The sequence below is a fragment of the Acipenser ruthenus genome, chromosome 27, assembly GCF_902713425.1.
Source record: "Acipenser ruthenus chromosome 27, fAciRut3.2 maternal haplotype, whole genome shotgun sequence".
In the NCBI taxonomy this organism is placed as follows: Eukaryota; Metazoa; Chordata; class Actinopteri; order Acipenseriformes; family Acipenseridae; genus Acipenser; species Acipenser ruthenus.
Window position 1 is genome coordinate 17148997 of NC_081215.1, and position 54704 is coordinate 17203700.

At 37.7% G+C, this 54704-nt stretch overlaps 1 protein-coding gene across 1 annotated transcript; it reads left to right on the forward strand.

The window, feature by feature from the left end:
* Positions 1-1298: 1298 nt before the first annotated feature.
* LOC117432179 (SITS-binding protein-like) lies at positions 1299-49413 on the forward strand. Its single transcript, XM_034053713.3, has 10 exons — positions 1299-2228; positions 6802-6973; positions 18128-18335; positions 20677-20827; positions 24823-25017; positions 27906-28174; positions 29098-29234; positions 33111-33229; positions 45410-45589; positions 46583-49413. Exons 1-10 carry the CDS (start codon positions 1764-1766, stop codon positions 46757-46759), a joined length of 2073 nt encoding a protein of 690 aa, XP_033909604.2. The 5' UTR covers positions 1299-1763; the 3' UTR covers positions 46760-49413.
* The last annotated feature ends 5291 nt before the right edge of the window (positions 49414-54704 follow it).

Below are 54704 nucleotides of genomic sequence, written 5' to 3' on the forward strand. Positions count from 1 at the left end.
TTCGGTTCAACAGAGACAGTCAGTAGCTTAAAAACAAGTAAGCTAAATGTTCCGTGTCTATCTGTACAGTTTGAAATTTGAATGTGCCGCCCCTGCTTGCTCTGCGGCGCTCAGCCAATAAGGGATGGGACGTTGAAAAGAATTGTGGGATATGTCGTTTTAAAACCTTGAAATATACCTTGGCTTCTATGACTCGATCCCACATATCCCACAATTAATTTCAATCTGTACAGATAGACACGGAGTATTTAGCTTATTTGTTTTTAAATTACTGGATTTTACAGTGCTGACATGTAATTTCCTAAAATTATATTAAGCGAGATTTGGGGTAAATATATAATGAAAAAAGGCAGTGTATATTTTAGCACTAGTCCAACAAGACCATGTACGGAATTAAAATGAGTGGACTAAATAATCGTAATTGTTTTGTAACAATTTTATTGGTTTAAAAGAAAACAAGATTTTCCATAAACTAATATTCACAGAAAATGAACATAAAAATAGAATTTCGACAAATGCTGCCGCCAAGCACTGTGGTTGAAAGTGAAAACGTTACAGACATAACGTTTTTTACCCCAGAAATGCAGAAACGTTAATCTGTTAACGTTTCTCTCGTGAGACTGGGTTCATTTTTTACGGTAACCCAGCTGCCAGTCTTTTTTTTTTACCTACAATGTACTTTTTTTTTTTTTTTTTTTTTTACCGGCAATATTTTTTTCCCTTTAAAGTTAATAAATATGTTATTGATATTCCAAATTAGGAAGTATTTTTAGAAAAAGTGTTTTTAATTTTAATTTTTTTTAAAATATTATGTATGTACCTTTCTATAAAGAGCATTACAGTAATTTAATCAACCAATTAAAGTACTTTTTTTTTTAAAAAAAAAGCACATGTTTCTAACATTTGATTACCTTACAGATAAAAAATGAAAAAAATATTATTTAAACACATAAAACAAAACAAAAAAAACATTTAAACATACAGTAGTCTATTTAAAAGTATAAATTGTCTCTGTGCTTTACTTTACACTCCCAACAGTCTTTTTATCCATCCAAAATATACAAATTAAATATTTTTCCGTTTGTATTAACTTTGTTTTTCACTTTTTTTCTTATACGGTATTAGTATTTTCTTTTTCCATTTTTTTTTTACGATAACCGTGATTTCTTCATTTAAATGTGACAGTTTTATAAAGAGCAGGATTAATGATTTGCCAGTGTAACTGCTATGCTGTACCACCGTGCTGCTGGCGTGTGTTAGTGAGCTACCAGAGGAGCTTGACGCATGAGCGCAAAGGTGCAGGAGCCTGTCCTGTTTGCAGTGCCTTATTTATTTGAACCTGCTCCTTAAAGTTTTGAAAGCGGTCTAATCACATTCTCCTCTCAGCTAAAAGTGTAGTCTGGAGTTACGTCAGACACAGGGGGGAAACTGCACGACAAGCAAATAAGCGTCTAAGAAGATTTGCAGGCATTACTGCTAAACCTGTGTGAGACTGCTCGGTGCTCAACGATCAATGTATTTAAAAAAAACTTTACTGTACACTTGTCAATATGTGGTAAGTTATTTGTTTGAAAGTTTCAGCTGTGGATCTTGCAACTTGTTCATTTCTGCGTGACAGATACAAGTACAACAAAGGATTTTATATGTATGGATAATGAACGGACAAATGTGGCATCCATAACGACTGTGTGCTAACCTTTTTCTATTGATTGGTATGAAATATATATTTTAAATAGATTTATACATTTAAAAAAAAATACAACATGCCTCATACTCGGACTAGGAACCCGAGCCCGATACCCGAAGTGACATGGGACTCTGGACTGAAAGAAATGAACGAGACCTGGAAGGGTGCGGTAGCCTGTCTTGGTGTGGCTATCTTCTTTATTATGACTATTGGGATCATTTATTGGCAAGTGGTCGATCAACCCAGTAAGAACTGGATCCTCAAAGGGAGCTTCAGCGGGCTGATCTGGGATAGGAGGACCCATTCCCTTATCATACAGACACTGACAGAGGACAAGACCTTCGTGGAAATCGACGTGGGGAACTTCCCTGCCTTGGAGGTGTCGTTTGTGAAGAACTTGTGCTGGCTCAACAAGACCGAGTTCTGTTACACATGGGACTCCATCGCAGACCTGAAAATCTCCTTAGAATCTGAATACTCTCCTGGAACAGAATGCTACAGCATCCAATGGATACCTCTGCATTGCCAAGTGGATTTTAAGGTAGTGTTGCTGGCAATTTAGGCCATATGCATGAATGCCAAGCAGTGGCACTGCATGATTAAAATATGTATGTCTTTTTATAAAATGTAGTCTTTATTTACTCAGCACCTTCCATTAATTACATTACTTGAAAATAATATTTTACCTCCATAGGTTATGTTACAAATAATCCTTTCTTAAAAGTCTTTACACGTATGCCACAGTATGCTTAGTTGGGCAACTTAAATAGTGCTCTGCTTACTCAAAAGAGTGAAAATGTTCCACTATTTTTGTCTGAATAAAACTGTTTTTATGTAGCATTAAACAACTCATAACTAACCTGATAAACGTTATAAATATTTCCATTGTATTGCTGAAAAATCTGTTTTCAACTGATCCCATAAAAACGGCAGGCATATCATGGTCCACTTTTAGTTCCCATACTGACAACCTTTTGTGAACATCCGTCCAAAAAAGAAAACTTTTCATCTGTCTGTCTGTTGTTATTTGTTTATTTCGCAGACGCCTTTATCCAAGGCGACTTACAGAGTCTAGGGTGTGTGAACTATGCATCAGCTGCAGAGTCACTTACAATTACTTCTCACCCGACAGACGGAGCACAAGAAGATTAAGTGAATTGCTCAGGGTCACACAATGAGTCAGTGGCTGAGGTGGGATTTGAACCGGGACCTCCTGGTTACAAGCCCTTTTCTTTAACCACTGGACCACACAGACTCCTTATCTAGCTATCTATCTAGTTAGTATTTCATCAATAGTGGAGTCAAACTTTTTTTTCCTTTTTTTTTTTTTTTTACACTAATCGGACAATTAGGCTACAACATCAGATTCAGTAAAATGGGTTGTTCCAAACAAACGCAGATGGCGCATCTTCGCAGTCGTGGTATCTGGAACCTGTCTGTCGTGTTCGGTGATCTGGTTCTACTGTATCAGCATGTCTGCCCTGCAGTATGGACATTTTAAACGCAGCATCTCGTTTTCCATTGTAAACTAGTCGAAAAATGTGTATTAAAAAAAGTAAGTCGTGTGGTGACACTTTATGTAAGTGTTAGTAATTCAAATGCAATCAGAGCTTTTAGACCGAGCCTATTATTTTAAAATAATTATACCGTGTTATTAATCAAAACATAACTCCAGAAGGCAATCATATGTAAGTTAATGGGCAATTGCACTTCCTTAAACGTATTACAAAGTTGTACCATATTCCTGGCCGCTTTGTATAGGATTGTTTTAATTATTTAGTTTTAGTTTCGGCTTTGTCATGATGTCATGTGTTACAAAAAGTAGTTACAAAGTAAACGGGACATTTTAGAATAAACACAAATTGTGTGGACAGGCAATAATAATAATAAATAATAATAATAATAATAATAATAATAATAATAATAATAATAATAATAATAATAATAATAATAATAATTGTTGTTGTTGTTGTTGACATGTTACATTTATATAACTATAATCCATGATTACGTAATTTAAAGTTCTGGAATTTCTTTTAAACAAACAACTATTTATTTAAATAAATCCGGATTACTTTGCAAGCGATTATACAAGCAAATAAGCTTTTTTTCCCCCTTAAAATCGGACATTTAGTATTTAAAGAATGAATCTTTCAATCTGTACAATTAAAATCATGTGCTCAATTAAGCCACACCAAATACCCTGTTTATTGAAACAAACGCGTGCAAATGCTTTTCCAAAGTCGCAATTTCTGGTTCCAGATATTTATTCAAGTTAAAGAGACATTGGGATTTCGTTAAATATTTAATTCAATCTGTGAAATTAGGTTAAACTGTGCAAAACAAAATTGAAGCAGTTGAGTTGTTCTCAGATAAGTTATGGTTTATGATTCTGGGGATACACTGAAGTTCCATAAAATGCAGTACCTCAGACATGGTACGGGTTCACAGGATATAAAATACACTGCAGCAGTATAAATTGAGTTCACTGCTACCCGTGAACCTTTTATATAACTGTCAAAGATTTCGTTTGAACGCGTTTATGTAAAAATAAAGTGGCGGATCTGCCATGTACAGTATCACAACTTCAAACGTTTTGTTTTTGGAAACTTAATCCAAATTGTTACATTCTTAGGAATCTTTTTTTTTTTCATAATTATTATTTTACAGTAACACGCATTGGTCTTCCCCAAAGCTATACCGCAGCATATTACAGTTAAATACAATACAAATAAACAACATGTAGAGTATTGCTTAAAAGCTTTAGCAATATGGGATCAACGTAAATATTTATTTATATTATTTTCCCCACATATATTTTTGTTCAGCAAAAACAAATCAATAGGCCTATACAATACACATTTTAATTAATAAAAATAACCAATTGTGGTGTTCTGTCTTTGCATAATAGTGTTCACGTATTTTACAATATTTAAATATAATAGTATTTATTTTCATATCCGTCCGAATTGAGTTTTTTTTACCCATAGTTTAAAGATCTTAAACTCTCATAAGCAGAACCTTTATGAAACCCAATATCCAAGTATAATTGTTACGTATTTAGTCACAGTCTAAAGAATGGTTTGACTGTTCTGCATTTACAGAGGGTGGGTTAAACTCTATCTGCGTTTAATTTATTTAAATAAATAATTTCTGAAAATGATTTCTGATGGTCAGGATAACCTGTCTATATATCCACTGTGATCATTGCATGTAGGATTGTACAGTGATGCATGATGATTTTTTTTTTTTTTTTTTTAAGTCTTGGCAGGAAAACGTCTCCTACTCGATAGAGCTGACATAAGGAGTTTTAAACATTTCTAAAATTGAAATTCAAAAATAGTAACTGGAAGAGATGCAATTATTTCTAAGTGTCTAACTTATAGCTTATATTATGTCAGTTTTGTACAGTAATGGAAACTTAAGTATAGTATCACTGTCTGCAAGGTGTGCCTTTCATCAACCCTGTATGTCAGATCTTACTGTCCCATCATGACTAAAATGGCTTGCAACAGGGAGATGCAGCGTCTATATATTCCTAAATACATGAGAGAGATTTGCATTCAGATTTAAAGGAATGCTAACCATTGTTAGTTCCCACCTTATTATGCTGAGAATCTTTCATGTTTAGGGTTCCCATTGAAAAAATAGAGACCCTTATATTCTTATCATGTTCGTCCGTCCGTCTGTGTGTGTCTGTCCACCTGTCTGTGTGTGTCTGTCCACCTGACTGTCCTTCCGTCTGTGTGTGTCTGTTCACCTGTCTATCCATCTGTCTGTACACGATAATTGCCTTCATTTTGCACCAATCTTCATCAAACATTTACCATACACTCCTAGCCTCCCTAGACGTTTCGGATCACATTCGACTGTAAAAAGATAAAGATGGATTGTATATGAATGTTTGAAACCTGTACATACACACTCATTCACTTTCGTACCTAAAGCCGTGCAAAAGCAATTGCTATGATCATATTTCATACAATGTAAAACATGTTTTAATGGTTCTGAAGTAAAAGTAAACATTCTTTACTTTCCGGTTTAAAATGTGCAAGGTAAGTGAATGTAAATGATGAAAAACAGTGATGCAAGCGATCTGGGTTCCAATGCAAAGTTTTAGAAAGAGATACTCGCAAAGAAATGAAGGGAGAGGATTCTCTTCAAACTGTTTCTTGTAGAAGGCGACAGGAATTTAGGTCGGATGATGAAAGTTAAATTGATCTGAAAACCTGAAGTAAATGCACTTCTTTCAGACATGTGTTGTTGTATGCTCTTGATTGTTCAGCATATTTTGTTTTATATGAGGTAGATAGCTCTATGTTATTTTTGTATTTATACAGAATTATTATTTCTTTTTTTTACAATAGATTTATTTCACTTTGATGGTAAACGGTTTTCTAAAAGTCTTTAGATCCAAAATCATCCATCATATGAAGAATGCAGCATTGGCCAGTGACAATGCAGTGGGATATAAATGTATTTCTTTGTTCAGAGTACTGCTCTGCATACACATTTAAACAACTCATTTATAATAAAATACCCATGTAGTCCATTCCTGTGAATAAAATGCACCTACATTTAAAATGTTACATGGATGGAATCAGTGTTCTATCAAGTATAGGATCTAGTGTGACTTATGTTAAGTAATACTAAAATGGAAGTTGTACATTTCATTTATCTATTGAACTGACCCACATGTCTGTCTGTCTGTCTCTCTGTCACACTCTACATGGTGAATAGGATAACTGCATTGATTTTGCAAACACAGTGCTGTAGGTAAACTGCTGTACCCAGGTGCCTGTGCTGTAGTTGAAGGAATTAGCTACCAGGAAGCAGAAGCAGCACCTTCCATCTGTAGTCCTATCTTTAATTGCGTTTCATCCTTCAATTTGGAATATGTTGATTGTCATAAATAGCCCCTCAAAAAGTAAGGACCAGTGATAATATTGCTAGTTCTAATAAGAGGTAAGGAAATGGATTTGAAAACCTTGGTTAGCACTCCCTTGTCATATGATCCCATTTACACAAGTAAACATAACTGTTTGTAGGTATAAAAAGGTAGAGTATACAGTTTAGTAGTGTGAGCGTCACCTTTGTGTTTCAATTTGTTCCAGGATTGCTTTTCAATGGATAATATTTCCTGGTACGGAGGAGCAGGCGTACGCACACAGAACTGGCCTATTAACAATGTGAATATTGCCTTGCAACCTTTTGTTGTGAGCAACCTGAGAAACAACCCCACAGGTTTCGGATCAGTCTTAGAAAGATACTTTTTGGGATCATCAGGTAAGAGAATATTTACTTAAATCTCATTGGCTATTAAGTGTTCCGAACTGTGCAAATATGTCACCACATCAGCACAGCTTAGAACTTTTAAAACCTCTCTGATTCACTGGGGAAGGGTAGGTGGTGCCAATTTATAAGTGCAATAACACACTTCAGGGTGTTAAAATATTGTTCAAAATCCACAGGCCTACTGAACTTGCCTTTGCCTCACCCCAGGCGTGTGCATATTCAGGGCCGTGCAAAGGGTTCCTGTAAAGAATCCTTTTTAGTCTCACTTTTTTCTTTTCTTCCATTGTAGGGCCCTGACATTGCTTCAGAGAAGGCTAGGAAGGCTCCTTTTTAATAGTACCTAGGCTTTTTTCGAGGGGGCCCGGAGCCCCAATTTGAGTCTTCGAACAGGGCCCGGAGCACCCTTGACATGGTGGATATTGGATCATATTTTAACACCCTGAAGTGTGTTGTTGCTGCTTAATAATGCTGAGTTATTGTTTGGAATGTAGGGTCATGATGCTGTGATGTTCCCTAGGGTTTCATTTTTATTTATGGCATTCCTATACTCATAGCATATTTTAAAAAGTGCAACATTACAGTGTAGCTGTAACATGATAAACTTGTATAAGGAATTAACTGCCAAATTAAACAAGAAATAACAAAGCTGCACATAGCAACACTGGAGCGGCCCTTTGAGGTATTGCACCAGGACAACAACACTACTGCTTTCATACAGCTTCCTTAAGGAACTTGCAAACGTTGGAGAGCAGTCGGTTTGGATATTTTAGTGACTGCTTCTTTTATGTCAGTTGTTGTTTTTGTACAGGAGTCACAGAGCTGGTGCTGGGTGATAGGTGACAGTGCTGAGCTGTCTGTGTGACAAAAACAAAAGGCTTTCATTTCTATCATGTGACATAAACAAAAGGGCATTACCAGGATGTCCTGGTTAATATGGAGAAATCAATGCCAAGCTATCCAGGGTGATTCATAAGTCACGAAACATTATTGATTTGAATGGTTTTCGGTTCTACTTAATGAACAACGTGCTGGTGGCCAAACATCACAGTGTCTTTGACATTTTTCCTTTGGATATTATCCTGCACGTACCCTCCAGTTTTCACAATGCTCCAACAATATTGTGTGAATTATGCATCCCCCTATATGTTAAATTCAATTAAGTTAATTACAATTTTAAATCTTGTTTCCAGTCCTGGTCAATATTGGTTTCATACAGTCTTTCTCTGCTTCGGAAAAGGCTGAAAAAAGGGCTGCATACTGTCAAACTGTGTTGGGCAATGTCAGGTTGCTGTGGGTTTCTGTATATAACATCTGGTTTGAAGTAAGCATATGAACAAAATAAGAAAAGATAGACTTGACTTTTATTATTAACAATAAATGTTTACATCTATGTAAAGTACATTGTATTTATATGAACAGTTGTGCCCCTGTAAGATAATAAGACCTTGCTGTGCCTCCTGTAGTTAATAAACACAAACATCTTCACGACTTCTCAGAACAGCTATACAAACCAACCAGCAAAACCGGCAGATCAAAAGGCAGCTTTCTAGGAAACAAATAAGTAGAAACATGTAAACCCATGTGTGCTAGACCTACAGTGTTACTCAGGTCTTTGTAGAATTCCAGTAGCGTTCTGCTTGTTGCCCTGACAGTGTGTTCTGGCCATTAAAGACAGCAGCTGCTTATCATTGCTTAACAGCCCAGAGCTGTCACGTGCAAATGAAAAAACAACAACTACATTTTGACTTTACAAAGAGCCTGCATGAAGTCATTCCAACGTGCTGGTGCATTTGTGGCTGGAACAGTTTGGAACAGACTAAACAAATCCAGGACAACCTCCCTAATAGTTTTTAATACTTTATTTTAATTGAATTCAGTCTAGGATTTGCAACACTTCACAAAGGCTACAAAACATGATGTAACTTATCCTTCAGAATCACTTTGGAAACCAAGATAACATGCATAGTATTCATAACATTTGTCAATTGCTGTAACATTAACTATAATTCCTAAATTCTATTAACTTCAAAGGTATCAATCTCCTTTACTTGTGCATTTTAACTTAAATGTTATGTAAAATTGAGATCGTATTGGAAATGTACTCAGCCTAAGTTACCGACCTTTCAGGCCCCTAAATTGCTGGAAGGAGCAGTTAAATTATGGGTTTGGGTTGTTTCTTACTAGTTTTATTCTGTTGGGAGATGCCTAGGTGGGGAGCATGTTGATTAAGCCTTGTCCACAGTTAAGTGAAGAGCAGAGTTCTACCTTCGAGCAGTCACCTCAAGACACTTTGTTCCTGGATATTTTTCAGGTAAACAGAACTGCAAACTCTCACACAGCTCATATTGTATTTGAAGAAAACAGTTTGTTGTCTGAATTTCATTTTGTATAATAAGTATGTCATTAAGACATATCCCAGTATGTACTATCACCTCCACTATATCCAGTATGTACGATCACCTCCACTATATCCCAGTATGTACGATCATCTCCACTATATCCAGTATGTACGATCACCTCCACTATATCCAGTATGTACGATCACCTCCACTATATCCAGTATGTACGATCACCTCCACTATATCCAGTATGTACGATCACCTCCACTATATCCAGTATGTACAATCACCTCCACTATATCCAGTATGTACGATCACCTCCACTATATCCAGTATGTACGATCACCTCCACTATATCCCAGTATGTACGATCACCTCCACTATATCCAGTATGTACGATCACCTCCACTATATCCCAGTATGTACAATCACCTCCACTATATCCCAGTATGTACGATCATCTCCACTATATCCAGTATGTACGATCACCTCCACTATATCCAGTATGTACGATCACCTCCACTATATCCCAGTATGTACGATCACCTCCACTATATCCCAGTATGTACGATCATCTCCACTATATCCAGTATGTACGAACACCTCCACTATATCCAGTATGTACGATCACCTCCACTATATCCAGTATGTACGATCACCTCCACTATATCCAGTATGTACGATCACCTCCACTATATCCAGTATGTACGATCACCTCCACTATATCCCAGTATGTACGATCATCTCCACTATATCCAGTATGTACGATCACCTCCACTATATCCAGTATGTACGATCACCTCCACTATATCCAGTATGTACGATCACCTCCACTATATCCCAGTATGTACGATCACCTCCACTATATCCCAGTATGTAAGATCACCTCCACTATATCCCAGTATGTACGATCACCTCCACTATATCCCAGTATGTACGATCACCTCCACTATATCCAGTATGTACGATCACCTCCACTATATCCAGTATGTACGATCACCTCCACTATATCCCAGTATGTACGATCATCTCCACTATATCCAGTATGTACGATCACCTCCACTATATCCAGTATGTACGATCACCTCCACTATATCCAGTATGTACGATCACCTCCACTATATCCAGTATGTACGATCATCTCCACTATATCCAGTATGTACGAACACCTCCACTATATCCAGTATGTACGATCACCTCCACTACATCCCAGTATGTACGATCACCTCCACTATATCCCAGTATGTACGATCACCTCCACTATATCCAGTATGTACGATCACCTCCACTATATCCAGTATGTACGATCACCTCCACTATATCCAGTATGTACGATCACCTCCACTATATCCCAGTATGTACGATCACCTCCACTATATCCCAGTATGTAAGATCACCTCCACTATATCCCAGTATGTACGATCACCTCCACTATATCCCAGTATGTACGATCACCTCCACTATATCCCAGTATGTAAGATCACCTCCACTATATCCCAGTATGTACGATCACCTCCACTATATCCCAGTATGTACGATCACCTCCACTATATCCAGTATGTACGATCACCTCCACTATATCCAGTATGTACGATCACCTCCACTATATCCCAGTATGTACGATCATCTCCACTATATCCAGTATGTACGATCACCTCCACTATATCCAGTATGTACGATCACCTCCACTATATCCAGTATGTACGATCACCTCCACTATATCCAGTATGTACGATCACCTCCACTATATCCCAGTATGTACGATCACCACTATATCCCAGTATGTACGATCTTGTCCACTATATCCAGTTATTTGGGATTTCAACAGCTGTATCTTCTAGTTATATAAACTGACAGACTTCCTGTCTTTTCCAGTAATTTCTGCAACTCGTCAGTTGGCAAAGGAACATTTTGGAAAGAATTCATATTTTTGTAGTTTTTCAGCAAAAGGCCTGTAAATTATATCATGTTCTGTGCACTGCATAGATCACCTGCTGCGGGATCAGTCTGGAACTAATAAAATACAATTTATGAGGAGCTGCTTACATTCTTTTTTTCTGTTTTTTTTTTTTTTTTTTTTTTTAAATAAGAGGAAAATGGCAGAGAGGAATCCAGAATGCTACAACACAGAGAAGCAGATCTCTCACTGGCAAACCATGTCAAATCGAATGTTGAATGTTTTTTTTTTTCATGTGAGCGTGGTGTTTTTATAAACTTGGTTGCCAAACACAGCATACTTAGTGAAGATGCAGTTGTGCAAGGTGGGCCTTGTGTTCTATAACTCACACTACTCAATGTATCAGGTTAATTATTCCCTGCAGGGGGATTAGAACCGCTCTTTATGGGGAAATAGTGCATTCGACCATACATTTAGTAAACTGTGACTCTTGAGAACCGCTCATCCAATTTTATATAAATCCTAACCATCACAGCCTGGAAAAAAGCTTACTGCTCATCGCAAACACAACACTGCAGTGTACAGAAATGAAATTTCTTTTTTTCTTTTTTTGGATGCACACAAAAGGTTTACATGGTTATAAAATACCGTATTCCTTCTAATTTAAGACGCAGCCCAAATTTCCCAACCCTCAATTTGAGGAAAAAATAAAACATCAAATAAATATGCATTTACAAAGATACAAAATCAGTTACGCAAATGGACGCAGTTTGTGACCGTCTGCTGTCATACAGAGCATTACAGTTATGTGCTGCTTCTCATTTCAATCATGATTACTTACACCTGTTTTTCTCCCAATTTGTGAACTGTGGTATTGCTTGGCATGTCATAAAAATATGGGTGTCTGAGCTGGTACTGTTTGTTAGAAACGCTGAAATTGTGGCTGCCTGTATGTCATGGTTGATTCGACATCGGACAGTACCGTTTTGGTTTGTCTTTCCTCAGCAGTAAGTCATGTTGCTGTTTGTGTATTTGGATAGTCACGTCTTTGTTTGTCTTTTCTCGCCAGTCTGTCACGTTGCTGTTTGTGTCTTTTGTTGGCGATTTTAATACACGCATCACTATACTCTACTCGAATTTAAGACGCAGGCTATTTTTGAGAAGCAAAAAATGGTTCCACGTGCATCTTAAATTCGAAGGTTGTGAAGGTTAAAATGAATACTGTGCTGTTTAAAATTAAATTGGAACACACACATTTTGGTTTTGTGATGAGATCACTCAACTCATTCTACTTGGGCTGGCTCCAGAGTTGAGGAGCGGGGGACTGGTACGTTAGCCCCACTGCACCACCTAGACCCCCAAAACAAACATGCATTGTGTACCTCTCTACAGAGAGAGAGAGAGAGAGAGAGAGAGAGAGAGAGAGAGAGAGAGAGAGAGAGAGAGAGAGAGGGGAGAGAGAGAGGAGAGAGAGAGAGAGGAGAGGAGAGAGAGGGGGAGAGAGAGAGAGGGAGAGAGAGAGAGCCATCTGGAGAACAGAAGGGAAGCAGACTGAAATATTGTGAATATTTATCACCTTTGATCTGCTTACGGATGGTAAAGAAAGTAATAAAATAATTAACCCATCAAATTGCAAACTAGTTAGAGAACTATCAAAAAAAAGATTTCACTCATAACATTTACTAAAATACTGTGATAGGGCTCAAATATGTTTTTTGTGTTTGTTTATTTTTTATAAATACACTTTGTTCACATGTTTAAGTTTGTGCTAGATATGGCAGGGCTGGGGTAGAATCCATGTGTAATTAAGACACGTGTGGAATGTGTCAATTATCCCTGGCCACATGCCTTTAAGTTAACCGTGTGGGTTAACTGGGATCCTAGTGTTGAGGAATTGGGATTCTTTTAGGGGATTTTTATCCAACCGCAGTACATCTTAGTGTGTGTGAGAGAGAGAGGATTCCTGGTGTGGAACCTCCCTTTTAGTGTGAGCACTGCTGAGCTGAGTTTCTGCCAAATTTTATTTTTAGGTTTTCCCATTATGTTTTGTTTTGTATTATTTTCATTATGCCTTGTATTTGTATGTCGTCCCGCACTAAGACTACCGTTGCTGATACCCTAGTGGCGGCGACGTACCACTGCATAAAAATATTGTAAATATTGTAAATAAACCCTGTGCGTCTGCATGGCGTGGCAAGGTCAAACTCTGTGTCTCTCTGTCCTGTCAGTGGATACCCACAAACCCCTTCTACAAGGTCCTATTTAAAAAAAAAAAAACAAGTAGTAAGCCTGTTAAAAATCCAGAAGGTAACCATTTTGGCTATAACTCAAGCTTAAATTGTCTCTTAAATTTCTTTAAATGACAGTTATTGATTCATTCTTGGACATTCCTGCTGTATATTACAGTAAATGCACCTCTCCTACGGATTTTCAAAGCTTCAAATAACTATTAGCAGGAGCACATTTGTGCTGCCAGCTTTTTTTTTTTTTCTTTTCTGCTAAGCAAAATGAGAGTCTAGAATTGGACAATACACATGGTCATCTGAAAAAAAAATTCTTAACATCTAACAGTGAAATCTAATTTGCTTGTGGAAACCAGTCTTATTTAATAACACCCTGGCTACAGACAGACATGGCACAACACTTTGAGTTGGACATACTTGGTTTCCTTATCACTTCCTGTGTCGCAGGTAATGCATCCCTCCTGACCCCTATTCTCAAAATATCTGTACTTTACTCCTGTTTCTGTTATAAAAACTAGAAAGAAACTACTTGAGTTATGCAGAATACTGTAGAAAAACAGGTTAAAGGCTTGGATGGGGTGGTATTAAGCATTAATTACCTACCAGGTAATTGACCACAACGACAGTTAGGTGTCCTGAGTTGAAGACTGGTTCAATTACTGTATCTACAGGTAAAAACCGCTGCACAGTACTGTACTATTATAAACCGAACAAATTTGATTTGAAGACATGCTTTTAGGTTATATTATGGTCTGGATCGCTTAGGCTGCTTGAAATTAAAGTCACCATTTAAAGCGAATCTCAAGATTGTAAAGTCCTGTTAGCTTTTCGAGGATGTTTACGTGCTGGATAATGGCTGCTCTACTCTAAACCTGCAATAAAACTTTGTGCAGTGCAGCTGGGCAAGGTCCCTCCTTCATAATTTGTATCTCGCATTGATTCGTTCGGAATACTTAAACCCACCCCAACTACTGAGTGGCAGCAAATTCCTACATTTCTGTTGGAGGATTGTAACAAGCTTGCAAGATTTAAAACGAGATTACATGAAATGGAGGATTGTTCTTGCTCTCGAGATTTAAAGCTATATTCCAGTTCGATAGGTAGTAGTTACACACTCGTAATGTAAGGAAATGCCTAAACACCCAATAAACCTAGAAGAATATGCCCATGGCCATAAGTATTTTGTTGTGGAAGACAGCAAAGGAAATAAGGTACAATTGAAAAAGTGTGCAGGTACTGTAGAGTTACATATTGTGACAGAAAAAAAAACCAAAATAACGGAAAACAGTATTTTCATACAGTATATAAAAAGCGAAAGCCCCGAAAAAAAGATTTACGTATAGAAAAATGTAATTATTAAAACCCAAAAAACAGAAGCCCTACTTATAATTCATTGAAACATAGGAAGTTAACTTATAGGCCTAGAATGAAGCTCTCGACTTCAAATAGTCACCTGTTTTTTGTTCTTTATAACGTATTATTCCTCTTGTTTAGATTCACATTTTTCGTTTTAGTCATCGCATCCTGGTGACTTTTAAGAATGTTAAGGCACCCCTGTGGCTTAAATAGAGCTCCCATCTCTCTGAATGGCATTTTTGGGGTGGATTATCAAAAAAGAAATAAATTTGTTTGTTGTTAGCACTACAGGATGTTCTGATGACATTACAGAAGTTGTTTTTTGGTCAATACAGTGGCAAGTTTAATTGATCAACACCATAGAACTGTAATCCACTGACAGTAAAGCCCTAGATTTGATTTCATCATCTAGTGCAGACTGGTATTATACTACTTTAGATAGACATCAGGGCCATTTCAAAACCACTGTGTGTAAACTATCAATAGCCAGGGTTTGTGCTGGAAACGTGGGGCTGGCATGAAATAAAACAACTTCACAGGGATGAGTGACATGGGAGGGAGATTTGGCATGGCAGAGAAATCAGAGCTGGAGAAGGAATTCCTGGGAGGGCAGATACATCTGCAGACACAATTATCTGGTTCACATAATCTCATCACTTTACATGGGGGCCGGAGGGCTGTAAATATGAGCCATGAGGAGGTAACCGCAAAACGTTCAGAGGCAAATTCTTCATGCTCCACAACTTAAAAGCAACATGCGTTTTTTGTGTGTTTGTTTTTTTCTTTTCGTGAATAATCCAGAGTAGAGATGTCACCTTGGAAGCTGACTTGTCAATGTTTGAACTGGGAGGTTTCCTTGAACTGGAGTTAGAGGGTTTCATTAATATAGCTAAAGAAATATTTTTTTTTTTCAGTAAATTTGTTTTTAATAATATTTGATATTAATTTTATTATAAACCATTTACTCCAAAGTGTCATTAGCACCATTTGTTCTGAAAGTATAAAAAAAATGCAGATTGAATTTACAAAACTATTATTCTTATCTCTAGTTTTGTCACATTACCATGTGTAGTTTTCTTTTTTTTAATCTGGAGTGCCCAATTATTTTACACCAATTTAGAATGGCCATTGCTATAGCAGCCTGTTGTTGAATAACTGATTTAGTTGCAGTCAAACAAGCAAAGACCAAAGCGCTTGTCGTATAATCTCCTTGTAAACTGTGTCCTGTAAATATCACAGAAACAGATGACTTGTCATTTAAGGAGTTAGCCTTAATAAGGTAGTAAAAGATAGCAAGGGCTTTTGGATGAATTTAGTCATTCAAAAACTCCAAGCTGTCTTAACTGGGTTACAAATGAACTGCTGTTATTATTTTTAATATATTATAAATATCGTCTTGTAAATTCTGTCCTGTAAATAAAGGACAAAATAGAATATCAAGTCTATTAGGATTAGAATGGTAGCGCTAAAGCAAAGCTGCATGAAGTCTCTTTTTATAAAAGCGTGCAAAGAGTAGGGGGGCCCAGAACAATGTCATGCTGGATTTGAAAGTTGGCGAGCTTCTAGCACCGTGAAATCCTTTACAGAACGCAGACAAAAGACAAAAGAGAACACACTGGGAGCCATGGCAGTCCAGTATCATCAGTCTGAACTCTCAGGGCTATGCAAACAGTTCGAGGCCACAATTCATCTTTAGTTCTTGAGGTTTATTATGCCAAGGCAGTAAAAGCATGACACTGAAAATGGGGAAAAAAAGAACTAGGTTTTTTAAAACCACTATTGTAAAGCTGCCTTCTCCTGAGCTCATTACATTGAAACGACACAGACAAGAGGGACTCTAATAATGCTTTAAATAAGGGAATAATCCAGCCGCATGACTTGATTATTATATATTTCAATCGCAACAATCAAACTTTTGATGCTGTTTCAATGCATATTTGGTAGCGATGTCCAAAAATGCAAATATAATATCACACATAACTAATGCCAACTATAAGGTCAACAGTAATTAATAGTACACCGTTGTATGATTGCAGGACATTGTTATTTTTGGACCTTAAAGCTTTGCCAGCAAACTTAATACTTATACTGTATAAGTAATATATATGCTGTAATATATATGTGCACAGTATAGACCTCAGGTTCTCAACTCCAGTCCCAAGGGAATACTTTGGGATTTTAGCTCTGCTCTGCTGTCGTAAACTCAATAAGAAAGCACAACTTGTTTTGTAAAGCACACAAGGTGAGCTAAAATAAAAGCCCTATTCCCTTTAAACCAGCTGTTGTGTCTTGTGAAACTATATTTCTGCTTAAATATCTTCTAATAATAATAATGATTTCAAAGCAGTCAGAAGAGATTTACTGGAGAGCAAAAATGCTGTCTGGATTTGCTGTCTGGATGCTGTCTGGATTTGTTCTTATAAAGTGACATATTATAGTTTTCATGTGTTGTACTTAAGAAACTAGTAATAAGTACAATGCTTTTCAGTTATTTTAAGTTAATATGTTGTGTGTAGGGTTCCTCTTATTGTATAAAATATGTCAATTTTAAAGATCTAACCAGTGGTGGATCTTAATACCACCACTCTGTATTAATCCTGCTGGTGTTTCCCCAAGTGGTGGTTTATTGATCAGCATCACTACATGGATTGACTTGCACTTCTAGGGTCACTGTCATCTTTCCTGTCAATAACCAATCAGCTGCTTTCCCTATTGACTGATATGCTTTCAGTCACTAACATGCTTTAACCCAAAAGACACTACTGTGGTGAAATGACCAAGGAAGTAAAGCAGTAACAGACTTCCTGGAAAGGAAGGCAAGCAAACTGAGAAATTAGTGTAGTACCAGATGTCTGTTTTAAAATGAAATACATGTTTGCTGTAATGTGTGTTTCTGTACAGACTTCACATTTGAGACTTATGTATCTAATGGAAGATTTATACAATTGTTTTGTCAGCTACAACTATATTAATGAACTTAAGAAAATAAAAATAAAGCATGATGGCAAAGCTTTTCTCATAGCAAACAACATAAAAACCACCATCATGATATTTTTATCTCAGCGTTTTCATAATTTTGCAAGTAGGTCGACAACTTCCAAATCAAGAATGACATTGCCAGGGCTCCCTGGGTGGTGTGTAGAGTGAGTCATACAGTCGGGGGAGCGCAGGTGGGTGTCCTGGCTGTGCAAAGTCGGTGGCCTTCACTGGGGATTTCGGGGGGAGTGTTGCATTGGCTTCTGCTTCTTTAAGTTTTAATGATAACATGCATTATGTGATATAACATGTTCTCTTGTCTTTTTCCATCCAGGTGTGGCTTTGTTCATAGCTCAGGATATCCCAGTGCACATTTCCATTGACAGTCGGAAGCACTTTTGCTTGCAGACCCCCCTCAGCACTGAACTGGTGCCACTGCAGTACATGGTGTGTGTCGGTAACAACATCAAAACTGTCCACCAAGAGGTGGGGAGCCAGCTCTCAGAGCTCCCGAGAGAGCTGCCAAACACACACATTTTACGGTAATACACCAGAATCACCACAAAGGCCACCTTGTGATACCATGACTTTTCAATGACCTAAATAAGGCTCTTAAATAGTTATTGTAGACTGTGACTGCATATGCCCTTTCTATGCCAAATTATGTTTTAGATACAGTAAAATATGTCCCTTATATGCACAGTATTTATTACAAATTAGTTTACTATGATACCATGTTTTATTAATGCCTTAACCATACCTTTATGTGATTACCCATGCTGGTCTGTCTTTCCCATGCTTTCACAATGTTTTACTGTACTTTGCTCTGCTTTTACCCTGGTACAGGTTTTCTCTGTGAAGTAAGTATTTCTGTGCAATTCTTAATATAACTAATAAAGATAATTTAAGACATCACAGGATGCAGGTCTCAGTATTATTGACTACTTGCTGCACAGAAAAATATTTTTAGTGGTGATGTATGAAATTCCTCAAAGACTGGCCGGCAAACATTTTCACATGCTGCTTTACAAACATTTTAAAATGCTGCAAGGTCTAGAAACTAGCTAAAAGTTTTCTATCTGCTGCTCTTAAAATACTGTCTCCTGACGAACCCTGGACGATAGCATTCCCATTTACGGCTGGAACTGTCTTTGGAACATCTGCTGTCTCCTGTTCACTCTTGGTTTTTTTTATAATTGGAAAATAAGGAATGGAAAATCTTTAACCGCTTTAAAAAAAGCAGACGCATTATGGAATTATCTGATAAGTGATCTTCATCTCTTTGGCATACCTCTAACATTCATATTTTATTATTATTATTATTATTATTATTTTTCAGTACAATGATACGTTTTTCAGTACCAATCAATGATGATGAGAAGACTTCTCTGCATATTTTACATAGGCTAATGTTTATGCTTATATTAAGGAAGATTAAATAGTATTCCTTTCGTAAGTAAAGAACTGACAGCATTTCATTTGATCACAAAAGGAATACAATTGAATCTTATTACAGCTTGATCCATGTCTACTGTGGTGACTCAAAAAAATAAATTCCAGCCAAGAAATTAGCCTTTGTAGGCAGGAAATTTCATGTTTTTATTATTATTTATTTCTTAGCAGATGCCCTTATCCAGGGCGCCTTACAATTCGTACAAGATATCACATTAATTTTACATATAATTACCCATTTATACAGTTAGGCTTTTACTGGAGCAATCTAGGTAACGTACCTTGCTCAAGGCTACAGCAGCAGCGTCCTCCACTGGGGATTGAACCCACAACCCTCTGGTCAAGAGTCCAGAGCCCTAACCACTACTCCACACTGCTGCCCAACAGGTTCCTTTCCGTCTTTAGTGATACGCGTCAGCTTACAGCATGTTAAAGGGGGGATTGGAAATGCAACTATTCGGAGAAACTTAAAAGGGTTTGCCTACGTGGATTACTATTACTACACTTAATAACTACTTCAGAAGGAAATTCCTGTTTCTGCAATCAGGGCAGCTTCTAAACAAAGCTCAGAAAAGCCGATAAGTTATTGCATACAGTCAAAAGACAGGATATTTAACACATTTCATTACCTTTAATAGTAATAGTTTAATAGTATAAAGTGGCTGAAAAAAATTCCTAGTATCTATTTATCATGGCACACTAATGATCCAAGCAGAAACTGCAGTAGAAAAAAAAATATACAGAACAAATACCATGTCATATTAAATGGTAAGAAATTAAATATTTTGAAAAAAACAGATTCTATGAAGTAACCATTTAATAAATAAAAATACTGAGGTATGTAATGTTTTCGTGCAGGAAGGGCCTGGTTTGCAGATTGGGCACTGGATGATAGCACAGAGACATAGCAAGAGAGAAGATGCAGTTAAGCTGAAAAGGGACTAGAATGTGATATTATTGAATAGCTACTGTGTAATGTAATAACTATACTTGCTGTGTAGAAATGGAATTACAAAGACAATAAGATCATTTATTCACAAATAAAGTTTTAAAAGTAAAATATTCCAGTCTGAATATCACCATGAATGTCTGCATTCACTTGCAATATGATATTAGATCAAACATTGCCAAAGTAAAATTAAAAACCACAGAGCTTCTCTGTAGCTTGGAAGTTGGAAGTTATTCACAATATTTCCATACTGTCCCAGTTTAAGGACTTAATCTGGTCACCTTAACTATGAGTTAAGAATCCTCTGTTCAGTAGATGAGTTTTACATTGTTAGCTTATAAATAACCAATTAAACACTGCCCGTTTTACTGTCACAACCTGCTTTGCTAGACAAGCATGTCACATTTGTCTACTATATTAAGAAGCCAAAGTTGTGTAGAAAACCTCATAATAATGTTTGGCCTCTTCTTTAAACTTTAAAGGTTACCTTTCTGGAAGCTGTTGGCAAATGCAGATTCAGGAGCAAAGGTGGAACGAGAGTTAAGAACATTCTTCAACCGATTAAAAAGACACAAACTGGAGGAAGGTGTTATTAGTATCAATGAACATTCCACAACAATACTTTCTGACATGGTAGGTGGGATTTTATTTATTTATATATTTTTTTTGCATTTAGAACTGTTCGAAATCTACAGCATCAACTCACCCCTGGGGATGTCCTGGAATGTTTATCCTTTAAGCAAAATCATTGTAACACATTGTGGCAAAGTGGTAGGCAGTGCGCAGGTAAAGTAATGACAAACAACAACATTCACAGTGCAATCATGATTTATTTATAATCCAAAGTCTCTTGACAACTGTAAATAATAATCACTGGCAATACACAGCTATGTGTATAGCTCAGTAAAACCCACGGGGTTCAGTCTCGAAATAATAATGACAGTAAATCCACACACAGAACACAGACACGGTCACAAGTCCAAAGTGAGTGCTTTTTAAGTGCGAGTGGTGAAATACATTTATTTGTGAACAGTAGTGCAGTGTTGTAAAGGTTGGTGCTGGCCTTTACTGACAGCTCCTGGTACGTGTTTAGCCGTCTAACAAGAACAAATGTTTACAATTAGTACGACAAAACAAACAAACACTAAACACTCACGGTATATATCACAGTCCTTCAGCAGTTCGTCCGTAACCATAACAAAGGAGCAGTTCGCTCCCCTTTTGTACCTTCAGCCACGCCCCCCTTGGTTAGCGAGTGCAATCGTTTTCCCTCCTATCCGCGATTGCCACATCACATGGTGTACTGTGGCTCCGCCTCCTTCCTGGATGGCCGACTTCCGACTGACCCAGGAATGAACTGTCCGGGGCACACTGTTCCCTTTACACAGCGCCCTCACAGGTCAGGAGGGAGATTTATAACCAAGATTCATTCTTTCTCTATCACACACATGTACAGGATACTCATGGAATATCTTATTAAATGTTTCCTTATCCTAATCTTATGAATTTTAAACATAACTACCCGTTCCTTTCCTTTAAACTAAACAAAAATATAAATATTTCAATTTCTACAGCCCTGATGTCAACCAATGAAAACCTAGTTAAACCTACAAAAAGCACTAATATTTGAATAAAAACTTGAGGTTAATAATCTGATAAGCATGTGAATACCATACCTGCTGATGAGGGTTTTTGATATTGGTCGGACACCAGAGATCCTCAATCCCACAATGCAAAGCCACCAGAAGTAAACAGGTTTGCTTTTTCTCTGTTTATGCCAATGACCTTCCCACGCCCAGCTTGTTACAAATTAATCATTAGGCCCAAGTCTTTTGAGCCAAAGTATTCAAAGCAGCAGCATCTGTTTGAAAGGCTTCCAGAACATGAATCACACAGTCCTCTCCTCAAGCCTGTCTTAAAAAGGTGTTATAGCTAATTGTACCTGTCTCAGCTGTTTTACAGTGTCTAAAATGTAGTGCTTATTGAAAACTACCACAATCTAAAGCTACAAAATTTCACTAGAATTTAATACAGCAGTTCTCTTTTACAAAGCAGGATACTTTATACTATGTTATTATTACTGGAGTCAGTTTTGTACCTCTTGAGGTGCAGATCCTTCTGTAACTGACCTTCAACTTCAGCCAAACACATTTTCTACACACTATATGTGGATCTTACTGTCTCTTCAGGGCCAAAAAGTAACACCTGTTGTTGTGTGTGCTTCAGGACAGTCGAACGCATCACAGAGAGTAAAGCGTGAAGATGTATATTGAGATTAGGACGGAAGTTCAGTTTCACACTGCAATGCTGTTATGAAAAAAAGTGTTGACCAGTTCGCAAATATGCTGGGAAAATTTGTAGACAGTAGACTGTGGACAGGAGGATGGTATAGTAGGCACTTTGGTCGAGATTTATACTGCTATGTATAATGGTTAGATATCTGAAAGTTATCATTGGTTACAGTAGAACCAAAAACCAGAAGCCAGCTCCCCACACTAAATGACACCGTCTTCACACTGGCATGATTGTTGTCTCTACGGTTGTCGAAGGGTAACCTGAGGTCTGTGCCAATTCCTGTCTGTAAGACCATACAATATCACATATTTGCAGGTTACAGCTGTGTTATTAAATTAGATTTGGCAGACAGACTGCTTGTTTCAGTCATTGGCTTTACAAAACAAATGGCTTGGTGAGTAACTGAATCAGCTGGCTAACGACAATCCCAGTGCAATATGGGAAGCCTTTTAAGGAACTACTGTAGTGGCTAAAGGTTATGCATGTACAGTAAGATAGTCAGTGAACACCATTTCGCTTTTACGTCATACTGATGCTGTTGACAGAACAGCTCCTACTTTTTCGTACTATTGCAGCTTCTAGTTTTTCTCACACTTATAGATGGGGTGGAACAATAGAAAAAGTTCTGGGATCAATCAGAAACAAGCATTGTTGCCCCCTCTTTATCCTAACTCTTTTAGTCAGTTCTTAAAATATCCCAATGGCTCATCAGCAGCAGAGAGGCTTGGTTACCCATTCTATGCACTCACCACTTTCTGTGTTAAGTCTCTCCTACCATGTGTCCTGAGTCTCTCCACGCAGTTTCCAAATGTGTCCTCTGGTCCTGGTCGCTGCATTTGAAATAGTGACGAAGGTTCACTTTGTTGCCAGCTTTTTAAAGACTTTGATTGAGTTTAAAATTTAACGCAGTATTCTAAGTGTGTTTCCACCGGAGCTTAAAATCTACTCTTTTTCTATATAATCAGTATTTTTTAAATTTTTTTTTTTTTGGCTTTTAATTGCCTCCCCAAGCTGCGTGGTTGCTGTCAGTGAGTATAGTACTAATACAAATACAAAGTGGCCCCGTGGCTTACCAAGCTGTTGCACTGTGAGTCAATCAGACCCTGTTCTGGGAATCCACCCTAGGATCTCCTGGCACGTAGTCTTTTGCTTAACTGAGAGACCGCAGACTTCCAGTATTTACAACTTGCGGTGTTCCAACCTGATCTTCAAAATGCCTGAAATAAAACCCAGCTAAACTGGTCAGTGAGTATTGCTATACACGTCCTGGAGTTTCCATGCATTCATATTGAATTCGTCTTTCAGGCAGGTCCGAAAGGGGATTATTTACTCATGTAATTTCTTTGTAATGTGGAACCAGGCCAAAAGCAGGTTCGCCCTGGCTTGCTGGGGTGGCTTGGCTTGAATATCCTCATTTATAAATTAGGGTTTACATTAGCACACTGGGTTTCTAGACTGTCAAGGAAAACTAGATATTTGCTGTAAGCCGGTCTTGAATCATTTTTGATTTCTTATTAATTTTTCTCGTAAATGTTACCATATGTCGCGTATCAGATGAAGTTATTTGCGCTGTAGGAAAAGTAAGGAGATGATGAAGAAATGAAGTTGCCTGTTTTAAATTGAACTGCACTGTACGACCTGCTAGGAAAATGATACTGCTTGCACAGTGTCATTTTTCTTCTTTTTCTTTTTTTTTTTTTGCTTAATAATGTCTATAAAGATTTTTAAATGATTCAGTTTTAAAATATGCATTAGAAATTATTTTTAAATGTGGCATGTAAATATATTGATCGCTTTGTACCTATGGTTTAACTCGAGAATAATTTATGAAACTAATCTAAGTAAGTTACTTTGTATACAGTATATACCCATTATAAACTAGTGAACTGTACAGTTGCTGGCGGTTGCCATAGGTTTGCCTGATTCCCAATGACTTCCTGCATCTAGATGTTCACGTTTTTATACTTGATTGATGCTACAGTTGGGCAATAATGACATTTTCTATTAACAATCATCGGCTAAAAGTGACCACAATACTCAAGATTATCTTAAATAATATTCTAACTCACAGAAAATAGGACTACACATTTTCTCTCACATACTTTTTTCATTGCTTTTTGCTGTCTGCTTTTCGCTTGTTAGCTTTCTAAAATGCATACCACTGGTCTCTCCCACAACATAGGCACAATAAATAATCAAGATTTAACGTTATCAATAATATTATCGGTTATTGTTCCAACCCTTATGGATGCTTTGAAAGTTTATGATTGTCCTTTTTTTAGATTAATTTTGCTGATCATCCTCTGCCATGTATTTATTTATTTTTTTAACAGGACCATGAATCTTTCTACGGCAGGAAAAAAAGTACTTTGAGACACATCAGGGACCTCCCACATGTTAAACTTCTAAACATTTCCATTACTTTATCTCCATACACAAGCGTTGATACAAGGCAATTCCAAACCTCACTGCAAGAGGGACGAGAAGACTACTGGCTCAGCCTTCCCTCCAAAACAGATGGGTATCTGGTAATTATTAACTAGTCTCTTTCTGGGGCTCTTCTTATTTCATGGTACTTGTGAGATTACTGCTCATGGAAGTTGAGACTGACAATTGTACTGAATTCTGTGGAGATTTTATGATGTGGATTTATGTCACCTGGGGGCCAAGGTGAAACCACCAAATGCATTTTATTTGATAAAAGGAAGAACAAAGATATCATGTTCCTACAAAAGAAATATATATGTAAAAAACAATAAACAATAACAATAAAACAAGACAATAAAACCAGTAGAAGGCATTGAAAAAGACCATTAGTCAAAACATTTCTCATTGTATTTTTTAAGTTTCTTTTGGGGATTTCTAAATTTAGCAAATATTTAATGTTTTATTGTTATGGATAAACACTTATTGTAACTGTGTGACATATACAGTATATACATGTATATACAGTGCCTTGCGAAAGTATTCGGCCCCCTTGAACTTTGCGACCTTTTGCCACATTTCAGGCTTCAAACATAAAGATATGAAACTGTAATTTTTTGTGAAGAATCAACAACAAGTGGGACACAATCATGAAGTGGAACGAAATTTATTGGATATTTCAAACTTTTTTAACAAATAAAAAACTGAAAAATTGGGCGTGCAAAATTATTCAGCCCCTTAAGTTAATACTTTGTAGCGCCACCTTTTGCTGCGATTACAGCTGTAAGTCGCTTGGGGTATGTCTCTATCAGTTTTGCACATCGAGAGACTGAAATTTTTGCCCATTCCTCCTTGCAAAACAGCTCGAGCTCAGTGAGGTTGGATGAAGAGCATTTGTGAACAGCAGTTTTCAGTTCTTTCCACAGATTCTCGATTGGATTCAGGTCTGGACTTTGACTTGGCCATTCTAACACCTGGATATGTTTATTTGTGAACCATTCCATTGTAGATTTTGCTTTATGTTTTGGATCATTGTCTTGTTGGAAGACAAATCTCCGTCCCAGTCTCAGGTCTTTTGCAGACTCCATCAGGTTTTCTTCCAGAATGGTCCTGTATTTGGCTCCATCCATCTTCCCATCAATTTTAACCATCTTCCCTGTCCCTGCTGAAGAAAAGCAGGCCCAAACCATGATGCTGCCACCACCATGTTTGACAGTGGGGATGGTGTGTTCAGGGTGATGAGCTGTGTTGCTTTTACGCCAAACATAACGTTTTGCATTGTTGCCAAAAAGTTCGATTTTGGTTTCATCTGACCAGAGCACCTTCTTCCACATGTTTGGTGTGTCTCCCAGGTGGCTTGTGGCAAACTGTAAACGACACTTTTTATGGCTATCTTTAAGAAATGGCTTTCTTCTTGCCACTCTTCCATAAAGGCCAGATTTGTGCAGTATACGACTGATTGTTGTCCTATGGACAGAGTCTCCCACCTCAGCTGTAGATCTCTGCAGTTCATCCAGAGTGATCATGGGCCTCTTGGCTGCATCTCTGATCAGTCTTCTCCTTGTATGAGCTGAAAGTTTAGAGGGACGGCCAGGTCTTGGTAGATTTGCAGTGGTCTGATACTCCTTCCATTTCAATATTATCGCTTGCACAGTGCTCCTTGGGATGTTTAAAGCTTGGGAAATCTTTTTGTATCCAAATCCGGCTTTAAACTTCTCCACAACAGTATCTCGGACCTGCCTGGTGTGTTCCTTGTTCTTCATGATGCTCTCTGCGCTTTAAACGGACCTCTGAGACTATCACAGTGCAGGTGCATTTATACGGAGACTTGATTACACACAGGTGGATTCTATTTATCATCATTAGTCATTTAGGTCAACATTGGATCATTCAAAGATCCTCACTGAACTTCTGGAGAGAGTTTGCTGCACTGAAAGTAAAGGGGCTGAATAATTTTGCACGCCCAATTTTTCAGTTTTTTATTTGTTAAAAAAGTTTGAAATATCCAATAAATTTCGTTCCACTTCATGATTGTGTCCCACTTGTTGTTGATTCTTCACAAAAAATTACAGTTTCATATCTTTATGTTTGAAGCCTGAAATGTGGCAAAAGGTCGCAAAGTTCAAGGGGGCCGAATACTTTCGCAAGGCACTGTATGTCTTTCAGTTTCATCTGCCTCAGATAGCTACTAGTTGAATGTACCTAGAGGTACTGTGTTAGGAAAATTAATTCAAATGTAGATTGCCATTTCCATTTTCCCATAGGGGTTTATGCATGTTAAGATTTTCAATTATGTCTTTGTTCGAAGGACAGTACTCTTAGGAGTTGTAGTTGCTACTAATAGTGCTTCCACAGACTCAAGCCAGAGCAGGTACACATTATTTATTTTATTTAGAACTGCCCTTATCCTCCCAACCTCCAGATGACATCCCACTGCTGCCACCATATGTGAAAGATTCTCACTCAGGTTCTTTTTCAGCATGATTGACTGACTCACACACAGGAATTTTAATTTTTACAGCGCGTTTGCTCCCTTTATTTGAAATACCAAACAAAAAATAAATAAAACAAAAACTTAACTCCCCACGGAGTACTAACTAAACTTTTTCTTTTAGTACTAACTAACATCGGATGGCCAACCCATTTACCGATAACAAAAATTTTTCAAGCACAAACAAAAACAGGTTTACACACTACCTTTCTTTTTAAGCCACACAGGTCTCTACATACTGACATCCTCTTTCCTTCTCACAGACTGCACTGAACAAAGTTTTCCCCTGTTTTTATACCTGTCTGCTAATTACAGGCAGGTGATATCAATTAAATTAAACACAACAATTAGAAACAACAATTGATTACACCTGTGGCTTTGCAAACACAGCCACACCCACATACAACCATTTAACCCTTTCCCTGCCAACCCCAGATTTGCCCTGCCACAATAGGTTGTAAGACATTCTTTATTATTAAGATGATTATTATTCCATTTCAGGCTCCACTGCTCACCAAATGGAAAGGAAAGTTTTCTGTGAAGTTGAACATAACGAATCATGCTGCAGTGAACTGGTTTCTGGACAAGGTGAGCAGCTTGCAGGCGAAGCTGGGGGTGGAGTACATCACCTTGGAAGGTGGGGAGGGAAACCCCTTCACGGAACAGGCCTTGGAGCCTCCCAAGACCCTGGCCGGGGATGAGTACATCAGCCTGTTTGCTGAGATTGCTGCCAAGATCGGGAACTCATCAATAATAACAGCTGGGACGAGGTAAGTTTAAATAGACCCTTAAAGCATAGTGCAGCTTCCCATGGTAAAGCATAGCAAAGTGAAACTGACTTTCCATGTCTACAAATAAACCAGTTTTCTATTTGTGAACACCAGTGTTTCAAATCCATTGTGTTTGCCCATACTGGTTAACTGAGGTATGTTAATGGTGTCACTATGGGATGTAAGAAAACAAGGCCTATTATTTTCTTAATATCTATTGAAACCCTGAGAGTAGAATTACCAGACATGACAAACCATTTCAAATCAAAAGTAACCAGGTTTTATTATTAACATACAGTTAAAATTATACAGAGAAATTCAGTACTACAAGAGTATATGAACTAGCCCTAATACGGAGTAACAGATAATGTAAAATACTTGGCTATTCGCTCTGGACAGTTGGCAATGTCAGCCCCTCTCCTGCCTTTTCCAACTGTGGTGAGTTTATCATTGTAAGGCACACATGTAACTCAAACCCCCACCTCAGCCCACAATAGATATATTCTCCAACCCCTACCCTCTACTTGCAACAACACATACATTCCTCAGATAAGGAGAGAAAGACCTTAGCCACCCCCATAGCAACCATTACATGTATTGGACTAGTTCAGTTCTCAGCAAGAATGAGTGAGTCAATTAAATGGTTGCTAAAATGTTGCAGTGTCCCCAGGTGTTGCAGGGATTGCAATGGTATCACAATGTTGGATCATATTGCTTGTCACTGAAACCCCTTCTCCATTGCCACATCCGACCCATGAGGGCTCGGTACGGTACAGGTACGGGTCGGTTGTACAGTGGAAAAGAGGCATAAGTGACCCACAACCAAAATCTGACCTGAAACCTTGGCCTTAACAGACCAATCTCCTTTACAATGTATGTAAAATTGCCACTAAAATGTAGATGTCTTTTCCTTGTTTTTGCAGATCAAACCACTTACCGCTGTTTGTTCGAATGTCTCCCCTACAGTCAGACTGGAGCTACTCAGGCATAAAGGGCATTATTCCTTCCATTCTTCACTACAGTCTTCTGGGATACAATTTCTTCATACCTGATGCAGTAGGTAATAATATAGCTTAGTGTATGTCATATAGGACAATACGGTATTGTCTTAATAATGCTTTTATGTAGACGGCCAGGCCATCATGAACTGGTATATTCCCCATATTCATCTAATCAATCAGAGGCATTTTAAAAAGGTTCTGTTAAAAAAGGGTCATATGTTTGGAACATTCTGGAAAGGACTGGATTTATTTTTAAATAAAGTGTATCATTAGGCAAATTGATTTAATTGCCTTGTATTTATTGAGACAGTTTTGAAGTGAAGTAGAGACAGGGAGTATGACATTTTAAAGACAAGGGGCCCAGTTTCTCCATTACTGACAACATTTGTCTGCTAGTTGCCCATAGTGGAAAATACAGGCCCAGCAATTTTCTGAAGCTTCTTAAGACCAAAGATTGCATACCAACACTATTTTCTATCAGAACCCTTTCAGATAATAGTTTGATTTCATGTAGTAACTGAGATTTCCAAAAAGTACCTTATTGTTCTTACTGCTGTTCTTTTTGCATTTGAGACTTCATTGTCATTTGGACTTTGCTGTAACCCTGTCATCCTGTTACAATAGTACTCGTTTAATGAGAGTACTTGGCTAGCTGACCCATGGTCTGTTGCCCTGTACTGTATGAACAGAGCTGATTGGATAGAATCTCATCCCCTAATTCTGGCAAACACAAACATAGAAACATTTACTTGCTGGTCATACTTTTGCAGTTAGCAACATTCTCAAGCGCATGTGGTTTCTCTGAGGTATTACTTGTTTCTCTGTGCTGCTTCCTTCAAAATGAAAACTGTATTGGACTGTTTTTTACATACAATTACCCATTTATACAGTTGGGTTTTTACTGGAGCAATCTAGGTAAAGTACCTTGCTCAAGGGTACAGCAGCAGTGTCCCCCACCTGGGATTGAACCCATGACCCTCCGGTCAAGAGTCCAAAGCCCTAACCACTACTCCACACTGCTGCCCACACTCCACACTGCTGCCCGTGTAGTAGGTTCCTGGAGCGGGACGTTCCTTTTAGTGGGACTATCGCTCACCATTTGTGTGGCAAACTTTTATTTTTATACTTTTATGTTTTAACTGTTATAATGGAACTACTCCTGGCAGCTGATGAGTTAATAATACTGAGATCAGCATAAGACACATACTTGCCTCTTGACTACAGAGTTTGCTGTTTAGTTCAATGATAAGATGTTCATATTTCAACTTATGGTTTACAGTTGGTGTCCAGCCCTTGCCTTTCCATTCAATTCACTGGGCTGAGATGCCAATTCTATTCTGTTCTCAGGTGAAGGAAATTGAAGTGGCAAACAAGTAAATTAACCTGCTGAAAAAAAGATTCTGTAGAAGCCGTCAAAACTGGAGTATATAGTCAGAATGATAAGCAGGACTCGAACCTAACATGTGACCTGCGGCTAGTACTTCAGAGCTGTATGTAGGCTTGTGACAGGGAGAGCCCAGTCACTGGTTCTTGTGCGGGTGTGTGCAGCTGGGACGCGGAACAGGAGATGTGTTACTTGGCAACCAGTTGAGCAGTTAGGCTCACTCGCCGCTGAGCTGATCAGGATGGTCTAGATTGGCTGAGGGGCGTGCCTGGGAAGGCTGCACGGAGATCAAAAGGCATGTGCCACAGCTTGAGGCTACTGCACAGCCATAGCCATACAGATGGGCTCTGGGCGAAAGCTTGCTGTGCTAATATCGAGGAGGAGAGAGTCTGCTCAGCCGAGGCCGTTTGAACTTTTCGCCGGAGTCGCCGTGAGGATGTCGGGACTTCGGGAGCCCAGAAATAAATCTATGGGATATTGATCCCAAACAGTATAGAGAGGATTTGAGTAGTGTATTATTATTATTTATTTCTTAGCAGACGCCCTTATCCAGGGCAACTTACAATTGTTACAAGATATCACATTATTTTTACATACAATTACCCATTTATACAGTTGGGTTTTTACTGGAGCAATCTAGGTAAAGTACCTTGCTCAAGGGTACAGCAGCAGTGTCCCCCACCTGGGATTGAACCCATGACCCTCCGGTCAAGAGTCCAAAGCCCTAACCACTACTCCACACTGCTGCCCACACTCCACACTGCTGCCCGTGTAGTAGGTTCCTGGAGCGGGACGTTCCTTTTAGTGGGACTATCGCTCACCATTTGTGTGGCAAACTTTTATTTTTGGCTTTGTTTTGTTTTCTTTATTAAATTGCTGGTACCCTAGTGGCAGCACCTGTGTTAATGACCCACGTATGTAACCTCACCCTGTTACAAGGCTGCTTCAAGGTTCTGGTTTAAAACTGCAGCTGTGCTGTTTGTTATCATAGCCTAGATTGATCTGGTGTTAAATACATAAACAGATATAATAACCAGCAACTCACTTACAAACCATCGATATAACAATTGGCAGTAACATGTGTGTGGAAAAAACTGCAAGCATAAACACGGCCAACATTACACACTATACTGTAGCTGACTAGGGGGGAGGGGGGTGTTGGCAGGTAATGCACAGTATATTGGTTAGGTTGTGGGATATATATAAAAAAAAGATTTTCCATAAAGATTTGAATATTAGAAATAGTCTGCAATCAGGAAGTTGTCTATTGAAACCAACCCAGTCTGAGAATGTGAGCCAGCAAATAATAACGACTGGCTTTGTGAGGAGAGCACTGGCGAAGAAGACAGCATTAGCAATCCATAACTGAAACTGTAGATGGAGTTTGCATACAATATGTTTGAAGTTTAAAGAATTGCCATGGAGCCAAGAATCTCTTTTTTCCTCTTAATAATCCATTTAAACCCACAAACCAAGTTTCAAATGGATTACTTTATGCACCAAACTAAATGTTATTATCATCCTAAAACTCTGTTTAGCATCAGTCTAAGTACAGCATAGAGAAACCACACTGGAATGGCACAGACCTGACCCTATCCAAATCACAACTCCGAACAGCAACTGTATTTGATTATATGCATAGGAAATGAACCACCCTTACCTAAAATTCAAGTGTGAGCTTTGTGTTGGGTTTTATTACTAAACCTGTAAAAAGCAATGTATAGCATTGTTAGATATGCTTCCCTAGAGTCAAAGTGGCTTCTACCTTAAACATAACCATCAACATGGTACACATATTGATGTCTTAGGCGAATACTACAGGTTTAGTGAAATGTTCTAAATTCCAATAGTGCAGAAGTGTAGCCTAACCCGAAATACTTCTCACAAAGCAGAGACAAGAATGCACTTTGATGTTTGATACTGCAGAATACACTGTCAGTTGAAAAGGCAATCCTTCAAATAATTGCCAGGGAGCCAGTGAAAAACATGCTGCATCTTCAATGTGTTCTTATCACTGGGAAAGCACAACATGCTGTGTGATTATCTCAGAGTCACTGTCTCAGAGACATAGCTTCATATGATCTATTTTACATTACAACCTAAATTAGAAAATAATATACAGTGGCACTAAAGATTATTGAGGACAAGTTATAGTATCCATAATTCTATATATTGCTAGTTCTTTTGTGTTAAAAATGGTCAAAGTAAAACTTTATTCTCAAAAAAATGTATTTATTTAAAATCAGTAACTATAAACAATCACATCACTTGGAGAAACTAAAAAATAACTATAAATCATTCCAACATAGATGTTAGAGGAAGGTGCTATTAAATGAATTAGTCTCAAGCTATTTATAATGCTTATGTATAGTAATAATATATGTATCCATATTTTCACTCAATCACACTCAATCATGCTTTCTAAGGTAATACTTAAAACTCAAGTCAAGATGACAGACATTTAGCCTTGAACAGTTTATTGACTTTGTTTCTCATACAAATATATTTAATTTACTCAAAATAGCTGAATGTTTTATTCTCCCTGTTTCAGGAGGTTCCCTGTCAAGTGAATTTGTAACTGATGAGGAGCTGTTTATCCGCTGGCTGCAGATTGCGACCTTTCTCCCTGTCATTTCCTTCCGGACGCCACCCTGGGTCTGTGGGGATCGGGTATGTACAATGACTGGGCAGCCATCAACTGGGTGATACCTTTGAATATCAGAAAGCTAGGTAAAGAACAGGGAGCAGTAAATACCGTATGGTCATTGTTAACTGTAAAATTACCCAGGTAAACTTTTATAAGGGAAACAATGATTCCTAACTGATTCATCCTTGTGCACCAATAAGAAGGGTCATTTTATTGGACATTCCTACAGTAGTACCTCTGTTTGTTATTGGCTGTATCGTTCTTGGCGTCACCTGTGTCTTTTTTGAGTGGTAGCACCCAGACACCTCAGATGTCTACTGACACTGCATTGCATTTTTTTTATTATTTTATTAATTAACTGGGAATCTGGAATAATTACTCACTCAGACCAAGGTCTCATGTCCACTGAGTTCCCCAGATAAGACATAAAATAGATAAATAACTGTTTATTAATTCTCATTTTGTCCTCGTCTTTGACCAGTTGAAAAGTGCACTTATTTCTATCCAACACATACAAAGCAACAATATACAGTACTTGCCTTTTGTTTACCTTGAGTATTTCATTTTTGTATATGAAGGAAACATATAACTTACCTGATTTCATTTGTTGTTTTATTTGATGCTTTCTGTTAGTTTTGGAGTGAGGTCACATGACAAAGGGGGAAAAATAATCTTCAAAATACTATAAATAAATGTAAATACACCAGTTTTCTTGGTGATTGTAAGTTTAGGATGAGATTTCTTGCAGATTTAATAGGAATTACTTTTGGATGGTTTATATTTTTTTGCTTATCCTTAAGCTTTTATTTTACCTATTGTTAAAAATCATTATTTGGGGGAAATTATTTTAATTAAAATACAAATGTTTGGGGTTGTTTTTGGTTGTAAAATATATAAATTGTCATCTTAAGATATGTAAATTCTGTTTAAAATGTTTTATTAAAAAAATGACTTACGACCTACCCAATTAGGTCAGGTGACACAATGTGCAGTATAACAGCAGATGAATGTCTGCAGCCAGGGATGGGAGTTAGTACCTCCGAACCCACTGAGGAGGAAACAGCACAGCACATGAGCTGGATTGTATTAGGGTTAAGTAGATTCCTATGGACAATGTCTTGTGTATTGTGACTCCTCTTAAAGAAGAAAATATTCATCTGTTTGTTAAAAGAGGAACTACAGAATAAAAACACAAGCTCCTCGGTCCGTATCCTTACATTAGGGTATAGGACAGGCCTCACACCAGGGCAGTTCCAAATACAGTGGCAGGGAAGTGTACAGAATGGAAGCTGTTGATATGTTTGGCCCTGGTTTCTTCGGTATCTGCCTCAGTGCATTCAAAAGTAGTTTTTCTGAACCATATGTGAGTAATTGTTTGGTTTCTGCTCCACATCACCTGTGGTTATGTGCACATCTGTTTTATGTTAGATTGTATTTTACATTTATGATCATAAATCTTGTGAATAACGAGAGGCACTCAGGGAGGAATGATAATGATTTTGAGAATGATCTTGGAAAAATACTTTGTTATGGCAATTAAGGTTTCCATTTTTAACCTGACAGGAGAGTGACGGGCTAAAGAGACAAGTCTTTTTCTAGTTAAGCTCATAAGCTCAACTTTTCTGGCAAAATATGGATGCAGTGCAATGTGCTGTGAGCAGTACAGTTACAGATAGAATAGCTAGTACCGTTACTTCTTCAGCTGTTCAAATTCAGATTCCTTATTGATAGGTAGGTTGCAACTGAAAACAGGTTACCAAAGAATCTGGTGAGGGGTATACAGTTGTAATTTCGGTTCCTGCTCAGATTTAGTATATAGATTTTCTATTTCCCAACATCTGAATTTCCATGGCACTCTTTGGTCCAACTACTAACCAGGACTTGCGTTGCTTCAACAATCTGCCTTTCTGTCATGCTGTCCTCTGCTGGCGGATGAGGTAATAGGATAGAAGCTTTATAACTTCTCCTTGAAAAGGATCTGATAAAAAAATTAAATAATAATAATAATAATTATACAAACATTGGACTCATTTCATACCACATTTCTGAACAGCTCTTCAAAGCACCTGTAGAAGCATTTAGACAATGGAATAGAAACGGTTTAGCCATCTGTGCACTCCACATTATCAGAAAAGAGGACTTTTTTATACCTGTGGGTCTGTCCAATGGTTGCTATAAGAACATAAGAACAAAAGAAAATGATCAAACATGAGGAGGCCATAGTAGCTGATTGATCCTAAAACTTTCAAGTCTGGACTTAAAGGCTTCCAACGATTCAGCATCAACAACTTGGCTTGGTAACCTATTCCATAATCTTACCACACTGTGTAAAAAAAAAAACAGACTCCTACCCTCCCATGTCTGTCTCCACCTCTTCCAGTGTTGAGACCAGCACCATACGTTTAGATTATTTTAACAGGACCATTAAGAGTTTTTCAGTACACCTGGCCAAACCAAACCCTTAAAGTGCAAGGCAACACACCAAACCTCATATTGAAATTGAAAAATTCTTCTAGTCAAAACATTTGCCAAAGAATGTTAATATGTATATTTTTGGTTCTTGCCATAAGGTTGTTGATGTTACCTTACCCAAAGGTAGTTCCCTTTAATCTTTGCATTTTCAAAATGGATAGTGCATAGTGCTGCCTGATGGTCAAGTGAGGTAACCGTAGCTATGATCTATGAGTCCAATATGAGTTTGAAGTGCTGTTTAGTTTAGTCGAATTTCCATATTCCATTGTTGCGCTCATTTATTGGGCTTGAGCTATTAAAGTTTCAGGCTCTTGAAAGATTTGAAATAAAGTAAAACAGAAGTATTTTTCCTTTTCCATCCAAATAATCTGCTCTGATCCAAGATAATAAATAAAACTGCTTAATATTGTTTAAAGTAAGCCATGACGGCTTATAATTAGGGCCTGGCAATCTCTTAAAAACTCCAGATGGTTTGAAATTTTCAAATGGATTGTATTATATTATTCTTGCAATCTATTTAACTCATTTTAGCTTAGGGCAAGTAATAAGAATGTGAGCCTTAACAGTAATACTCCATTTCAATATGTCACAGTGCCTCAGACCCCATGAGAGCTTCTTCTCAGCTCTGTAATGGAGCCCACCTCAATCCTGACCTGAACATCCCCCTGCCTGCCATTCCTGGGCCTCCCTCAAGCAGACATTGGAAATTGTGCCAAATTGGGAGATGCTTTGTGAGAAAACCTTTTTTGTGTAATCAGAATAGCTAGTTTCCGAATAATCTTCTATAATATATTTTATGTTTGAACATCAAACTCTATCAGATACTACTACTTCAAAAGGCTAGGTAGAAAGTAAAAAGAAAATAGGCAAGTGCATTGGGAAGGACCGTTTTAACTCCAAACTAGCAAACTGCACTTTTGTGTCGGGACTCTTAGGGCATTAGACACTATCAAACCAATACAATATACCAGAGATGGCTCATTAGGCTTACAGCATCTTTACCTGGCTACACACTGGGTTCATTCAAGAAAATAAATGATACTGTCCTAGCAGTGGGGATGAGCCTTGAAGGGCCGAGCAACCTCTTCTTATTCCCAACAGGCTTGTTCACTCTTTTACGGGGCCATTTGGTTGTTTATTACCTGTTAACAACATGCTTACTAACATGTTACCAACTGTGGTTCATTTCGAGTTACTATTTGCTTTGATAACCACACTCTTGGTGGTCTTTAACTAACCATTAACTGAACATGAACAACATTGAAAACATGTTCGTAACCTAGTTGGTAACGCTTAAAATAAGACCGAATGTTGGGAGTCACTTCAAATTAGAAAACATGTATTTCCTTTCATAGTTCTAATCAAAGCAGGGCTATCCACCACCAAGTAAATAGTTTCGACCTTTGTCGTTAATTTGCTGAGTGAAAGAAAACTGCCGAGGAGGATGCCGTGGGGTCTGTAGAATCCTGTGGTTGAAATTCACACCACAGCGGAACGAATTTGTATTCTCTGCAACGCAAAGAAAAGCAATTTCTTTTTGGAAAGGGTTGTTTAATGTTTTACTGTAATAGGAGGCTAGTGAAGATATTCAGTTAGGGGAATGACCCTTACAGGAATGTGAAGCTCATTCCTCAGTGTTTGGTGAGGCATCTGTGATCGAGGACCAGTGTCACATCGGAGGAGTCGCTCACTCAGGTGAGCAGGGAAATCGCTTCAGCGTCCTAGTTAAGGGGTTTGTGGTTTTTGGGGGTCGATTTGTTACCCCATATTAAACCACTTAAAGTGTGGTGGCTGGATGAAAAGCCTTTACCAGTGTCAGTGTGAAGTCTGGAAAGCTAAACAATTTACAGCGAAAACTATTGTGGCTCCACTGTACAGTTCAGCAGTACATTTAATATAATATAGTTGACAATACCACCCTCATTAGGTGTTAAGATTATATAAGGGATCTTAAATATTTAGCTCACTAAACATCTTGGTATCCATAAATATATAATCAGCCTCTTGCTTTTAATAAGCAAGCCATCTCACAAAGAACATTAATACAGCGATATGTTATCCATTTAATGACTAACGACAAGGAGTTGGGGCATGTATTGCCTATTAACTCACACCCCTCGTATATTAAATCTTTGTATGTTTGAACAGATAATCATACCCTATTTGAAAAAAATAAATAAATGCAGAATGATCAGCAGTGTGGAGTAGTGGTTAGGGCTCTGGACTCTTGACCAGAGGGTTGTGGGTTCAATCCCAGGTGGGGGGCACTGCTGCTGTACCTTTGAGCAAGGTACTTTACCTAGATTGCTCCAGTAAAAACCCAACTGTATAAATGGGGAATTGTATGTAAAAATAATGTGTAAAAAAATATAATGTAATTGTATGTAAAAATAATGTGATATCGTGTAACAATTGTAAGTCGCCCTGGATAAGGGCATCTGCTAAGGAATAAATAATAATAATAAAATGATTGGGTAGGGTATTTGATTTTCATTGGGGTTGACCATATGGACAGAACTTATATTTGACATATATTAAAAGCAATATATGTTACACTTGTATGCCTCTTACTGTTCTTCATGTGTTTTTTAAGTGTATACATACTGTATATGTTCATATATAAATTATATGTGGATTGGTTATAAACTTGGCCTCATATAAGGATTTTATGTGTTCGTATATGTAACATACAGTGCTCTCTATATGTGTTTTTTAGAATCTAAATGTGTTTTTTTATAATATAAATATGTTTTTTTAATTATATACTGTAGATATATATGATCAAAATATTAAACTTACAAAAAAGTTTGAAACAGTAGCTTAGATAAACAAGAGACAATTGAGGCGTATCTTTCCCTGCCACATTTTTAAGCACAAACTATTGTAGTAACTGATAGAAAATCTAATATTTTTTTCAAGGGTTGTTCCTTAGTAAACTGGAAAAATGAGACGGTATGGGTGCTACGCTAGCCTTAATTGTGTCTTGTGTAACTAAGCTATCTTATATGACCTGTGGGTGTTTGATATACGTTTTGCGGGTTTTCGTGTATATAGTTTAAAATGCAGCCTTAAGCAGAAAGGGGTTTGATGCTGTTGTAGGCCGGCAAAGTTTAGGAGCTGAACAGGTTTACAAAGTGTACAAACAATGTCCAAACAAGATTTCTTTGTTCAATGTTCTTTATTTTCTTGGCACATGTTCGTTCCTTTTGTTTACAGCATTAGAATACAGACAAACCTCATGGTAACGCTCTGTCTCCCAGAACCAAGACACAACCTAACTCAAAACACTTGAGCAGCAATATCACAGTGCGTATAGGTCTTCCAATTAAAGCTACAGGAGCATCAGAGTACCAGCTAATCATTTATACTATATTCTGAATAAAATACTTATCAAATAGCAACCTAAATATTTTGTTTAATCCAAACAACTAATAACATGTATAAAATAATCTGAACAGTGCAAATATTGTAACCTGGAAAACAATAAAAAAATACATTCCAACATTACACTAATTATAATATGTGTCACATAAAACAACCCTTACATAAACGAGTTCATAGAAATCTAAAAATATATAAATATATATATATATTTGTGGCAAAGTGGTGAGTGAATACAGGTGAGTGCAGTGCAGAGTGAATATAAAACGACAATGATTTCCAGGTGCAAGGGTGTTTATTGATTTAATTAACAATGTCCAGAGCCTTATGGCAAAACACCTGTAAATAACAATGTTGGAGTGATACAGCAGCGTGTATCACTCAATATTTGTAATTCCCCGGGTTTGACCCGTAACTAAAAAGTCCAGTTTTACACACCAACAATAAACACAAAACACAAACACAGTTCTTAGTGATAGTGAATACGTGCAAGTGGTGTAATGCAGGGGTGAAAGTGATGTCCGGGTTTATGCTAGCTTTCGCTACAGCTCTGGATCGTGCAACTGGTAGTCTATCAAAAACAGAGGACAGTTAACAAAACACTAACAAACAAGACAAAACTCACGGTTCATAAAACAGCACAGACTCCTTGTAGGTTTTCAACACTAACCATTTACCAAGGAACTGATCACGTCAGCTATGACCCCTATTTATATCCTCGCTCATGAACCCTAGGTTAACAAGCGCATCCACTCCTCCAATCCTCAGATGTCACACCGTTTACCATCTGGGTCATTGAGTTTGGATACTGTAGCTGCGCCCCCTTCCTAAATGACCAACTTCCACCTACCCTACGGAATAAATTGTCGTGCCATTTAGTTAAGAGTACTCTCTTCCCGTTACACAGTGCCCCCACAGGTCGAGAGGGAGATCTAACACCAAGCACCATTCGATCTCTGTCACAATATTATATACTGGTAAACCACTTCATATGTGAAATAGATAATGGTATCCGACTCATGTTTCTTCAGTTCATAGCAAAAGTGTAATCAGCAGGCCCATCCTGAAATACATTCGGGGCTAACCCAGTTTCATAGGGGTTGTGTTGCTGTCAATGGTCTGATCTGTTGCAGGGATGCTTGGAGCTCACATGTACAGTATATGGGGATTCTTTTTTTAAACCTGGTTCAAATTTCAGAGGTGTAGTAGCCTCTTGACTCAATTTAGTAACCTGTTGCAGGGCCATATAAACAAAGCCTGTGGCCGCTCTGTAAATGAGTTCTGTTTCCTCCAGCTCCAGTCATCTCACTGCATTGGTTCTTCGTTTCTCTCTCTGCTTTACTGACAAAGGGACACTTTGATCACACTAGATACAGTTTTTACAACACCTATTTTTTGTTCTTTATTCACTTCAAAACTGTAGTCTTATTGAAATGACATCTTGAGGCATTATAATTGGCAAAGTCCACTGGCCTTTTTAACCTGGGGTACCAAGAAAAAATACTAAAACACCCCTAAAATGTGTGCAAAATTGTACTTTCCTGTAGCACTATAATACAGTAAAAACATAATTGTAAAACTTTACAATAATGTAAACCTTGGGTCACAAGTCTAGCTTTTGAGGTGCCCTCCTGGTCTTTGTTCCTATACCCTACTTCATCATTTCTCAACCAGTGGGTTGCGGACTGCTTTCAAGTGGGTCACAAAGCCCAGTTTCTCAAAATAATGATTATTACTGTTTAGAGCATTTTTCCCCTGTCTCAACAGCAACACTAATATTTTTTTTTTTTTTTTTAACCTTATGTAATTTCTCCAGTAAACTAAAATAGTGTGCTTGCAAAATAATGAGTACCGCCAATCAAATATAATTAATTTACACTGAGAATAAGGCACCGGAAATTACGTTGTGTGCAAAAAAGTGAATGCTTTTGGAGCTCTTAAGGAGATCTGGAAAGCTAAAAGTGGTAAAAAGCAAAAGGTGTAAGGAATAGTTAAGAAATAAAGTTCAATTAAGTATCTAAAACAAAAGAAAATAAAAATAATTACAATAAATTAGTGAATTAAAAAATAAATATATCATTTTTTGAAACATGCTGGGCCTGGGCCAGTAGAAACCGAAGGCATAGTGGGGGGAAAAAAAGTGCGTCAAATCATATCTTCAGTTGGGCTTCATTTATATAGGTTCCAAAACTGAACCCAAACCGCAGTGTGTCATTAGCTGTTAAGTGCTTGCCAAACAGAAGAGGCATCAACAAACGCTACCCCCGGGTGATGAAGGTAAACCTTTGGCATACTTTGAAAGGAAATTGAAGCAGATAAACACAAAAAAATATGGTTAGGTGCGCATCTACTGTATCTCAGAGTGCAAAGCTTCCTTTCTAGTTTTGCAGCGTATATCTAAATGTAAGAAAGCCCACACGACAGCCGAAGAGTTGATATTGCCAGCTGCTTTGGATATGTGTACCGAAATGTTCGGAGTATCTGCTGCCAGGAAGCTTAAGTGTATCCTGCTATCAAGTCATACCTTACACAAGAGAATAACAGACACTTCAAAAGACATGAAAGAGCAACGTGTGGATTTTATGAAAGCAAGCAAGTTGTTTACCATGCAAATAGACGACAATTCAAAGCCCTGAACTGCACTCTGCATTACAGACGGCTACAAAATGTGTTAACTTTATAAAAGCCACCCCCAATACTTGCTGTACTGAAGTGCTGTGCAGGGAAATGGGAAGAAAACATGTCCACCTTTATGGCACACCGAAGTTCATTGGCTTTCAAGGGGTAAAGTGCTGCGTTGCCTTTATGAGCCCCGTTTAGAGGTGCATTCATTTTTGATGGATAAAAAGTCTGATTAAGCAGAGTATTTTGTTGACACAGAGCGGCTGCAAAACTTGCTTACCTGGCTGATATCTTCAGTCACCTCAACCAACTAAATGTATCACTGCAAGGCCATGGAGGTAACATTTTTGAGCACAAACAACAAAATCACAGCATTAAAAAAAAACTATCATGAGGCCCAAGATTTCAGTCAGGTAAGAACAGAGGTTGTAAACCAGCTCTCTGCTCTCGCAGCTCAATCCTACATCAAATGTTATTACAGCAAACGTTGAGTGGATTCGACACCCTTCTACCACGGAGATCGAGAGTCTTGACCTGTCTTCTACCACGGAGATCGAGAGTCTTGACCTGTCTAGTGACCGTCAAAACGAGCTCATAGAACTTTCTTGTGACGGATGTATGAAAAGGAAATTTGTGGCGGTTTCTCTGTCGCAATTTTGGATCCTGGTCAAACGTGAATATCCCAATATTGCGCTGAAAGCCACCAAGCATTTGCTGCCGTTTACAACATATTTAGTGGAAAGGGGATTTTCCATCAATGCAGCAATCAACACGAAACGCAGGAATAAGCTTCATATGGGGGAAGACCTCAGAGTTAGCATCTCAACCATAAAGTCAGGTCCACACCCGAGCGATCTGTTGCTCAGCTTGGTTGCGTGCAGCTGAATCGTTTACATGTGGACGTTTCTGCAACCAGTTGCACAACTGGTTGCTTACAGTAGAGACAAGCTGTACTTTCAAGCGATCTGCTGAGCGATTTGTAGTGACATTTATCACATGCATGGTTGCAAAATATGATTGGTTGTTACAATCTACTGACTGTTTACTTTCCTGTGGAGAAGAGGAGGTACATTTAAAAAAATATGTCAACTATTTAAAAAGATAACAACTGCATCCTCAGCCAAGGTCTTGTCCAGCATTTACGTGGTTTCGCTTCTGCTTTTAATATTGCATTTAACATAACTACAGATGAGATGACTATAAACAGCCAGTTCATCGGTAATTAGTTAAGCCATCGTTTACTAAAGATAAATGACAGACTAAAGGAAAGAACCGACAGCACCAGCAGCGAATTGCCTTGAAAAAAAAATACACATACTTCTAAAAAATGTACTGTTCGGTTTATTTATAATATCTACTGTGACACTGCCACACTCACAGAGGTTCGTTTTGCCCCATTTAATGAGAGACCCGACACAAAATTTGAGGTTTAGCGCTGACTCGTACTTTTAATAATAAAATTAAAATAAACAGAACGAAAACAAAAATGATCTCTTCGAGCACTAGTCAATCATTCAGGAGCACCCTGACTATACACTGGACAGCTAAGCTGTTTACTGGTAGACAGTTTTTCAAAAGATTTATATTATTAAAAAAAAAAAAAAAAAGCTTCACACAGTAACTTTGAATACGATTGCACACTCTATCAGTCAAGCTTCTTCACACAGAAGAGACTAAATGCTCTCCTTTTATACTCTGCACCTGGCTCTAATTTACAACAATAACCAGGTGCAGGTGATAATTATTAACAATTAAATAAATTAACAATAACAAAAGACAATGAAGGCTTTTCAGCCTGTGCCCTTCTGGGAGATGCAGTCCTGTGCTCCCCAGGACAACACTTTCTCTGCTCCTTTTATCACACCACATCAAAATAAGTATTTAACTTTTTATTTTTGTATTTCTTTTATGGCTTTGTTTTTACTTGGTGGGTCACAGCATCAGTAGAAAAATACAAAAGTGAGCCTCCAAAAAAAAAATTTTGAGAACCACTGCCCAGCTTTACTGAACTGAACCAATTTAACCAGCAGGTCTTAATCAGTTAATTAGGTAATGATACCTACAAAACATGGACTCCAGACCAGATTTGTGCCCCTCTGCTGTAAACTTTTATTTTAAAACTGTTAAATTTTTTATTTGAGCCCCTTAGTTGTCTCCTACAGTAAGTTAGTTGTTTGTTAATAACACCTTGCTCCAGTTTTTACCCTTACTCCTGCTATCGCTGGAAATCGCAGAATCCCCTCAGTGTATACCCTGATGATGTCCTACATCTCAAACCTCGAGCAGTGACATGGATGGCTGTATTTTGAAGGAAACCATATATTACACCAAGGGTCTCCAACCCTACTGGGTCTGCTGGTTTTCGTTTCAACCGAGTTCTTAGTTACTTAATAGCACCAATTATTGGCTTAATTAGTCAAGATTAACAGGCTTTAGCCACTGATGATGTAAAGGACTGGGGCTCTCCAGGACCAGGGTTGGAGACCCCTGTATTACACTGTACTGGAATAAGACTGACAGGAGGAGTATGCAGTCACTAAGCAGCACATCCCTGGATTACTGCAGTTATTTATTCATTTCAAAATACCTCACCAGGAATAGGCCCTCTGGATTATCAGTAAAGAGTTTCTGAAGCCATTAATCACCAGGTCAAGTCATCATTTTCCTATGGCAACAGATCCCCTGTGCATAATCCACAACGCGGCCCTTACAACTAATCTTTAGATCCTGTTCACAAAGGGCTATTTAAAGAAGTCTGTTTATGAGTAAAATAGACTGGTGTTATTTAACAGTGATCTATGTACGTTTCATGCATATTCAACTTTAACACGGGACATGACACTGTTTTGTAGTTATTATATTGATGTATCAGCACATTTCTGTGTCTCTATTAAATAACACCCTTGAATGTCAACACATTGTTTTACTTTATGTAACAGTATTATTCTTTAGAAGATTACTGAATTCCACCAGTCTTCCTGGTACCACTGGGTGAAGGATTACAATTCTCATGTTTTTCCAACCTCAAGACCAAAGTGTTTGACTGATGAAATAATTTTACTGATAGAAAAACTTCAAGCTGCATACAGTATGTGCCTCAACCAAGCTCAATTGTATAATGAAATATTTTTACTTCTCTATTAACTGCATTCACAAGCCATTTTTTTTGCTCATTCGTCTATTTATTGATGGTATTTTTCAGATAAATTACTATGTATCTTTTTTAGATAATTCAATTTATCTCAGAGTAATGTCTAATAAAAAATAACTATAGATGACTTACACTCATAAACTCTTTTAATTAGATTAATTAGAATATATAATCCCTTATAAATGTTTACCACAGTAAAAGCACATCAAAGTGTAATAATAAAGCATAGTGAAAGGATGGTAAAACATAGCTAAGCATTGTAAAGCCCATATTAAAACATTGTAAACTATGGTAAATGCATAGCACTGTATAACCATGAGAAAAGCATGGGAAACTGCAAATATACTGTGCACACTTACTGTGGTAAACTTTTATCAGGGATAGTATGACATCCATATTAAAATGTATATTCAAAATTTTATTTAAAAGAATTGGAAACTAAAACAGACCAGATTAACCCTAGTTGTATTTTTAAGTTTAAATTGTAAAGAGGCGTATGGAAATATTTCAAGACTTTGAATGAAATATCTCGATCTGTATTTAAGATTCCTAATGCTGTCTTGTGCTTGCATTGCAGGTCCTGAACCTCACAAGATCGTATATACTCAAACACCAGGACTCTGTCGTTCCGCTCATAATACAGTATGCAGAAGAGTGGGTCTCACAAGGCAGGCCTGTCTTTCGACCTGTCTGGTGGATCAGTCCAGATGACCCCGTCACCTACACCATTGATGACGAGTTTCTTATTGGAGACGAGGTTAGAAAACTGTACTCGCTACAACTCCTATTAGGAAAGTCGCTGTTTTGTATGGTATGTTATTCCACAATTTGGATAAGGCAGTATTTGTTATGGAGTAATGTTGCAAAACACTAATACTAAAGACATGAGAAAATACTGAATGTTCCTTGGCTATCACTCCTAAAAATGGATTTAAAATATACTGTAAAACCAATTTCTTATTGATCAGTCACTAGTTAGGCAAATTCATTTTTCTTGAAAAAGAATGAATTTGACTTTCAATGCAATGGAGTACAAATCACATATAAAAGAAAAATACAAATTTGAAATATTATTTACGAATGAGATTTTTCTATATATTTGCATGAAACAAATTTAACTGGATTCCGTCCTTGCGGGACGACTCCTGGGTAAAAACAATGTTGAAAGACTGCATTAACATGCTTGTTGCGTTCAACCATTCCTAAGGATTTATTCAATGTAAACTTTTTTCCGCCACTGTTTTTGACACCAGTCGTTGACACTATTCCTTGAACGACCAGCTGCCTTCTCCACTTATTTAATTCCTCTTAAGAGCAAAATAAGTTTGGCAGCCATTCCTTTTCTCTGTGGGAAAATGCTGAATGTGTGTCAGAATTGTACTCTGTCTTAACTAAAAACTAATCGTGTGACCATGTGATAGCAACACAGGCCAGGGGTAATCAGTATCCTGCATTTCAGAACATCTCAGACTGTACCCCATCACATAATTATAGCATAAAGTGCCTATGATTTCAAATTGAATTTGAATTGCTTTTAAAAGGATGACATATCATTTTCTTACGTAGTCATCTCAATCATTCACGCTCCAATCAGAATAAGAACTTCCTGTGCTGCAGGGATGAGGAAAGTGAGGTGTGGGGTTCCTAATACCTGCAACACAGCAAGTTAGTCTAGAGTTTGAAGTCTGGAAAGCGAAACCATTTACAGCAAAAATCATAAGTGGTAAGTGTTGTATTTGTTTTTGTGCAGGTGCTTGTCGCCCCAGTGACAGAGCGTGGTAAAGTGCAGCGGGATATCTACCTGCCAGGCAGTGAATACCAGTGGATGGACACAAACAATGGCAAGGTTTTCGATGGCGGGACTTTGTTGGAGAATTACTCGGTCCCCCTTGAAGAAGTGGCTGTTTTCCAGCGAAGGAGTTCATGAGGCCTGTTAGTTTTCCACACTCGCTTTCTGAGTTGCACTTGCTTCAAAGACCACAGCTGCAGTGCCCCAAGTCAGTACCCTGAGACATGGTGCATTTTGTTTCTGCACTTTATGTGAAATGATTTCTAGATTCAAGATTTTCTTCTTGCCACAGCATCAGTTTTGCATTTACAGTACTGATTGAACTGTGCGTTTACATTTAACAGTCTTTAACGTTTACCGAAATTGGCTTTCCGTTCGACGGAACACCAAAAGGCCAATAGGATAAGAAAATGTGAAGGATATTTTCTGTTGTGTATGAGCCAGGATAATGCATATTGTATGAACAATAATATTAGACAAATCCTTTGAAAGGTGAGCAGAGAGAGCCAGTGAAAAACAGCACTATCAAATGAACTGCCCTTATTTAAAACAGATTTTGCTTAAAAAAGTAGTATCTTTTTTTACCTATTATTTGCTGTCAACATTATTGATGGTCACCCTATTGTTATCTGGTTGATCTTTTAACTTCAGGATATGGCTGTTGGAAAAGGAAATATTTGAGCTTCTAACATTTTTGGAAAACTATTGAATCAGCAGCACCAAATATAATAAAAGGCATTCAACACTAGATCTCTCAACATTGGTACAAAACAGCCCTTAACGTTTTGTGAATAGGGCCCTGAATTTGAGAAACGTGATTCCAAAATATTATTGGTTATTCAGTAATCAAAAAAAGCTACAATAAGAATGACAGTGCAAGTACTGTACTTGAAAACTAAGGACAATTTCTGGGATTTCCTTGGTTGTTGCATGGACTAGATACTGTACCATGAATACTTTTTGAAAAGGGTTTGGTACTGTCTGCTCTTAGCAATTCTGGCTGAACATTATCCAGGGTCTAACTATCATTATGCAATGGATTCTACACCTGTAACTACTTGCTACTTAAAACTTTTGTATCTCCAGATGCTTGAATTTCTGGCTTCTTGCAATTGCTTGAAATCCATGTGGTGTTTGCCCTCAAATTGAAGCTGTAAAATGTACAACTGCACTGCAGTGACTCGATCCATCTGTATTTCCTCTGGGACCTGGCATTTGATTTCTTATTCTTCTTACACTGTATTTTCCAAGAAACTCTCAGGTCTGATAGGTTAACTATGTCTTAGTGTGGCTTGGTACTTTGTGTTCATTTTAATGTCTTAACTTTTTACAGTTTACATTTTTATGAAATTGTTGTCGATAGGTGTCCTTGTTATTGAGAGGAAGGTGGCCACATTTCAAGTTTTTTACTCCCCAAACTGTAATTATATAAATTTTGCTGGACTATTATTGCAATGGCCTTTACTCAATTCAGGCGCCCTAATGTTTAGATCTGACTCTAAACGTCCCCCTAGTGGGTTATTGGCCTAACCCATTTTAATAATATATTTTGAATGTATTGCAACTGTGCTAGCGCTTATAAGCACCGTTATGGGAGAGAAGCAGACACAGAAGCTCTTTTAAAGGCTGTTGAATAATGCAAGCACTGCCAGCCACGTGTTAATTTACATACTAATTTACATACTACTTTACATACTACTTTACATACCGCTGCCAGTCCTGAGACGACACCTCACACAGCCTCCAGCAGTGTGCAGACAGCCGTGCTTGTTATAGTATTTTTAAAACTGAACAGCCTTTTGTTTAATTAATGCTAATGCCAATATTCTTAAAATAAATATGACTCCTCCTCAGCACTGACTGAGGCAACCATATTACATCCCTCGTAAAAGCAAATAGCCCTTCAGAAACGCCAACAGAAATCACACCCCTTGCTTGTTTAGTTTTTCACTTTAACATTATATACATTACGTATTTCTCAAATAAAACACTTACAGTAATCACTTGCTGTACTGTGAGTTACATGGTCTGAATACAGCTGGGCCATTGGAGCAAGCAATCTGAAGCACAGGAAGTGATTCAGGAACCAGGATGCAGAAGCACGTTTTATCCTGTATGCCTGCATGTCTTATATTAAAGTAACTAAACTTGCAAATAGCCCAAATATCTGCATTAGAAAAGGGGGTTCAGTTAAAATGTTGCTGGTGTAAATGAGTGGTAAGCAAACAGATGTTTAAATCGTTGGTTGTCGCTCCTTTAAACTATGCTTATTACATCCTGGAGTAAACTGAGGCCAAGTTCTGGACACAGGGGCATGTGTTAAAGGCCTTGTGTGTCTGGAGTAGTATTGTAATAAAAATAAGCCAGACACATTAGACTTTTTGTTTTAAACTGTGATCCTTTTTGTGCCTTAACTATTTTAAAAGATATTCTCAAAGAAATCACCAATGTTTATGTCTTTTAAAAAAAAAGTCAATATTGATTGTGGTCTATATATTCATATAATACTTTACAACACATTAAATCGTTTTTTTATCAATATGTTTCCAATGTTATACGTGGCCTAATCTTGTGCATGCACTATAAATAATGCTTCGTAATCAATGCTTTGTATAGCTTTCATTTCCTAGAATAACTTCCTTAGAATTGTAGCTATATGTAATGTGTATATAACTAACATTTATACATGAAATCAACTGTATTTTACAGCAATCATTAAATATTTTCATTTTTTGTTGACAGAATTATTGTAACTTTTGTTTACAAAACCAATGTTAATAAACGTGGTAAAATAGAACACTGAACTACAAGTTTTATTTTTGTTTGTCTAGTCTAGGTGTGCAGGGTGAGTCATACAGTCAGGGGAGTGCAGGTTTGTACTGGCTGTGCCAAATTTATTCCACATTGACACTGCTGCTCCTGCAGGTTAGGGAGGCAAAATTGTCAGGAACTGGTCATTATACACTACAGCGCCCCCTACTGGCCAAGCGCACAGTGAGCTTAAGCTCAGGACCAGTAGCTCCGATCTCTGCTGTAGCGCTCCTGAGTGTAAAGAGGCAATAGGCCTAGCTGTGGGATTGGAGGAGACACACAGACTTTCTTCTGGTAAAATAATTGGGCCCTCTTAAAATAAATACATTAATAACAATAAAAATGACAATAATAATAATATAAACAAATAATGAACATCTAAAACTCCAGATCTAAGGTATTTTGAAACCAGTACAAAGGCAGATGTATAAAATAATATAATAAAATGTTCACATTACTGTGGAATTTTCATTATTCTAAAAACAGCAGTTAATTAAACAAGGAGTTTGAAAATATCCCCTGTGGTTTCTTAAAGAACACTCGATTTGTGTACCACCAAGTAGAACTGAAAACACTGTCTCCCTGTTGTGGCTTCATACTCTATATACTCAGAACTGGGATTTGAACGGGCGCCAGCTTCAAGGCAAAGTGAAGCCTACAGTGTGCTACTTTTAGAAAGTGCAAGTCAAGGTTTAAGGTTTCTGGTGTCTGGTCAAGTGCATGTGTTTTCCAGCTTTGTAATTCAAAATGTCATTTAAAGTACAGCCTATCCTGGAAGCCTCTGTGGTGTGAAAGCTTGCCTGCCATGTATGGGACACGGGTCAGGGAACAGTCAGTTATTCCGAGGCCTATCTGTTCTTAAGAGATCCATTAGTACAAAACTGCACTTTGTGCTGCGGTTTTTACATCGCTAATGATGCCAAATGTTGCAAACAACCATCTTCTTGTGAGATTTGGGACCAAGCCATCTCAACATGTTACTGTATCTTGCGTCTCCCCCCAGTGATGAGGTGGTGAAACATGGAGGCTAGTACAGACTTGAACAAAAATGAAATTCAAAATACAAGATACAGCGGACTTCATTTAAAGAGGACGTTAATGAATTTAATGAATTTAATTAAAACTGTGCCAGGTTTAAAGTTTCTAAAAGTTCATCACATAAGCAGTAGAACTGTTCTCCTGTGTGTGGCATAATGGAGTGTCCAATAGACCCAAATACACAGGTCCCTTCAATATAGCCTGTCATTGATAGATTACTAGTATTGAATATACAATGCCTCCAAAAATATTAAAGAAAAGTAAATAAACTCAACATACTTATTAGTCTTACAGGGCTCCAAAATAAGATTACTTTTTGTGACTTCCAAAACTATTTTCCAAAATGTCAGGGTTTTATATCACTCAAAATTTGGTCGACTCAAACATAAAAATACCTATATAAAATTAAAAACTCATAACTAAAACATTACTGTACATGGACACAACTTAGCGTCTGAATAATTCATTTATTTGAATGCTATAAACCATCTGTCCATTCTTGTACCACATGAACTACATACTACATACTCCTATCCTCTCTCGCTGACCTGGGAATCTCTGGCACTGCTCTGGCCTGGTTCTCCTCCTACCTCTGACCGAACCTACCTGGTAACCTGGCACAGCTCAACCTCCACACCTCACCTTCTCTCAACAGGAGTCCCCCAAGGATCAGTCTTGGGTCCTCTCCTGTTCTCTCTCTACACCCACTCCCTGGGCCCCCTCATCGCATCCTATGGTTTCTCATACCATTTCTATGCTGATAATGCTCAGATCTTCCTGTCCTTGGCCAGACTGCACCCAGCTACCTCCAGACCCTCATCTCTCCCTACATCCCCACCTGACTTCTCCGCTTCTTCTCCACCCTCGCCCCGCAGTGGTGGAACGACCTTCCTACGGATGTCAGGACTGCTCAGTCCCTGACCACCTTCCGGTGCCTCCTCAAGACACACCTCTTCAGACAACACCTGTAAAACTCAACTCTTCCCTTCTGGAGAATATAGCACTCCACCTTTAATGCACTTTAACTTGCACTTATCTGCTTCCTATTTTACTGTATTTAATCCTGCACTTAACCCAATCTGTAGTATTTTGTATTTCACGTGCACTCGTATCTAACCCTAATGTAACTATCAACACTGTTATCTACTCTTGAACTGCCCTGATAATAATAATAATAATAATAATAATAATAATAATAATAATAATAATAATAATAATAATAATAATTTAAAAAATAAATGCAAATCTGCCAGCTTCTATTGCTTAATGAATTTTCCCTGTACATAATTTACCTCAGAAATTAGAAACATTTGCAATGATATTCATTACAAAAATTAAATAAAATAAAAAATAAACACTGATAAATTATCTGGAAATATTTTATAAATTAAAACAGAAAATTGTCTTTGCGAAATAATATCTGAAATAATAGCTTCTGACAACCCATCTATTAGCTTGTTACTGGTACCACTTCTGCCAGCTGTACAAAGTACCCAGTTTCTGTCATGTATATGTGGACAGCAGCCCTTTCTAGACAGAGCTCCACTGGTGGGCAGTAAAGGGTTAAAACCCACTAAAGTTGGAATTCTTTCCTGAAACTTAACTCTGAAGCTGGAAGGAAAGGCTCAAGATTGCTTCATAGTGTTGGGCTACAGCTTCCTGTCCATTCTGATGATCCTACATGTTAGTGACATTTAAGACGTCTGCTTTTAATTGGTATAGTAAAATATAGTGTGCTGTTCACCATCATTCTATTCCAAACATTCTATACACGCTCAGTATGTAGGATCTCTTTCAGCACCTTAATTGCATCTGAATTATGCTGCCACTATATATATTGCAGCTTTTAAAAAGGTTTACATCCCAACAATGACCGTGGGCAGCTAATCACTGCTGAACATTTCAGAGAAGCATCATCACTTCTTGTCTCCTTTAGTATTTTTTCAAAACTGCTATAAGGCAGCATCATTTAAACTGGATCCGAGGAGTCCTACTATACCTCCTTGGATAACTAACTGACTAGTTTCAATTACCTGTACTAAACATACACATATCAGTCTAATGGATTTGTTATTATTATTATTTATTTCTTAGCAGACACCCTTATCCAGAGCGACTTACAATTGTTACAAGATATCACATTATACATTATTTCACATTATACAGACATTATATTATTTTACATACAATTACCCATTTATACAGTTGGGTTTTTACTGGAGCAATCTAGGTAAAGTACCTTGCTCAAGGGTACAACAGCAGTGTCCCCCACTGGGGATTGAACCCACAACCCTCCAGTCAAGAGTCCAGAGCCCTAACCACTACTCCACACTGCTGCCCTGTTTACAAGTCTTCTATTTTCAGTGGTGTTACCTTTCCTATACAAATAGAGTAGTCTACAGTTTTGAGTACCGTTAAACAGAGTTTGTGAACACAGCTCACAGAAAATCAGAGAAGGGGACAATATTACAAAAAATACATACAAATTATATTTTAAATATCTTCATATATTTAGAGATATCTTTAAATTATTTAGAGCTTCTTGTCAGCCCCCCCCCCCCCCCCTTGAATATGAGATGTTTATGTCAAGGGTTCTATCCTGGTTAAATAAATACATTTTAAATTTGAGATATCTTCAAAGGCTTTTTAAATATTTAAAGATATCTTCATCTAGAGATAGCTCAAATCATTTTAAGATATATCTAAATCATTATATTTATATATAATATATCTTAAATACATTTAGACACCTTAAATTGCTTTTAGATTTAAATCTGCTTTAAATAAAATAATCAGAAGTGCATTTTAAGATATTTTTATTGCAACTGATAGATCAATTGAGATAACCCTTAACTCAGGTTGGCCCTGGGGACCCCTGTGTCAAAATAATATATCCCTGTTTATTTCTACTTCATTAATAGTTCTACCTCATTTTCAAATGTTTTTCCCAACAAAGCTGTGAAGAAGCTGTTCAATGCCTAACAATGCACGTGAACATCACGAACCAGCTGCACTTTCACGTGGGTTTTTGAGAAAGCATGACAAGAGAGACTGGAAGCAGCCGCACGTTCATTGTGAATGATCGAGAACTCCACGTACTTGATATCGGGAAACCAGACCCTGAACTAGCGATTGTGAACAAGCTGTTTAAACTGGGCAGAGTCACCGCCAACCTGTTTATTGTAGCAAATCCACTATAAAAAAAAAAAAAAATGTTTTTAGTCAGGAAGCATTTCATATCCACACTGGAGGTGGTCCTGTTTTTCTAAAAGCTGAGCTGAATATTTCTGTAATGCTAATAAAACTGAAAATAACCTGTGAGGAAGTCCAGAGTCTATTGAATAACAAAATGAAGTACACAGTGCACGGCTGTAGCAAAGCTACCTTCTCAAATTCAGGGCGTCACCCCTAACGTGGGTGGCACAAAACAACCCTGTCCTCAGTAACGCCCCCACTGGGAATATTTGTAATCCAGGATTGAGTTCCAGCGAGCGCAGCAGGAGTAAAAAACCCCGCCACCCAGAGGAAAGAGCACCTGCAAGGAGGCCGGCCTTTCAACTTCAATATCCAAATAAGAGAAGAAACATCTTGCTATTCATTTATCTTGGCCAAGAGACAAGAATGTGCTCAATCTGTTTAGTAAGACTAGCTCCTTTAGTGAAACCACACAGATTCGCATAAAATTGTGCCTAAACTAAGGACCCATAATTGTGGTCAATTTTAACACCAGGATTCATGGGTATATTTAAAATGCAGTACCTTCAATTGGGATTGCAAATGTCTAACTGTTTTCAGTGATTTAATTTGAGTACTGTTTGACCCAGGAAGTGAAAGTGTAAGCTTCCTTTTCCGAGCATGATTCTAGGCGAGTTTAAAAATACATATATATACAGACGTGCTCAAATTTGTTGGTACCCTTACAGCTCATTGAAATAATGCTTCATTCCTCTTGAAAAGTGATGAAATTAAAAGCTATTTTATCATGTATACTTGCATGCCTTTGGTATGTCATAGAATAAAGAATAAAGCAAACAAGCTGTGAAAAGAGATGAATTATTGCTTATTCTACAAAGATAGCCTGGACACATTTGTTGGTACCCCTTAGAAAAGATAATAAATAATTGGATTATAGTGATATTTCAAACTAATTAGTTTCTTTAATTAGTATCACACATGTCTCCAATCTTGTAATCAGTCATTCAGCCTATTTAAATGGAGAAAAGTAGTCACTGTG

Coding starts and splice junctions, on each gene's coding strand:
- LOC117432179 (XM_034053713.3), top strand. CDS start 1,764: ATGCCTCATACTCGGACTAGGAACCCGAGCCCGATACCCGAAGTGACA. Junction 20,828..24,822: donor CAACAATACTTTCTGACATG/GTAGGTGGGATT, acceptor TTTTTTTAACAG/GACCATGAATCTTTCTACGG. Junction 25,018..27,905: donor CCAAAACAGATGGGTATCTG/GTAATTATTAAC, acceptor ATTCCATTTCAG/GCTCCACTGCTCACCAAATG.